Source organism: Zingiber officinale, chromosome 11A, assembly GCF_018446385.1.
Source record: "Zingiber officinale cultivar Zhangliang chromosome 11A, Zo_v1.1, whole genome shotgun sequence".
NCBI classification, from domain to species: Eukaryota; Viridiplantae; Streptophyta; class Magnoliopsida; order Zingiberales; family Zingiberaceae; genus Zingiber; species Zingiber officinale.
In genome coordinates this window covers 24,115,742-24,187,830 of record NC_056006.1, presented here as the reverse complement: position 1 = coordinate 24,187,830, position 72,089 = coordinate 24,115,742, and positions in this window count along the sequence as shown.

Sequence of the window (72,089 nt, the reverse complement as noted above, 5' to 3'; positions counted from 1 at the left end):
CTCCTCAGAAATTGATGCAGTAGGTTGATCTGAATGCAACTATAACTGTGTCGATGAATATGTTCTTGGCTTGAACTGTGCTTCTTGTTGTTGCAAATATTGTTGTGACTGCTCCCTAAAATACTGCTCAGGCTGATGTTGAAAATATGACTGGTAATGCTTGGACTACTCAGAATTCCCTTGTTAAGTATTCACATACCTGAATCATTCAATTAAATTATACATGTCCTGCGATGAGTCTGATAATACTGAGGATCAGGCTGCTGATACTGGGTTCTGGTTGGGAGTACACTGGCAAAGGAATGGACATCCTCGGTAATCGTCGGTCTAGTCCCATATTGCTGATAATTTGTAGCCATAATCTCGATAAGTTCTTTAGCTTGAGCAGATGTCTTGTTAACTAGAGCCCCTCCACTAGCTGCATCAACCATACTCCTGTCCATGGGAAGCAATCCCTCATAGAAGTATACAATCAGTAGTTGATCGCTAATCTGGTGCTGAGGGCAACTAGCAACAAGTCTTTTAAATCTATCCCAATAATCTTGAAACAGTTCTCCTGTGAATTGTTGGATTCTACAAATACTCCTCCGAATAACTGCAATCCTAGAAGCAGGAAAGAACTTTGCCAGAAATAATTTCTTCATCCCAATCCAGCTGGTAATAGAGTTGGGTGGGAGATAATACAACCAATCTTTTGCTGAATCTGCTACTGAAAATGGAAATGCTCTGAGTCTAACATCTTCTTCTGATATGTCAAGTGGGTTCCATGAAGAACAAACCATCTCCAAATCATGCAGATGTCTGTTGGGATCTTCACCAGAAAGTCCATGAAACTTCGGTAATAAATAAACAATTTTCCATAGCTCAAAGTCTGCATCTAAAACAGGATAATGAATGCAGAATGAATCAACTGACAAATCTGGTGCCAAAAACTCTCTGAGAGTCTTTTCAGTGTCGTTCTTCATTTTGCTTGACAAATCTGAGGTCTTGATCACACTGAAACTCTGGAACTACTGATGACACAAATAAAAGATATCCTGGTCTTACCTGAAACACTCATGCAAATATCATCAAAAGACACAGGAAAATATACAAAATAGCATGCATGCATACAAGAGATGATACAATTAAGCCCCTAACAATGTTTTTGAATTTTTTCAACCACAAAAAATAGAAACAAGAAAAGAGAGAAAATAGAGAAACAATCCTAAGATTACCAAACACCGCTACTCTTTCCCCGGCAACGGTGCCAATTTGACTTTTCGACCTAATTTTGTCGCGAATTGGGCATCAAATGATGAAGTACCAAACCCCTCCTACGCTAATGTAGCATAGGAATGACTTGGGTCGTCCGCCAACGAAAGCAACGATAGGATGATAAACTTAGGATCGTATGTTATTTCTATTTTTTGGGAGGTTTTTAATATGGAAATAAAGGTTTGGATTTTGATTATAAATCTAACAAATGAAGATAAAGCAAGTAGGAAATTTATCTAATGCTGGAATAAAATCTAACTAGATGTCAATAATTAATCCACAATGCATTGTCACTCTACACTATGGGTTAATTATCAACACGATTAATCTAGGGAATGAAATAGTGAAGCATCAAATGAAATCTAATCTAAATAATGAAAGACAATGCAAGTAAAGAAAACTATATCTATCCTAACTAACCATTGAAGATTTTCCTACATCGCATTGTCACACTACGATACAAGATTATCTATCAGTGGACATAACATGAAGTAAAGCATTAACGAAACTAAGAATGTAATGAAGCCTAAAGCATGTAATGAAAGCCTAAACTAATCTACCCTATTTGCATTAAATCAAAGCTAGAACTTAATGAAATTGAAAGTACAAGACAAAGCAAGAATTAACTGAACTAAAATGCATCCAAATAAACATAATTATTGGTTGAGGCATTTCATCGAACATGTTATATGCGTGTAACTAATTAAACATAATAAGTACAATTTAAACATGAAAGATAAAATTAGCTACAAGTATTCAACAATAGAACTTCAACACAAGCAAATTAACAAAATTAACTGAATTTAAGCTAAGAAAACTAAACCACAATCCATTCATCCACTTCAAATCTAACGACTACCCTCGTCGTCACACACGAGGACCCGGCTCCGGAACCCCCAAGAACCAGTGAACAGTAACGCTCTGCTGGACTTGCTGCTAGCTTCGACACCAATGAGGATGAATGGATCTTCCAACAGAGAATCCTCGGCTGGAAATGGCTGGAAACGGTGGAATACCTGCTGTGAACTGGAACGAACCGCCGCCTGCTGCTCCTTGCTCTGCCGCCTGAACCCCAAGCAGTGGAGCCGCCAGGAAGAAGCTGGACGGTGGAGATCACACCGGAGAACCCCTCCGGTGAGGTGAAGATGATCGGAGTCGCTGTCGAAAACCTGCTGCCCGCCGAGAAGACTGCCGCTGTCGCTCGCCGATTGAAATCTAAAAGAGGAATGGACTGTGTTGGCCGGCCGGAGGCAAGGGAAGAGAAGAGACGCCGCCGGCCGGAGAGAAGGAAGAAGAAAGGCGCCGGCGGTGTGGAAGCTCGTGTGCCCTAGCCCGCCGCAGAAGAAAGTCGGGATGAGAAGAGGGAATCGGGGCTTCCTACTGTGCCGTGTGAAAAGAAGAAGAGAATGGGTTCTTAACGGGTTCGGGTTTTGGGTTAAGGAGAGAAATCCGAATTCATTAATCAATAGGATTAAAAGTGGGCTTTTGGATTTTGGATATTGGGTTAAGAAGTTGATGTTTCGGGTTAATGGGATCCGGATCCATTAAGAGGATGAAATTGGGCTTTTGAAATTGGGCCTGAAGAGTGGACTTTTGGATTGGGTTTGAATTGGAGCTCCACTTCTTGGATAAACCCTTGGATACCTTAAGCTCTAGATCAACGGTCCAGATCGCTTAAAATCATGATGAAAGGCTGGATCACTTGATCTGACTGAAGGAGCAGGATTTCACTGGATCTTGAACAACGGTCCACATTAATTCAGCTTGATCTTCCTCATTTGATCTCCAAATCAAGCCAAATTTGATCCGGTTTGACCTTAATCCATGACTCTTTGAATTTCCTACAAAATCACATAAAAATATGAAATTAAATTCTATAAATTGCAAGAAATTTACAATTAAGTCCAAAATTAATTCTACTCACAAAATGTAGTATAAACATAAAATTAAGCATATGAGAAGGTAAAAATATTAAGTATAAGAGTCAAAATAATCACAAAAATACCCATTATCAGTCAGGTGGACCAAGGGGCAGGAAGACCTGGTGGGTCGAGAATTGGACGTGGGAAAGCCTGTGGTCCTTTGTTTGAGGGGGGAGGGGGGATTGTTGGGGTTGTAAAGTTACAAACATAGTCCCACATTGAAAACACATGGGAAAGATCATGAGTTTATAAATAGAAAGATATCTCCATTGGCATGAGGCCTTTTGGGTAAAGCCCAAGAGCAAAACCATGAGGGCTTAGGCCCAAAGTGGACAATATCATACCATTGTGGAGATATCTAAATTCTTTTCGATCCTCCTGGTTCCATCTAGTTGCTCACATATGAAAACATAACCTTTGGATGTCTCATGATATCTAATAAAGATACATTTCTTACCCCTGATATCTAATAAAGATACATTTCTTACCCCTAGGTTCTAGTTTTCTATACTTGTGAGAACTACTATGAATATAAGTACTATGAACATAAGTAGCTGAACCCCAAGGTCTCAGATTACTTAATCTGATTTTCTGCCTGCCCAACGTTCATATGGGATGGATGAAATTGACTTTAAAGATACTTTGTTAAGTATATAGGCCGCAACTAATAATACATCTCCCTAATAGGAGATCGACATATTACCCTGCGCCATCATAAACCTAACCATATCTAGAAGAGTTATATTTCTTCTTTCAACAATCCCATTTTACTATGGAGTTCCAGGGATTGTCAGCTGTCTAATAATCCCTCTATCATTACACATTGTCTTGAACATATTAGATAAATATTCTCCTCTACGGTCAGTGCGTAAAGTCTTAACTTTACATTCTATTTGATTCTTAACTTCGTTCACTTAACGAATGAAGCAATCTAATGCCTCATACTTATGAGAAATCAAATACACATGACCAAAATGAGAGAAATCATCAATAAATGTAATGAAATAGGAAGCTCCATATCTAGCCTTCACATTCATTGGACCACAAATATCTGAATGAATTAATTGCAATGATGATTTAGAGCTTATAGCCTTACCAAATGGTTTCCAAGTTACTTTTCTAGTAAGACAATACTCACATATAGATAAGTGAATCTTAGCTCGAGTGCCTAATAGACCCTCTCTAGCCAACCAATTCATACGTTCTTGTCCTATATGTCATAATCTAGCATGCCAAACCTCATTAGTTATATCTACATCACTAGTTAGAGGAATGTTTGAAAAGCAATTCTCAATAGTACAATTGATATCTAGTTCTACATCAAGAACCATAAAACTATTTGATAAAAAATCATATCTGATTGACACTGAGTCAATCTTAAGTTCAACACTCCGAGTATAAAAATTAATACAATACCCTAAATCAAGAAGACCTATAACGGAAACAAGATTCCGTCGAATTTCAGGAACATACAGGACATCATGTAGAAACAAAATACTACCACCATGAAGGTTGAGTTTGCAAGTGTCAACTCCTTTGACTTCAACTCTTGCATTGTTTCCTACATAGATCCATTTGTTGCTAGCTGGTACCCATCAGTACTCTACAAATGTAACCCACTCCCAAGCTACATGGTTGGTTGCTCTCGAATCTATAATCCACAAAGGATAAGAATCAGCTAACAACACTGAACTAGCAACAAAATGCTCAAGAAAAGAAGACACACTTGCATTGTTTCAATCTGGTCTTCTTTCCTTTCTTCTTGATTGTGTCTTATCCCACAGCAACAACTTCTTTCTTCTTTCCCTTTCCCTTCTTGAACCATTTCTTTTTCTTGGATCCAGATGATCCAACAGAACCAATAGCCACATAGGCTAGTCTTAAAATCCTTGTGGATTCAACTCTCTCCGCCTTCAATTCTACATAGCGTAAGATGTCAATAAAAGTTTTAATACTCTCACTATGAGTTAGGGTCTACTTCATGGTCTTCCAAGAATTTAGTAGGAAACGAATAATTGCTTGAACCTATTGTTTATCGATCAACTCATGACCAGCAATTTTAAGCTCCTGAATCATGTTTGACATCTCCCTAAGGTATTGAACCATTGAAAGATTCGGATGCTTAATGCAGCTGTCAAACTTAATCATTAGCTATCGAAGGTTGCTTAGACTTCCTCCACTGTATCTCTCCTTAAGGGATACCCGGACTGCATGAGCCGTAAGATATGACTCATATTAAAAAACTAGGTCATTCACCATTGAACTAATCAATATTCCCTTAGCAATGGAGTTCTTCTTCTTCCATGCCTTATAGGCTTCAAGATTTTGTCTGTTCTGTGTAGTGGGATCTACAAGTTCTTCCATAACCTGTTTTATAGCCTCAAGAACTTCTTTTTCCTCAAGAACATATTGTATCTTGAGTTGTCAGATTTTGTAGTTATCCCTATATAATTTCTCTCTATTATTGAGTTTAGCTATGATGTTCTTATTTGTCATGATCTAACATAAATAAACATATTATTTAGTATTCAATGCAATTTATATATATGCAATTTATGATTGACTCAATATTAATTTGAGTTGGTTTACAAAATCAAGTAATAACTACGTTTCCACTCATCATTTGTATGGTTCAATCAAATCAACATTAATCAATACTATTACATATATCCCAACAAATGAACTAATCATCGTTCTATCATGATTTCTTTAATTAAATGAATTAATGATTTAATAAAATGAACTAATCATTTTTCATGTATTATGTAGAGTAATCAACATATACATGAACATATCATTCATATAAATATGCTGCATATTGTTAACATATAACAAATGGACATGAACTAAATGAACTAATACTGTTCATACATAATGACAGTAACAATAACAGAACTCTTAGAAACTAGATAGGCTGACACCACTCTCACTAGGATAGACACTAGTGCAGTGGCCAACATAATCTCTTTCAACCTGGACTCATTTGAGGCAATCTTAGATAGATCAACTTCAAGATTTTCAATTTGATCTATCATCGAAACTTCTTCAGAATCCTCTTTAGATTCTTCAGGATCCTCCTCTGGATCTTTCTCAAATTCTTCAGGATTTTTCTCTAGGAACTCATGGTGAAGTAGCTTCACACACAACTATACATATAAGGTTCTCCCTTTGGAGAGCCTCCATATCTAGTGTGCTACCACCTTAGGATTTTCCGACAGTGAACGAATCAACGCCCACATCTTGTAATTATCCAGGATGGGAAACTTTTCTTATTCGAGTTTCCGGGACTGGTAATCATCCGTGCTATCTTTAAATTGAAATTAAATAAGTTAATACAAAACCAACTTAATTTAATTTATATAGGCATAAAACTAACATTATTAATCAAAAAAATAAATCTTCTTGATTTTTAGGAGTCTAAATTAACTGATCCATTTGATCAGTTGATTGGGAATCCAGATCCTGAGCTCTGTCTAATGTTCTCATTAGAACTAATCTAATTGGACTGGAATTTCTTACCTATGTTCTATTAATCTAAGCCCATTTAAGTTAATCTCAGACTTATTGATTAAATTCAAGTCAATTTCATCAAACCAATGTCTATTAGATTAAGTCTCACCTATTAGAACAAATCTAATTAGTTTAGTTAAATCAACTAATGGTTTAAACTAGATCGGGGTCTAATTGGTCCAAAAAATTAGTCTAGTTAAACTAACCTAGTCAGTCTGGTTCAGTGAACTAGATCCAATTTAAGTCCGACCAAAAAGTTTAAACTCATCCCAATTAAATCAATAATAAACTGATCTAGTTAAACCAACCAATGGTTTGAACTAGATCTTAGTATTATTGAATCAAACTGGTCTGGTTAAATCGACCAATGATTTGAATCAGATTGGGATATTTATGGACCAACCCAATCTAATATGGTCTATTTCCAATGAACTAGACCGATTTGGATTGGACTATTAAATAGTCATGCAAATTAAAATATAAGAATTATTAATTGAAAAATTAAAAATACAGTTTTAATTTTCAATCATTTTTTTTCAAAAAATAACTTTCTTTATCATGTTTTTTTTTCCTTGTATGACATAGCTTTCATGTTTTTTTTGAATTAATTTTTTTTTTTGATGGATGAACCTTAACTAATACTGTGTGGTCAATTTAATCGATTTTCTGATATTTAAATTGACTAAAATTTCAAAATGACTAACTTTAATCAATTACAAATATGTTTTAATCGATTACTCAGATCGATTAAAAATATATTTGAATCGATTACACTTGTGCTTAAATCAATTACACAGATTTACTATGCTTCATTAGTTTAATCGATTACACAGATTTTGAATTGATTAAGATCTGTTTAAATCGATTAGTTTAATCGACTGAATTTCTTCTCCTCTTCTTTGCCACGATCGCGACACTCTCTTCTTCTATCGCGACGAACGCAGTTACCACGACTGTCGATCATTGGCCTTCCAACGTGATCACCATCACTCTCCGGCCATGGAAGCCAATAGCCAACAACCTCTCGAGATTCGACAACTGCGGCAAATCGTGACCCAGTTGCGATCTTGTCTGGTGACGATGGCAGAGACATTTTTTCAACGAAGAGACAAGTTTCATGCAATTTTAGAATTAAGATACTGCTCTGATACCATTGTGGATAGTTTTAAATAGCATGAAAAATACAGAAATATGAAATCTATAAAAACTCACAATGATATCCCATAATAGATCTTGATCTTTGCTTTTCGTACAAAACGAAAAACTCACAGTAATGCTTGGAGAAGAAGATCGAAGAAGCCATCAATGAATAACTTATCGTCGGAAGAACGATCACGAACAAGTTGGAAAGCTCTTCATGGTTCACAAATCAAATCCCTCTTTCGAGATTGGACAAACCAATCTTGAATGTTCTTTATGCCTCTTACGATCTTGTGCATATTGACGAACTTTGCACAAATACCTTTCATATGAGACAAACCCCTTCTTTTTAACTTTGCACAAGACTCCCACACAGCAAACCCCCTCTTCCTTTCTCTCTTGTCCTCCTTTTCTTCTTTGACTTGGACGTATATATATTAGAGGAAGATGATTCTTCCACTACAAGAAAAAAGCTAATAGACAACGCTTTTAAAGCGTTGTCTTTGTGCCTGAAAAAGCATTGTTAAAGGCACTATTGTTAAAAGTCTGCTCAACGACAACGCTTTTAAAGCGTTGTCGTTTGTAGCAAAGACAACGCTTTTGCAACGCTTTAAAAGCGTTGTGTATTTTTTGCAAAAACATCATTATTGCAACGCTTTAAAAGCGTTTTCTTTTTTTTAAAAAAATATTAAAAAAAAATCTATTTACAAAATCATTTTTTTATATTTACAAAACTATTAATTTTCTTTTACCATGTCCAGATTCGAATTTGACATATAAAATAGCATTAATTAGCTCAGCTAATGATTTCAAACTCGTACCAAACAATAGAATTCAACTACAAAGTATTAGTATTTACAAGAGAATTCAACTATACACAGATTAAATATTTCTGTTTCAAAGTAGTTAGTGACATTCAAATTTAAAACAAAAAAAAACACAAAATAGCTAGCCGACCTCGAAGACAATGATCTGCATGTTTACTTCTACTAGATATATTGATCAAAATGGATTGACGGCTTGAGACTGGGACAAAACACCTACCACTGTGTGTCTGTCACAGAAAATAATACCATCAGTATTATGCAAAAAAAAAATTCGGTAGTAATAACTGAAAATAAAGGTCACAGTTCACACCATACAATAATTTTTAAGAGAAAAAGAATTAAGCATAAAATAACGGGGAATAGAGCAAACGAAAAATACATATGCTACTTTGTTTCCGCCATGGAAATATAGCAAAAAGAATAGCATAATTGGAGATGCAAGGGTAACCATTGTGAGACCTAAATACATAAGTAGAAATATAGTGAAAAAAGAACAGCATATATTTCATTTGAGTTCTTACACATGAACGAAAGTCAAAATCAGCATATGTTCTGATTTCTTTGGTTTGCAGAATTTGTAGCTTTATCAAACACAATTTGACTTGAAATTTTCCAGTAGCAAATGTAGTTTTCCGGTGTACTAAACTATACATATAAAATATGTCTTTGATTCCAGAGTGCAAAGAAAGTGTTAGAATCGATGTACTCGGCTAGAGAGGGGGGGTGTGAATAGCCGACCCAAATCGTTCGTTTCTTTCTACAAATCAAGGTTAGCGCAGCGGAAATAAACAATAGAAATGACAACGGAGAATAGCAAACCTCAAACTCGTCGATGTAACGAGGTTCGGAGATGAAACTCCTACTCCTCGGCGTGTCCGTAAGGTGGACGAAGCCTATCAATCCGTCGGTGGATGAGTCCCCGGAAAATCGACTAATAAGAACACTCCTTCTGGGTGGAGAAACCTCGCCACAGAAACTTCTTGCAATAGCAAGAAAGGTGTACAAAAATACAGCACAAAACAGAAGACAATATGAATGTACAAAACAAAGCTTGCCTATTGTTCTTGTCGACTGGAACCCGAAGCAGCAACTTCAGGAAACTCACAGCAGCAGCTGATCAGTCGAGGAAAGCTCACCCGAAGCTTCAAGAAGGAGCTCACACGAAGCTCAGTAAGCTAAGAGCTCAGCAAAGCTCGATCACAGTCAGGAGTAGGAAGAAGAAGGGCGGCACTGTAGAAGCCCTTGAACTCCTTTTATAACCTGCACTCAACCTGCACTGCACCTGCGAAGAACAGAAGATAGAAGACTAGCCGTTTTGAGCGAACGGCTAGTTCTGGACCGATCAGGCTTTAGCCTGATCGGTCCAGGGAACCTCTGATCGGTCCTGGGGACCGATCAGGCCCCAGTCAGATCGGTCCCCGGACCGATCCCACCTCTCTGTAAGAGAGGTGGCTGTGTCTCTGATCGATCGTGGAGACCGATCAGACTCCCTGCTGATCGGTCTCCAGACTGATCAGATGACTTACAGAACCCTTCTGTTTGTTATCTGATCGGTCATCAGACCGATCAGATACACAGGTGTATCGCTGGATCGGTCATCAGACCGATCCAGGTTTAGAGCTCCAGCCCTAAACCCTAAATGATCCTGAGAACGAGCTACCGAGCCCTCTCTTGACCTAGTCCGGAGAACGAGCTACCGAGCCCTCTCCGACTTCGTCCGGTCCAGAGAACGAGCTATCGAGCCCTCTCTCCATACTTGAACTTTTCCCGTGCCAAGCTCCCTGCTTGGACTTTTCACCAGATGTCTGGTCAACCTTGACCCATCTGGATTTCCCTTGCCTGGCTTCACTCACCAGGACTTCCAAACTGCCTAGCTTCACTCACCAGGACTTTCTCCAACTGCCTGGCTTCACTCACCAGGACTTTCACTTTCACCTAGCTTCACTCACTAGGATTTTCACCTGGCTTCACTCACCAGGATTTCCCGACTGCCTGGCTTCACTCACCAGGACTTTCCGAACTGCCTGGCTTCACTCACCAGGACTTTTCCTTTCACCTAGCTTCACTCACTAGGATTTTCACTCTGCCTAACATCCCAGTTAGGACTTCCCAGTCAAGTATCCGGTCAACCTTGACCTACTTGACTCACCCGTTAGGACTTCCCAGTCAAGTATCCGGTCAACCTTGACCTACTTGACTCTTCTTCATCCAACCTGATCAGACCCTGATCAGTATCTCTCCGCATGGACAACTGCACCTGCATTGTCCATGTCTACATGTCTTTCTGTATTGTCAAACATCGAAACCATGACCAAGGTTTACGCTTGGTCAACTAGGTCAACCTTGACCTACTGGAAATTGCACCAACAATCTCCCCCTTTTTGATGTTTGACAATACCTTTAAGTTAGGCTAATCCAATAGCCTCAACTTTCTTCATGCCACTAGGTAATGAAACATAAGTTACAACCTTACATTCTCCTTCTAAGAAGGCAACCTCCTTCTTAGATAATGAAGGCCTAACTTAAACCCTTCATTCTCCCCCTATTGGCACACATCAACAAACTTTCCCCCTGAAGAGTAAATTATCGTTGTTCACAACTTCACTCGTTGTGATCAACAAACTCTCCCACTAACTTCAATGTTCTTCCTTGAACATTCTCTAGACATTCTCCATTCTCCCCCTTTTTGACACACATCAAAAAGAGTGAATCAAGGTCAAGAGTTTCTTCCTAATGAAAGTCCCATACCTTTCATTGAAACTCTTAATTTCCCCCTTGATACTAAGGTCCAACAATTTAACTTAGTGATAATCCCATATCACTCAAGTCTTTAGGAGTAAAAACTCCCCCTAAAAGTCAACTCCCCTTGACTAATAGGTAAAATCCCCCCTAAAGGTCAACTCCCCCTTGACCATTGCACCAACAATGTCTTGGAGAGTTTCAAACCTTCAAAATACCAACTCCCGAGCTGAAATTTCAGACAACCAGTCGAATTTCAGCAATTTGGCACGCCCTGATCGGTCACCAGACCGATCAGGCTCCCTCTGGATCGGTCCAGCGACCGATCCACACAGACCTGGACCGATCAGGGAACCTCCTGATCGGTCCACAACCTCTGATTTCTGATTTCTGAATTTTTCTTCTCCCGAAATTCAGAAACCTCTAGAAAATCACAGAAAATTTCAAAAATTATAAAATTTTGAGGATACATTCCTCATAACATATACTATCATGGTAAAATAGTTTTCTATGAAAATAGCTTCCATTTTTCAATCTTGATACAAAGTTCACAAGTCTTTGAAATAGCTCAAAGTTAACTCATCTTTGTATCACTTTTCTCAATGATGAGAGCTATCACTAGAAAAGCTTCATCAAGGTTTTTCAAATCAATTTTAAAATGATTTTAAACCCTTTAATTTAGGATCATAATCTTAGGGCTAAATGTACATGACTTGTACAAAGGCTTTCCCTATGATCCCCAATTTCGAATTAGGCTCATCTAGGTACAAGAACTATGCACCTTGATCCTAACTCATGATCCTAATATCTCACACACATCTAAGGTGTATCAAACACATCCAAGTCAATTTTGATGTGAGATATGAGTTTAGGTCATCTTAGGCTAAGTTCTCATGCATTTTTCTAAATAACAATTTGATCTCCATATCAAATTGTGTTTTAGTCCTTAAATCAATTTCATTGATCATTAATGCACAAGATGATGACATGACATATAATTGTATCATAAATGAAAACATGTGCCAATGTCATGATGTCATGGCATAAAGTATGAAACTTAAATAAAGCATGACATTTAACTAACCTAAGCATTATCATGACATTTTAAATGATCATAAAATAAATATGATGTCATGACATGGCATATGGCAAACAATACATGGCAAATAATATATAAAGGTATAGAAAATACCTAATTCTAGTCTTAGTTGCCATTTTTGATAATTTTGATCATTTTGCCATAGGTTCTATATTCCTAAGTGTAATAGACCTAGCATCTTATACCAAAGATTTTTAGATCACTATGTGCCAATTAGATTGACTCTAGAAAACTCCTCAAATTTGATTGGCACATTCTAACCACCTTAGGGATAATTCTTAATTTCATTTTCAAGGCTTGATTATACCTTGTAAAATCCTAAAGTGCTACCTTTTGCCATGATTAGGTTAACTACCTATTCAAGTAAGGTTGGCACACCCTAACTAATCTAGCGTGATGAAATCACGCTCCTAGGAACCCAATACCTATTGGAGCTCATTGGGTTCACTAAGTATTCACTAGGGATGACTTCCCTAGCAACCCTTCTAATGACCCTCCTAGGCTTTGAAGCCTTGGTCATTTGGGAGAATACATATGATCTTGTATACATTCTGCCAACTTCGATCGCACCTCATCAATTTCTTCTTGAGAATACTCTGCTTCTGTAAACTGTGAACATTAATGAGAAAAAAAAATCAACATTGACTTTGTAAATTTTAAATAGTTTATTTCAATTTGTCTCATAAATCGCATCACATAGTAACCACATTGTTTGGCATCTTGTTGTCGAGGATCCTATGGTAATTAGAGACAAATTATTAATGATAAACATACACATTAAAATATATGTTATATAATTGAAAGGTGCTGATTTTTCTACTTTTTCATCAATGGAGACTCGCATGCAATTATTAGGAAATGGAACACCATGAAACATTTTATCAGATACACTGCCACAAACAATTGTACCATGTGCAACAATAAGTGCACTATCAGATGGTAAAACAATATTACTCCTAACGAAGATGGATAGAGCAGATAAGGGCCTACACTGTAAGTATCAATGCTCTTTGTTCTTTCAGAGTGCTATTCAAATGATACCACAATAAAATATGAATTTAAGGAAATTGCACAATGAAGCTCCCTTTGCTTTATGCTTAAAATGAACTGACAATGCAATTTCAATTGTCAATAAATAGAGATGTCATTGATGAGAGTTAGGTAGTGAATAAACCAATCTTTCAAGAAGCTTATGATCACTATATAAAGGTGTAAAAAACTGATTTCTAAACTCATGAAAACTGATAAATATGTTTTGAACACTCATGAGCTTATCTTTTTAGTGTTTATGAATAAAGTTCATGAATAGTTAATGAAAAAACTTCTTCACAACCTATTTATTGTCTTGTTAGCTCAGTTATGGAAGAAAATGTTTGGATGTGTGTGGACAGTTGAGGAATGAACTGTGATTGTCTTTGAACGCATGAAGCATCATTGGTAAACGTTGCATTCTTGGATGTGCGAGGGTGTGCACGTACCTCTATTTGTCCTTCCTAAAGATACTAATATTTGTTTTCTACCTACAGAACTGTTATCTGAAGACAAATTAGTTCACATCATTGGCAATCATAAACTAACAGTTACTTTTCTATTAATAGGTATCTTAATTTGGCTATGCATCTAAAGTTCCTTTAATGAATGAAACATCATACGAATGTATAAGACATGTATGCAACAATTAAATATATACAAATCTATGGGTTTAGCATGTTAATCTCCAACTTATAGGACCAAAAAGGGCCATATGAGAAGTTATTCCCAGTGATATTAACAATAACAATACAGAAGGAGAATAAATGGAGATGCAAGTTCAGTTTCAAATTGAAGGAAAGACTCAATCTATCACTGTGGCTACCAATAAAGATTTGAAAATGGAATTAGAAACTACATAGTAAATTCACCTACCTTAGAGATCTAGGAATGGATCCACCGATTGAAGTACAAACCGAAGTGATTGGCAACAACTGCAGATCCCAATCTTTATCGAGCATCGGATGCTTGGATAAGAACTTCATGTATGTTTCATATGTTGCAGACCATCCCATCAACCATAACCTCCCATGGTAGACTTCCAACAATGAACACAGTTTTCACCTCTTCTTGAGCTGTTATGGATCTTTTTGTCCAACTGTTTTCCTAATGGTTCTCAAGTAATGACTGCGCTCAAGTAATAAGTACTGCACAGGTGCTAGATGAGCCATTGATAATGATAACTTCAATTTTGTAGGTTTCATTCTATTACTAATTCTCTTGTTTGTAGTAAATAGAGATTTCTTTTCCTCTTGTTTTTTTTTTGTGTTTTTTGCTAGACTATTTCCTTTATTTCTTAGGTGCGTTATTTATGCTCCATTCCTGTTGCAATGTTTGAAATGATTTCATTTCCTTGTCAGAGCTGAAATGCAGCATTTAACTGTAGAGCTCTTAAGTAGTAACAAATTAGATGCCCAAATAAAAAGTTGTGGTAGATTCAATAACAAACATCTTAATTTTTGTATAAAAAAGAAAAGAAACCAAAATTAACCCTAAGCAAAATCAAACAATGTATAGTCTCTGAAATGTAGCCTAGAAATCAAACAATTCAAACATAACAAGGATAAAATTTCCTAAGAAAATTTCAGTGGGATTAGAAATCATGTTCTGGAGCTTCTTGTTACGAATGGTTGTCTATTGGAACTCTACAAGGCTGTACATGCCTACGGTTCAACTTGTTTTTCAGATTCAAGACCAGGAAACTGATCGATATCATAATCCACAATTGCCTGAAATGTACTGTTCAATCCGATAGCAAATTCATCCGACTGTGTTCCTCCACTTTTGAAATAATCAGCCATCTGCGAGATTATATAGTTTGTTAATGTGACATTATAAGCCAACAATAGCATACTACCATTTCTATAGTTGACCTACAGCTGAAATTTATATATCTTTGCAAGTCTAGATTATTTCGTTAATGTGACATTATAAGCTAATAATAGCATATTGCCATTTCTATAGTTGACCTACAGCTGAAATTTATATATCTTTGCAAGTCTAGATTATTTAACTATTCAACAAAGTTCTACTGGGCTCATGAACATTATATAAGAATGACCTACCACTCCAACCAAAATTATCATAAGCAATATTGAATTAACAAACAATGAATAGAGATCACCCAATTCTGCTCGGCCACCTCCTTTTCGATGCTCAACTGCTTGAAGCCACAATTTCCAAGCTCGGCCACCTCCTTTTTGATGCTCAAAAACTTTATTCCACGGAGCTCCGGTGGCAGAATCACCCAATTCTGCCGTTTGATGGTCTGGGCAAAGTCTCTAGCTACCTCACCAGTGCCTATACCGACTAGCATAGGGTTCCGTCCGCTCATCTTTCGGGTAAGGATCTCCCCTATTCTCCGGCAGTTTTCCTCGCTGCTGTCGGAGCAGAGCTGTGTTGCTACATCGAAGGGGAAAACGAGCCGCCAGGAGGTAAGCGTCACCTCGAATCCATCCCCCGAAGAGAAATTACATAGGAATAGCGACGGGCACCTGGAGGCACGGGGGAAGCGGAGGATGGGCGGCGGAGGGCAGAGGATAGCGAGCTTTATGTCCGTGCTGCAAAACTTGGCATCTCCAAACACCCAGCTCACCACGGGTTCATCCAAGATCGCGAGCACTAGATGCTGGAGCTCCACCTTCACACCAGAGAACGACGATGCACTCCCAGGTGCGGCAGCGCTCTGTTGCTGCTGACAAACAACACCACAGAAAAATAATCTCATACCCTAAAATCCCGCCAGCTGCGGAATCCCTATGGAAAAGAATTGGTCGGAGACTGAGCGCAGAAGAAGAGCCCGGAGGCGGGAGGGGAGGGAGGAGAGGGAGGGGAAGAGGTAGGTGCGGTGGGATCGATCTGTCGTGGTCGATCGCCTCAGTACGGGATCTGCTGCTTGAGAGGAGGAGTTGGATGGAGAAGGCCGGCGTGAGATTTAGACGAGAACTAGGGCGTGAGAGGAGGAGTTGGGAGAAGGGTTTGGGAGGGTGGGCGAGTGAAACTATGGTTTTCTGCTCCTTACTTGATCCAACGGTTTATATTAATCTAGATTTAGATGAGGATTTGACAATAGACAACGATTTTTACGAAGCGTTGTCTTTGACCCGTAAAAATCACTAATAGACAACGATTTTTAGAAAAGCGTTATCTATTAATAAGAAAATAATGAAATAGACAACGCTTTTCACTAAAAGCGTTGTTAAAAAAAATAGACACTGTTTTTTTATAAAAAGCATTGTCGTTTAAGTGTTGTAGAATATCAATTTTCTTGTAGTGTTCCTCTTTCTCTTTTAATGGAAGAATTGAATGGACTAGAAGATGAAAGGGAAATGATACCCTTTCATCTACTAACAATGATGGCTTAGCCGTGTCTGCCTGATCGTGAGTTCGTGGTAGCTAGCAACGTGCTCTAAATGATCCATCCTTTTCAAGCTCTCATCTCTTTTTCCTTTCCTTCTTTTTAACGGTGAACATTTTAACCAAAAAAAATTATTATCAACGTTTCTTTTATTCGTCTTCTCATGAGTAAATTGACCATAAATCTATAACAAAGAAAATGGGCAACAGGAAAGAAGGATGGATCGATAGGGCAATTGAGACTAAGCATTTATTTGTTTTATTAGAACTTTTTTTTAAAAAAAAATTCTTTATATTTTTATATAATAAAAGGTTATTAGTCAATATTTTTTTAATTAATGAATTAATATTTTTTTAAAAAACTAAAGTTACTTTATTCACGTATCTATAAACCCCTTCACTTTCTATTCCATGTTCCATTCTCTATTTTTTTTAAAAAAATTCAGATATTTAAATCTTGAATTCAATTAATTCTAGAGAGGCAACTTTTTAGATTTTTTATCCCACTAAAAAAACATCATACAGTAGACCGCAGTTAGAATTTAAACCGTGGATATTCGAGTGTCTACTCAATGTTTTTGGATTGACCAAACATATTGAGTTGGCTAAGTAAGTTGTGTGTGATGGGTCAAGTGAGTCAATTAGGTTGGCCGGGCTAGCTAGTATGATCAAATAGGTCAAGGCATGAGTGATGGGCAGACCGAGCAAACTCGGCAAATTGATAACCCCAAGTGAATTACGGCAAATTGATAACCCCAAGTGAATTAGATGGAACATGCAAACTGATCAAGTTAGTTAGACTAAACAAGATACTTGGGTCAGGAAAATTAATAGACTCACTAGATAGGATAAGCGGTGATTGTTTAGGTATTGTTTTCAAATGATATATATTTTTAATTTTTAGAAATATTTTTATAAATATAATTATTTTTTTTGACAAATAAGTAATCTTTTCTCAAAGAAAGGTAAACTCACAATTTGTTAACTTCCCTTTTATCCTAATACACTAATTAATATAGTCAATTTATCCAATAAAATTATAATATGATAAGAGTGTCATTTTTTATTTTTGTGTTAGTAACTGTGTTAATAGTCAAGAAAAAATAAAAAAAATATTGATGGCAATGGAAGGATTTATAATTTTTTGAGATATTTTAAAAAGAATAAATAGTTTAGAGGTAAATAAATTTTTATATATGAGTTTGTTAATGCAATTATACTCCGAGAGATCAGTATCGACTTGATTGTTTTGGCGTGATTTGTAAAAGGTTAAGTTATGCTTAGTTTATATTGCTATAACGTGTTTGTCAAGTGTGTAATGGTAAAATTTTGACAAATAACTAAGGTGTAGGTTCGAAAAGTCTAAGTAGAACAAGATATTGATCAAATACTTAATAATAATAATAATAATAATAATAATAATAATAATAATAATAATAATAATTAAAACAGTTTAATAAGTGTTGACAGAAGTTCAAATATTTTTAACAAATGCAAAAGCTCAACAAGTATTGGTAGAAGATAAAAAGGATTTAGTAGTGTTAAAATTATCTTCGCCAAAATATATATAATATTTTGATGGCCCAAGATCATCAAACGAGAAAAGGTGGAGGAAGACAATCAAAAATATATTGCCTCAAAATGAATATAATACAAGACAATCGATAACCTTATTAAGAAAAATACTTGAGGACTTGATCACTTGGGTTACTAAGGCTTAGAGTTCATCCCCTTAAATACAACTCAAAAGGACAATATAGACTTACTTCTTAATGAAGCAGTCAACCATTGAAAACATAAATCATGAAAAGACTAAAAATCCTTTAATCTCATTATAGTTTCAAGTAGGTAGTGTTTCCAACAAGATGTAGTTATAGTTCTAAGTCCATACTTATTCCAAGCAGCTCAAATTCTACGAAGTGCTTTGGTGAATATATTTGTAGTATTGTCATTGCTATGAATTTCCACTATATTAATAACGCCATCAAAAACTTTTTCTCTAATAAGTTATGCTCAAGTTCAATATGTTTAGTAAGATTATTTGCAAGCTTGATAACACTTTAATTTGGCTGTCTCCAAAAATTGCAATTGACTCATGTATAGGAACATAAAGATCTTCAACAAGTCTTTGTAGCCATTTATATTCTTGAGCAACAAGTGCAATAACTTTGTAATTTGTCTTAGTAGTTGATAATGACACAAAATTTTATTTCTTACTACACTAAGAGACACTTGTATCACCATATAGAAAGATATAATCTGATATATCTTCTATCTTCCAAATATGCATTGATACAGTACATAAAAGCGGGGCCCGATAAGGTCAGACAGTCAGAAGTCAAGAAGACGTGACAGTCAGAAGTCAAGGGGACGTAACAGTCAGAAGTTAAGAGAACGTGGTAGTCAAGGGCAATCAGAAGTCAAGGAGACATGATAGTCAAAAGTTAAGGGGACATGACAGTCAAGGGCAGTCAGAAGTCAAGAGAATGTGATAGCAGATAGGAGGGGAAAGAAGGAGTTCGGCTGCATGACGTCATTAGCCGCATAATTCCTAATTAGGTACCGACAGATCAAGGTCGTCCTAGATCTGAGACACAATATGTAGCCTGTAGTAATGCCTAACCTGCCCCGGCTGGTCGAGTTTCCTCAGCCCTGGTCGTATAGTCAGGCCTGGTACTTTCAGTGAGACAACTCTTGGTCGACCTTTTGGTGATCCAAGCATGACAGGTGGGACTCTTGCCATAGCTCATCTTCCTCATCTAGACTCAAGTTAGGTGTTACACCTGAACAGTCATCCCGAGCTGCCCATACCCAAACTCGGACAGGACAGAAAGCACTAGGCGACAACGATGTCAGGGAATCCTAATATTCTGTTAGGAATAACTATCATACGTCAGGAAATATTCCAATGGTCTGTTATCATCTGCAAATGAAGCCTTTTTTCAACCAATGAGAGGGCACCACGTGTCCGCCATCACCCGACAGGCTCTGACACCTGACATTCTCTGATATCGATTAGGCTCCAGGGGTACGCATTGCCATATAAAAAGGGAGGTCCTCTCCCTTAGCTAGGTATGTGCAGATTCGCATTCGTCTTTTATAGTTCTTTTTTCCTTCGTACACTATTCTTCTAGGGAAAAGTACCTGACTTGAGCATCGGAGGGCCTGCGCTGGGGACTTTTTCCTTGGTTTCTGGTCTCTAATGTTCTGTGTGCTTGTCTGAGTGTGCGCAAAGCCTAAGTACCACCGGTCTCATCACCATTGTCCTTGAGCTCTACGTGGGGATCCATCTTTCCAGTGCACATACGCCGAGTGTGTCCAAGTCGGTTATTCGTCAACACCGACGCCATCTCAGCCGACCTTCGTCTGACTCAGATTCCGGACGAGATCAATTTGGCGCCATCTGTGGGAACTTCCTTCACCTATTTTCGAACTGGTCCATCATTTGCTTTCAAGTCTTCAAGACCGTTTTCCTGTGCTATTTCTCTAGTAGCAGGAAGTATCAAAAGACAGACCACTGTCTCTTTGCTCTCAAGCAAGGGTCTGCAGAATTCTTGAGAAGCTATATCAAACGCTTCAACCAGGTAGCCCAGGACGTCCTGTTCGCTACCCCAGAGATATTGACGAGTGCCTTCACCCACGGTCTTGTGGAGGGGGAGTTCTTCCGGGCTCTCATCCAGGAGCTAGTAAAGAATTTTGATGAGATGCTGGGGAAGGAAACTAGCTATATCAATGTAGAAGAAGCCTAAGCGGCTCTGCGAAAAGTAGACAAGGCACCTTCTCCTTCCAACAAATCAGAGAAAAGGCCGACCCAACCTCCAATTCGACCCTTTCCCCTCTCCAAGGATGCCTGATCAGGATTTCTGCCTGGTCAAGATTCCAGGGTGGAGCTGTTGGTGCGGGAAGCATCCGATGATCGAACCCGAGTTTTGATAATGGCAAAGGATTTAAAATTAAGGTTATTTATTATCTAATATGGTTGAATGAGTTTGCAGAAAAAGTCTTAAGGTATCTTAGGCAAAAGTCCTAGCTACGATTAGGCAGGTGAAAAATCCTAGGGGGCGGTAACCCTAGGTCCTAGGGGGTGGTAATCCTAGGCGGAAAGTCTTAGTGGGTTTGAGCTTCGGAAAAAAAATCCTAGGGGCAGTAACCCTAGGTGGGAAGTCCTAGTGTCATGAACCAGGTGAAAGTCTGGGCGGGTCGTGGAGCGGACGCCCAGCAGAAAGATTTGAAGACTCGGGCGCTGAGCAAAAGTCCAGTCGGTCTGGAGGACCAAACTAGCAATAGGTATGCTCTCCTGAGTGGAGTAGGTGAGGGCGTGTTTCCCGCTAAGGGAACAGTAGGGTTTCCGGTCGAAAATCCGAAGTCAGAATCGGACAGTCCAGTGACTGTCAGACTTTTATATTCATATTATTATGTGCTAACTTTGTGTTGCAGGGTATGCTTGGTATTTTTGGGACTAACATATCTTGCAGGAACAAAGGAGTAAGCTTTGCCTCGGATGAACAGTTGAAGGCGCCTCGGGTGCAAGGTAAAAGGAGCGCGTGCAGCAAAGCTGGAGGCGCCCTCCAAAGGAGCTAGAGGCGCCTTGGACAACCTTGAAGGTGCCCTCCAGGAGATTGGAGGCGCCTTCAATTGGATAGGCGTAGACCACTTCGGCTCTCATCCACGCAGTGGATCCGGCGGTGATGGAGGTGCCCTCAACAACCTTTATAAGGTAGTCTCGACCAACAACTTGCATTATCACTTTCCAAGCAACCTTTGTTCAGTGCGCTACTAACGAGATGATCCGATTAAGCTACGACCAGCCACTGACAACTCGAAACTTCAGTTTTACAATTTCCAATTATCAGTATAAATTTCTAGTGCACTTAATTGCAATACTTAATTGTACTTTTTTCGAGCTTATAGTAATTGCCCAAAGTAAACACTCAACGAGTGTGAGCCTTGGAGTAGGAGTCGCCCAAGGCTCCGAACCAAGTAAAATTACTTGGGTCCGTCTGTGTTGTGTTATTTATTACTCCGCTGCTTTTACTTGTAAGTTTTTCAAATACAAAAAGTGAAAGCCACGAGTGCTATTCACCCCCTCTAGTGTGTCTCGATCCAACAATTGGTATCAGAGTGGGGTCGCTTCGATTTGGTACAACCACCAGTCAAGCATATTTTTTGTGGTGATTTTCAATTTTTCAGAGTTGATCAGAATCGATATTCTTGTCGCCTTCCAATCCAGTTTTTCGTAATTGAATTTTTCTCAAAATTGGTGCAACACCACTCGAGATCGTGTATTAGCTTTTCTTTTAATCCGCACTACTAATCCAGGATCTAGTCCTGGGACAAGTTTTTTTTTTTCCTTGTGCAAGTTTCTATGGCTCTTCAAGAAGGCAACAATATAGCTTGACCTTCGCTCTTCACCGGCGAAGACTTCGGCTATTGGAAGGGCTGAATGAAATCGTACCTTTAAACACACTTTGAAGTATGGATGATCATCAAAATCGGTCTTGAACTTCCAACTGACGGTGCCGACAAACTGATATCATACGAGAACTGGGATGCAACTCTGATAAAGAAAGTAGAAGCCAACACCAAAGCAACTTGCACCCTCCAATGTGGACTGACAAAAGAGGAGTTGAACCGCGTTGGCCCATTCTCAAGCGCCAAAGAATTATGGGAGAAGCTAATTGAATTACATGAAGGAACATCCGACACCAAGGTAAGTAAGAGGGATCTCATTCTTAACAAATTATATAATATAAAATTGCAGGAAGGTGAAATGGCGAGCCAGTTGCATGCACGCATTCAAGACCTCCTCAACGGTCTCCACGCAATCGGACAAAAGGTGGAAAATAGAGACATAATTAGGTATTCACTTAATACTTTTCCGAGGACTACTTTGTGGACATCCATGGTAGATACTTACAAGGTATTCAAGGATCTCTCTTCAATTAAACTAGATGAGTTGTTTGCTGAATTTGACTTACATGAACAAGTTAATGCTCGATCGACCGAGAAGGGTATAACTTTGATTGCAGGTATAAGCAGAGCGCGTGAACCAAAAGCAAGATGTAGATCCGAACCGGAGTCAGAAGAAGAACCGGATTCAGAAGATGACGATGACGAGCTCACGACCGAACTCGTCAACTTGGTAAGAAAACTCTACAAAAAGAAGAAGGGCTTTAACAAGAAAGACATCAAGAAGGTGATCCAGTCCAAGCAGGCCCAACCAAGCTCAAAGATGAAATTCAAAGTGACCTGCTATGGCTGCAACCAAAAGGGACATATCAAAGCAAACTGTCCGAATCAAAAGGATGCAAAGAAGCAAAGAAAGAAGAAAGCTCTGAAGACGACCTGGGATGAGTCTTCTTTAAAAGAATCCGATGATGAAGAGCTCGAACAGAGAGTTTCCTTGCAATGACGGCCCGGGACCAAGTCAATGAATCCGGAAGCGAGGACAAATCGGAAGCTGAGTCTGAGAGAAGCCACGGATCCGTATCCGTTTCTGAAGGGCCGAACCCCGCTGTAAGTATTTATCGGTTGTATAACTTAATTAATTATCTTATGTATAAATTAGCTAAGTCTAACGTTCGGATCAAATCACTTCTAAAGGAGGTAACAACCCTTAAAGAAGTGACCAACTCCGAATCCTTAACTGACTCGATTCAGACTGGAACCTCAACTCAAGTTCAAAAGCTTGAGAAAGAGAATTCCAGCCAGAAAACTCAAGTCAAAGATTTGAAGGTTTTGTTGGAATGGTTTACACTGGGTTCCAAGAATCTTGACTTGATTCTTAGAAAATAGAAGGTCGTATACAATTGATCTGGACTAGGATTTAAAACAAAAAGAAAATACCGTTTATATCTGCCACTTGTTAACATACTAAATAGAAAGGTAGTCCAAGCATGAGTACCTAAGTTCAACTTGGTCAATCAAGTTGGACTTGGTCAATATTGGGTCCCCAAGGATCAAGTCCATCACCTTGATAGACCATATCGAGGCTATGATCTTGGGGGAGCTAATAGAAAAACTATCCTTATAAATAATTAGAATTGGTTGATGATTGTTTTTTTTTCTTCTTTATAATATACATGCTTAGATTAGGATAGATTAAGGGCCTAGGTATAATTTACACTTGATTAGTTAAACCTAGGGGTTTCAAAAGGAAAATTAAATATATAATTTCTTTGAAAGACTCTGTCTAGAAATGGTGGATGATCCCATACCTAAGAAGGCCTAGTGCCTCGCCACAGCCTAGGAGCCAATCTTTGAAATGTGTATTTAATTGACTAATTGAAAAACTTAAGTCTAACTCAAATGTAAATAAATCCTTAGATATAATCTAAATTAAAGATAACCATCTCACAAAAATACATAAGATTCCCTGATTGATAACTTAGAATCAGGTGAGATGGTTCTAGGATGAACTTAGTCGAATTCAATACAATTTAAATTTTAATTCAATTTAATCAACTTAATTAAACCTAATAAATTTAACTCAATTAAAACAGACTAACTTAATCATATTTAAAATTAAACATAGCTTAATAACTTAATTAAAGTTATTCTTAATTAATTTAACTTACTCAAATTAACTAAATTAAATTAAGCAATTTAACTTAATTAATCAACTTATTTAAACCTAATGAATTTAATTAACTTAACTGCTTAATCAAATTAACTAACTTAACCTAATTAATTAACTTAATCAAATTAACTAATTAATTAACTTAATCAAATTAACTATTTAATTAACTTATCTATTGAATTAACTGAATTAAATCAAGTTAATTGATTCAACTATTTAATTAACTTAATCAAATTAACAAACTTAAACTAATCGAATTTAATAAAAAATAATTGACTAATTAATTAACTGAACTAAATTTATCTAATAGATTAAACTTAACTTAATTCAACAAGTTAATTAAAATTTTCTAATAAATTAAACTTAACTTAATGAACTTCATCTAATAAAATTAACAAACTTACCATAATTAATTAACTCTAATCTTAATTTATCTAGCTGAGGGAGAGGCGGTGTTCGAGTTCACGCTTCTTGAGATGTTCGGGGTTCCTCTTGATCCATCACATCCCTCGACGTCAGCCCAGCCTTCCACTTCCATATCTATCGAGGATAGACTCGCTCGTCTCGAGCGGTCTTCCACACAGACGCGACAGCTCGTCTCGGATGGTTTTCGTACACTACGGGCTAAGATGACCTCCGGATTCACTACTCTCCGAGAGGAGATTCTTCTAGCACTGCATGCACCCGAGCGACCTCCATCACCTCCTCCAGCTGACAATCCTCCTAGTTGATCATATTTCGGGCATGCATTGTATCTATTGGACTTACTCTTACTCCCTATGTCGATGACTCTTTTGGTTTGTTTGGTTTCACGCTTAGTAAAATAGTTTTATTGCGTTTCTTGGTTTAAAATCCTAGGAAAAATACTTTTTCAAAAATTCCAATTTTTGTTAGTCTTCAAAAATTTTGGACTTAGCCTAGGAACTTACCCCCTAGAAATCATGTACCCCTAGTTTCAGCCAGAGCATCTCACAAGCACACTAGGTCTACCTTGCTTGTGTTTGAAAACACTTAGAATGGTGTGAGATACATAGGGTACTGCTTGGACTTAAGAATGCTTATGTTTGTGCATCGACATAAGTTTGGGCTATAAATACCTGATTTACATTAATCAAGTTAAGTTATCATGTCTTAGTCAAATCTAACTAGATCACCGACTTAGCTTGAGTAACACCAAGTGGAAGCTGTTGCCCTCTAGGTAAACAGCTAGTAGCTAATGGTTAGACATTTGGCTAAGGATACTAAATATTTAATTTAATTTTATTTTAATTACTCATGCTTGGACTTTAGGACCTTGAAAAGAAAACTAAGTTTTTTTTCTTATTGGTTCTAAGTGAAAGTGACCTTAGCTAAAGTTATACAAATTAATACTATTTAAGCTAAACATTTTTTTTTTCAAATTTAACTTTTTGTCTTATTGGTTCTAAGTGAAATTTTGTTTTAAAAGTGTTATCGAATATTTTTTTCCATGTCAAAGAAAAACTTTCAAGTTACTTTTCATGTCAAAACTTTACAAGTCAAAGAAAAAACTTTCCCTTAGCTAAATTTCTTTTCAAATTGTTTTGAGCAAATTTTTAAAGAACATTTTTGTTGTACTTTGCAAAAAAAAAAAAAGTTTAAGTAAACTTTTCAATCTCCTATTTAAGCTAAGTTTTTAGCTAAAAGTTTTTTTTTAATCTTTCTAAGACTAAGTTTTTTCTTATCATTTATCTTACTGAAAAGCTAAATTTTAAAAGCTAAAATATTTCTAAAAAATATGTCATTAGCAATGTTCTTTTAAAGCTAAATTCTTAACTAAGGCCTATGATTAACTTCTCCACTTCTCTGCTCTTATTTGCTTTCTTTTTAATGTTTCTTTTGATATATGGTAAAGGGGGAGATTATAAGAAAATTCAAATCTAAAAAAAAATTCAAATATGAAAATCCAAGTATACGACAATTTAAGAAAATTTAGGGGGAGCATTGTACATAAATTTATTTATGCTTATACTATTATTTTATTAAGGGGGAGCATTGACCATAAATTTATTTATGCTTATATTGTTGTTTTCAGCTACACTTGCACTGTTCTTGAAAATTTTTTATAGCATTATTTTTACTTAACTTTGAATTTTTGTTGCCATAATAAAAAAGGGGGAGATTGTTGGCGCAGGAAGCATCTGACGATCGAACTCGAGTTTTGATAATGGGAAAGGATTCAAAGTTAAGGTTATTTGTTATCTAATGTGGTTGAATGAGTTTGCAAGAAAAGTCCTAAGGTATCCTAGGCAAAAGTTCTACCTATAGTTAGGCATGTGGAAAATCCTAGGGGGCGGTAACCCTAAGTCATAGGGGGTGGTAAACCTAGGTGAAAAGTCTTAGCGGGTTAGAGCTTCAGGCAAAAATCTTAGGGGGCGGTAACCCTAGGTGGAAAGTCCTGGTGTAGTGAACCAGGTGAAAGTCTGGGCGGGTCATAGAGTGGACATCCAGCAAAAAGACCTGAAGACTCGGGCGCTGAGCAAAAGTCCAATCGGTTTGGAGGACCAGATTGGCAACAGGTATACTCTTCTGAGTGGAGTAGGTGAGGACGTGTTCCCCGGTGAGGGAACAGTAAGCGTCGGTTTGACCTAGGGTTTTCGGTCGAAAATCCGAAGTCAGAATCGGATAGTCCGGTGGCTGTCAGACTTTTATATTCATATTATTATGTGCTAACTTTGTATTGCAGGGTATGCTTGGTATTTTTGGGACTAACATATCTTGCAGGGACAAAGGAGTAAGCTTTGCCTCGGATGAATAGTACCCGAGGCGCCCTCCATGGAGCTTGGAGGCGCCTCAGGTGCAAGGCAAAAGGAGCGCGCGCAGCAGAGCTGGAGGCGCGCTCCAAAGGAGCTGGAGGCGCGTTGGACAACCTTGAAGGCACCCTCCAGGAGGTTGGAGGCACCTTCAATTTGATAGGCGTAGACCACTTCGGCTCTCATCTACGCAGCGGATCCAGCAGTGATGGAGGCACCCTCAACAACCTTTATAAGGCAGTCTCGACCAGCAGCTTGCATTATCACTTTCCAAGCAGCCTTTCTTCAGTGTGCTGCTAACGAGATGATCCGGTTAAACTACGACCAGGCACCGACAACTGAAACTTGAGTTTTATAATTTCCAATTGTCGGTATAAATTTCTAGTGCACTTAATTGCAATAGTTAATTGTACTTTTTCCGAGCTTATAGTGATTGCCCAAAGTAAACGCTCAACGAACGTGGTCCTTGGAGTAGGAGTCGCCCAAGACTTCGAACCAAGTAAAAATACTTGGGTCCGTCTGTGTTGTGTTATTTATTACTTCGCTGTGTTTACTTGTAAGTTTTTTGAATACGAAAAGTGAAAGTCACGAGCGCTATTCACCTCCCTCTAGCGCATCTCGATCCAACAGACACAACAGGTAGAAGCTGTCCAAGCCTCCCAGATCCGGTCAGTGGGGGCCCCGTTATTGCACCTACCATATGTCTCACACCCATTCCACTGGAGAATGCATCCAGTTCGCCCGAGATTCTTAGAAGGATGCTAAACTAGGCCTACCCCCACCTAAGATTGTGCCCCAGCTTCAGAAGCTGCTAGCCAACTCGCCTGCTGCCGCAGGGCAATCAGGTAAACCCTCGCCCGATAATGCAGGTCAGGGAACCCAGCAGCTAGGTCAGGGCAAGGAGCCGATAGAATCCCCTAACGAGGAGAACAGGGGAAATATTACCATCCGGGAGATCGACATGATCTCCGGAGGGCCCACGAATGGAGATTTCGCAAGGGCTCAGAAATCTCATGAACGTCGCTTGGAGATACATACGGTAGGATGTAGTCGAGAACAAGCTGCAGGGCCCATAATTAGCTTCAGGCCACAAGTGTTAGAGTGTATACTAAAAGCCTAGCTTTTGGTATAAACATTTATCTAGAAATAAGAATCATATTGGTCAAATGACTACATTTATGATAAATGTAGTTGTTCAATTAATTTATATTGTAGATAACATGGTGTGTGATGTCACACACAGAGGATCATGTTATCAGTACCTTATAAATTATAAACAGTAGCTCACGACCATAATGGAAAGGAACAAACTATTGGAAGGTTGTAGTGTAATTAGGTATTAGTTTATCTTAACTATATAATTACACTAGTACACTTAGAGTGTATTGAGTAGGACCATTAGAGGTCATTTCTTTTATACTGACTTTATAAAGAAACAAAGACCTCAGTTATTATGGAAGTGTGTGCTCTTAATCCTAATATAATAACAAGCACATATATTTGATATTTATTTCTTTAATTTATCAATGGGTGAGATTTAGTTCGATGAATCAATAAGCCCGATAAGTTGGGAAATGATATCACTTATAGTGTGTATTGTTGATTATAGAAGTAAACTGTGTCCTAGTGATCTAGGTTGAGAATGTCCTCAAGAGGAGCTCATAAGGATTGTCATGTTAAACCCTGCAGGTGGACTTAGTCCGATATGACGATGAAGTTGAGTGGTACTACTTTTGGAGCTAGATATTAATTAAGTGAGTTGTCAGTAACTTACTTAATTAGTGGACATTTGTTATCTTAAACACAGGGAGACTAACACACTCATAATAAGAAGGAGCCCAAAATGTAATTTGGGATTGGTGCGGTAGTTCAATAATAGTTCTTTAGTGGAATGAATTATTATTGATGAAATTAAGTTGTGTGTTCGGGGCAAACACGGGATACTTATTTTCATCGGGAGACCAAAACCAATTCCTCCTCTCGGTCCCTATCGTAGCCTCTAGTATATAGAGATTTATACCCACCGCATACCCACCTTCTTACCCATCCAATGGGGCCGGCCAAGCTAGCTTGGAATCCAAGCTAGGGCCGGCCAAGACCAAGTGGATGAGCCATGTAGGTGGCCGGCCAAAGCATGGGTCCCAAGCTTAGGTGGCCGGCCACTAGAATATTAAAAAGGATTTTTATTAAAATTATTTCTTATGTGGATATCATGATTTTAAAAGAGAGTTTAAAAATTAAAAATTTCCTTTTATAGCTTTCTACAAAAGATTAAGAGAAGAGATTAATCTCTTTCCTTATTTGTAGTTTAAAAGAATGGTTTTAATTTTTGGTAAAAACTTTTTTTATTTGTAAATCATCTACATGTTTAAAAGAAGGTTTAAAATTTGAAATCTTTCCTTATTTGTTGATTAAAGGAGGATTTTAAATTTTAAGAAAAACTTTCCTTTTTAACCATGTTCATGATTTAAAAGAAAGTTTAAAAATTAAATATTCTCTTTTATAAGTTTCTACAAGAGATTAAGAAAAGATTTGATATCTTTCCTTATTTGTAGATTAAAAGAGATTTTAATTTTTAGAGATAACTTTCTTTTTATCCACATGTTTAAAAGAAAGATTTTAATTTATAAAATTTCCTTTTTATTAACCAATCATGAAGGGATTAAATTATTGGAGAAATTTTTATAAATTTCTGGAAACAAATTAGGAAGTTTTAATTCTTGTTTTAATTAAAACTTTCCTTGATTTGGGGCTTGAGGTGGCCGACCATTGTATTTGAAAAAGAAAATTATTTTTAATAAAATAATTTTTCCTTTTCAATGGAAAAAGAATTAAGGAAATTTTTATTAAATTTTCCTTATTTGCCAAGACCAAGGATTATAAAAGAGGGGATAGAGAAGACTTTATGGTTAATGATCTCTATTCTTTTCCTTCCTCTCCTCTTTGGTTTTGGTGGCCGGCCCTATTACTCTTCTCTCCTCTTGTTGGCTGAAACTTATCTCTTGGTGGAGCTTTTGTTTGTGGTCGGATCAAGGAAGGAGAAGAAGGAGAGAAAGCAAGCCTCGTTTCTAGTATCCCTTGGAGCATGGTGGTGGTGGCCGAACCTCTTCATCCTAGAAGAAGTTTTGATGGCCGAAACTTGCAAGGAAGAAGAAGGTGCTTGGTGGTTCTCATCTCGAAAGATCGTTGCCCACACAATGTCCGAGGTTAGAAGAGGAATACGGTAGAAGATCAAGAGGTCTTTCTAAAAGGTATAACTAGTAATTTTTGTTTCCGCATCATACTAGTTATTTTTGGAAATAATACTAAATACAAGAGGCATACGATTCTAGAGTTTCGAATTTGTTTTCGATATAGTGTTCTTTTGTTTCTCTTTCCCTTGTGATTTGATTGTTCTTTTCGGTTAACCTAAAGTTATTTTAGGAAATTAAATATTATCTTTCCATAAAAGGTTTTGTCTAGTCGGTGGTGGTTGCTCCCATATCCAAGAAGGTCGTGTGCCTCGCCACGTCAGTACTGGGAACCAATTATGGAAATTAATATTTAATGGAATTAATAACTTAAGGTGATTTGGGTCGAACGTGTTAAGTTCCGCAGGAGACCCAAGTCAAAACCTAAAAGAACGAATAGATTAAGTTTTGGATCAAACGTGTTAAGTTCCGCACGCGATCCAAAATTTAATTTAAAAGAACACATGATAGCTAGGAAAAGGTTCAGACCTTTGTACAAAATTTTTGTACAGTGGAACCTCTAGGTTTTCCGAGTAGCAACCAACAACAAGACCTTGAGGGATTGGAGCTCCCTCATGATGATGCCCTCACAATTAAGGCTATCATTGTCAACAGTCGCGTGGCCAGAGTTTTCATGGACACTAGAAGCTCTGTCAATGTGTTGTTCAAAAATGCTTTCGAAGGCATGCAGATCGACACTAGTGAGCTCCAACTCGTGGCTACTTCCCTATACAGGTTCACTGGTAACGAGGTGTGACTAATTGGTCAAATTAAGCTAGCTATATCTTTGGGTAGTGAATCATTGGTGAGGATCCAGAGTAGTACTTTCATCATAGTGGACTCTCTATCCTCCTACAACATTATCCCGGGAAGACTCGCACTGTACGAGTTTCGAGCTATCGTCTCCACCTTCCATTAAAAGATGAAATTTCTTGTGGCCGACCAGGTCTGGAAAGTCAAGGGTGAGCAACTGGTCTTTCACAGGTGTTACATTGACATGGTGAAAGTGGAGGCTCGCAAAGCTCAGAGAACCCAGGCTGGAAGAATCCATGTTATCCAAGAGGAGTGAGGTCCAACTCTATCCAGAGCGTTCGGAGAGCATCACCCACATATCAGGCAATCTGCCAATCGAGATCAAGATAGTAGTGGTCAAATGCCTGACACACAATAGGGACATCTTCGCCTGGTTTCCTAAGGAGCTACCGGGTGTCAAGCCTGAGGTAGTTGAGCACAAGCTACACCTCCTGCCTAATTCTCGGATGGTCAAGTAGAAGAAGTGGAACTTCTCAGCTGAACAAAATAAGATCATCCGAGATGAAGTTGATTAGCTCTTGAAGTAGGACATGTTAGAGAGGTACAATTTCCACCCTAGCTCTCTAACGTGGTCATGGTGTCTAAACCTAACAATAAGTGAAGGGTTTGTATAGACTTCCGAGACCTCAACCGAGCTAACCCTAAGGATTGCTACCTGCTACCGAGGATTGACTAGATGGTCAACTCAACCTCAAGCTGCGAGAGGATCTGCATGCTTGACTCTTATTAAGGATACCACCAGATCCCTCTCGCCTAGGAAGATCAGGAGAAAGTTAGTTTCTGTTAGTTAGAACCCTAGAGCCAATCATTTGATGATTGTATTATGAACTTATTGTATCATATTCTTACATAAATAAAGGCATTTGGTTTTTGGTTATTATGCTTACTTGTATTAGTGTCAAATAAACTAAGTATAATAACGTCCTTGAGTAGAAGGTTCTTACCTATGTCAATCGATTGGTTGAATCGATAGTGAGATGATATAGGGAACACTACTCTTAATTATTCCTAGTCGAGTATTAACATTCAGGGACAATGTTAATGCAATAAGACTAGCATGTAGGTCAACTCGATGACTTGATCTCACAAGTCATGGATATAGAGATATCAAGTTGACACATGGGTATGCATTGGAGAATGTATACTGAATGACCCGCCATGAGAAAGTATCATGGATCGTTATATGAGTGTCATATACTTTCTCATGTGGCTATTAGTATGACTACTAGTCCTTAGACCTGAAGTCACCATGGATCCCTACATAAGGAGTTATGTACTTTGGTTTCGTCAAACGTCACCCGTAACTGGGTGGACTATAAAGGCGATTACTAGGTATGTAACAAATTATGCAGAGGGATGTGAGTGATGTAGATGAGATCTATCCCTCCTATATGACGGGAGTGACATCGATATTCTTGATAGAGTGAGACCACTTAGTGCATGACCATGCCCAAATGAGTCAATATGAGATATTGAGCTCATTTGATTTAGTGAGTCTACTTGGAGTTCAAGATTTAGATTGGTCAGAGGATGATATGGTCTATGCCTCACATTGATCAATCTAGATGTCTAGGATAGAAGGACACTTGTCATATATTGTGAGGAGTCACAATTAGTAGTCACAAGATGATGTTGGATCTCAACATTCTTGTAACTTGGGTAGTAGTGATGTGTTGCTAGATACCGCTCATTATTTATGCTCCTAAATGGGTTTAGGGGCATTGCCAACATTACAAGAACCTATAGGGTCACACACTAAGGACAATTAGATGGAGATTAGGTTCATATGATGAACCAAGAGGATTAGATTCATTTGATGAATCAAATTGGATTAAGAGTAATCCTAATTGGGCTAATTGAGTTGGACTCAAGTTGATTTATGTGTTCAATGAGTCCAATTTAGATTATGACTCATTGAATCAATTTAATTAAATGAATTAGATTCATTATATTAAATTAGCTTGAATTAAATGGTTGGTTTAGATCAACCATGAGAGAAATTAAGTCAAGTTTGACTTGACTTGAGAGGAAGAGGAAAAGTCAAGTTTGACTTGACTTTATGCCACATCATAAGTGAGTTGGCAAGATGTGGACCAATGATGATGCTCCACATCATCATGGTTACTTAAGTGAGATGCCACCTCATGGAGGTTACAATTTTTCACTTTAATGGCCTCCACATTAATTGTGATTAATGTGAAGGGGGTTACACATCTTATGATGGCCGGCCACTTTTGTGTGTGGATGAAAATTCATTTTTTATTCAAGTGTCATTCACTTCATCTTCTTCCTCTTGCTCTCATTCGCTTCTCCCTCTCCTCCTTCTTGGCCGAACCACCTAGGTGCTAGCACACCTATTGTTTGGTCTTCTCCACCTAATTAGTTCGTGTGGATACGCATAGAGAGTTGTCTACTTTGACAACTTGAGATCCGACATCTCTTTGGACGAGCGGGATACGAAAAGGGCACGCATCGAAGGTATAAGCTCTTCTTCTTTGTAGATCTAGAGTAGATCTAGGTTTTGTTTATAAACTTCGCACGGATCCGGTGGCATGGGAGATTCGGGGTTTTCGCGACATGAAAAAATGATTTTCGCGGCCCGAAAAACCCAACAGTGGTATCAGAGCCACGTGCGAAGACTTGTACGAGTTTAATTTGATTTTTTATGAAAAATATAGCATCTGTGATTTTCTGTAAATTTAAATATTTTATGGTTTTTATGAATAATTTTCTCGTAGAAGCGAAGCACAATTGTTTATACACTTGTAGGCTTCGACTACCGAGAAGTTTTTTCCGAAACAGCAAGGTTTCGCCCCAAAACTTTTTGGGACAGCGGACTAAGGTGCTGTAGGATCGCTTAGGGACACTCGCGATGGTTAGATCGCGGGTAGGGGGCGCTGCACCTGGCCCCGCAAGGGGATCCGTTCAGCGATTGCGCCCGAAAACCGCTAAACGGGACCGCCGGGAATTTTTACTCGTAAAAATTATAAAAATTGGTATTAAAATTGCAGAAAATTATAGAAAATACATAATTTAGAATTATGTATAATTTGTGATAGTCATGGCCCAAAAGACCCAATCTGATTGGATTTGTGTTGTAATTCATATTACAGCCTGCGCGCCGTCATTTGTGTTGTGAGTGTTGTACATTTAATTCGCGACCTGCGCATCGTGCCTTTCTCTATTATATATTCTTGTTATAAATTAGTTTAGACTCGAATGTAACTTGAGTTTCAAAATTGTAATGTACAAAATTGGAGCCGTGGAAGGTCCACTCGAGACGGAGTTACGAGGAGGGCGCGAGCAACACAAGGTGGTCAAAGGGAGGAGCTTGAGAAGCTGTTGACCCTAGGTTGACCATCCGATCTTCTCATTGGCTTGAGAAGATCGTAGTAGGGCCATGACTAATCACAAATTAATTTAATTAATTGCTTATGTGTATGTGATGCATGATTAGTAATTAATTAGTGCCTAACGATTAGATTAGATCTAAATTGTGTACATGATGCACCCTTTCTAGTAGATTAGATCTATCACGTATTTGATACACATCGACGATTAGATTAGATCTAAATCACATCAACTCTAATGCCTACCGTGCCGTGATACCTATCACTACCTCGATCACATGTGTTGTTGAATCTGCCAAAGCAGAGCAACACATATTATCTTGGTAGGGTACGGAGGGACAATCTTGGTCCCGCTTATCAACGCATGGGCGAATACAAACTCAATTAGATTGAGTATTCCTAGTTAACTCGGTTGGATCAAGTACAACTATAGCATTCTTCCAATGGTTGGAAAGATAGGACATAAATCACATTTATATTAATTCTTGGGCGTATTAGCCAAAGCTAACTCAAGTTTTAATATAACTGCGGATAATGATCCTATAAACAAGAGTTGCATAGAGATGTAATTGGTAAATCGTTACCTACCGATCATACTAAATCTTGGGCGTATTAGCCAAAGCTAACTCAAGGGTTAGTATGATGTAGATCTTGTCCCATATGAAGTATAGAATTCAGTGGGAGCATCATTTAGTTAAAAGCCTAATTAAATGATTTAAAAGAATATGATATTTATTTTCTGCATTTTTCTGTTGTAGATAACCATGACATCGAATACGAACACCTTCTCTCTGCGCTTTGTCCTTGAGAAGGACAAGATCAATGGAGCAAATTTCCTGGACTGGTACAGGAACTTGAGAATAGTTCTCACCCAGGAACGTAAACTGTACGTTCTGGAGCAGCCCATTCCGGAGGCTCCTCCTGCCAATGCCCCGCGAGCTGACAAAGATGCTTATAAGAAGCATCAAGATGACGCATTAGATGTGTCCTGTCTAATGCTCGCGACCATGAACTCTGAGCTTCAGAAGCAACACGAGTTAATGGGCGCTTACGATATGGTTGAACATCTTCGTCAATTGTATCAAGGACAAGCGAGGCATGAGAGATTTGAGATCTCAAGGTCACTGTTTCAGTGCAAGATGTCAGATGAGGCTCCCGTAGGCCCATATGTACTCAAAATGATTGGGTACATAGAAAACCTACAGAGGTTGAGATTCCCGCTTAGCCAAGAGCTGGCCATTGACCTGATATTGCAATCCTTGTCGGATAGCTATAGTCAGTTTGTTCTAAACTACAATATGAACGAAATTGACAAACCACTGCCCGAGCTGCTTAGCATGTTAAGAACTACTGAGCTGAACCTTAAGAAGGCTAAGCTCCACTCTGTTCTGATGGTTCAGAAACACAAGGGCAAGGGCAAGCCCAAAGGAAAGGGAAAGTCCCAAGCCAAGGGCAAAGGCAAGGCACTAAAGCCTAAAGGAGGGGTCGCCAAGGATGCTACCTGCTTCCACTGCGGTCAGACCGGGCACTGGAAGAGGAACTGCAAGGTGTACCTAGAAGATCTTAAGAAGAAGCGAAGTGAGACTTCCACTTCAGGTATATATGTTATAGAAGTCAATCTATCTATTTCTTCATCGTGGGTATTAGATACCGGATGTGCATCTCACATTTGTACTAATGTGCAGGCGCTGAGAAATAGCAGGGCATTGACGAAGGGCAAGGTGGACCTACGCGTAGGCAATGGAGCACGGGTTGCTGCTGTTGCTGTAGGGACTTATTTTATATCTCTGCCCTCTGGGCTTGTATTAGAGTTGGATGATTGTTGTTATGTGCCTACATTAACTAAGAACATAATTTCATTTTCTTGTTTGGATAAGAAAGGTTTCTCTTTTATAATTAAGGACAAATATTGTTCTGTTTATTTAAAAGATATGTTCTATTGTAGTGCACCTCTGATGAACGGACTCTACATTCTAGACCTTGAAAGCCCTATCTATAACATAAATACTAAGAGGTTCAAGTCAAATGACCTGAACCAAACCTATCTCTGGCACTGTCGCTTAGGTCATATAAATGACAAGCGCTTATCCCAGCTCCATAAGGATGGTTTGCTGGACTCATTTGATTTTGAATCTTATGAGACGTAAGAGTCATGCCTGCTAGGCAAGATGACCAAGACTTCCTTTAGTGGGCATAGCGAAAGAGCGACTGATTTGTTAGGACTCATACATAGTGATGTATGTGGCTCTTTCAATGTCGCTGCCAGAGGCGGTTATAGGTACTTCATCACATTTGCTGATGACTTCAGTAGATATGATTATGTGTATTTGATGACACATAAGTCAGAATCCTTTGAAAAGTTCAAAGAATTCAAAAATGAAGTACAGAACCAGCTTGGCAAGAATATTAAGATACTTCGATCAGATCGAGGTGGAGAATACCTTAGCCATGAGTTTCGTGACTATCTAGCTGAGTGTGGGATTCTATCCCAACTCACTCCTCCTGGAACACCACAGTGGAATGGTGTATCCAAAAGGAGAAATCATACCCTATTAGATATGGTACGATCTATGATGAGTCACATAGATCTTCCGACATTCCTTTGGGGCTATGCTCTAGACACGGCAGCTTTTATACTCAACCGAGTTCCATCCAAGGCCGTGATAAAGACACCATATAGGATATGGACTGGGAGAGATGCCCAGGTGTCTTTCATGATGAGGCTTACGTTCGACATCAAGTCTCAGACAAGTTAGGACCCAAATCCGACAAGTGCTACTTTATTGGATATCCCAAGGAAACTAAGGGATATTACTTCTACATTCCCAGTTAGCACAAGGTAGTTGTGGCAAAAACTGGGGTCTTTCTAGAAAGGGACTTTGTTTCTAGAAAGACTAGTGGGAGCACGTTCGATCTTGAATAAGTTCAGGATGCGAACAATAGCACTGAAGCCTCGATGGAAGTTGAACTGGAACCACAAAGTGTTGTGGATGATGTTGTTCCACAAAGAGTTGAGGAACAACAACCAGTTCAGGTAGACATACCTCTTCGCAGGTCTGATAGGGTACGTCGTCAGCCTGAGAGATACTCATTTCTCTTGTCTGACCATGATGACGTTGTGCTCATAGATGATGAGCCTACCACCTATCAGGAAGCTGTGATGAGACCAGATTCTGAGAAATGGCTAGAGGTCATGAGATCCGAGATGGAATCCATGTACACCAACCAAGTATAGACTTTGGTTGATCCACCTGAAGGGGTAAAACCAATTGGGTGTAAGTGGGTCTTTAAGAGAAATACTGACATGGATGGACTTATCTATAAGGGTCGCTTGGTAGCTAAAGGTTTCAAGCAGATTCATGGTATTGACTATGATGAAACCTTTTCTCCAGTAGCGATGTTTAAGTCCATTCGGATCATGCTTGCCATTGCAGCATACCATGACTATGAGATATGGAAGATGGATGTCAAAACCGCGTTTCTGAATGGAAACCTGCTCGAGGATGTGTACATGACACAACCTGAGGCTTTTGTAGATCCACAACATACTAGCAGAGTATGCAAGCTATATAGGTCCATTTATGGACTAAAGCAAGCTTCTCGGAGCTGGAATCTTCGATTCGATGATGCAATCAAACAGTTTGGTTTCATCAAGAACGAAGATGAGCCTTGTGTCTACAAGAAGGTTGTAGGGGATATAATTGTCTTCCTCATATTGTATGTGGATGACATACTACTCATTGGGAAGGACAACCCTTTGCTTCAGTCTGTCAAGACCTAGCTAGGGAGTTGCTTCTCAATGAATGACTTAGGTGAGACATCCCACATTCTAGGGATACAGATCTATAGAGATAGATCTAAGAGATTGCTTGGCCTAAGTCAGAGTACATACATTGACAAGGTACTCCTTCGGTTTGCCATGCAGAACTCCAAGAAGGGATTTCTACTGATGTCACATGGCGTGAGTCTTTCGAAGACTCAAGGTCCCTCTTCTAGAGAGGAGAGAGACCGCATGGATCAGATCCCTTATGCCTCAGCCATAGGATCTATCATGTACGCCATGCTATGCACTCGTCCTGATGTCTCGTATGCTTTGAGCATGACGAGCAGATACCAGTCAGATCCAGGTGAAAGTCACTGGATAGCGGTCAAGAATATTCTTAAGTACTTAAGAAGGACTAAAGAATATTTCTTTATATATGGAGACAATGATGAGCTAGCTGTAAAGGGTTACAATGATGATAGCTTCCAGACCGACTAGGATGATTATCGATCGCAGTTAGGGTTCGTGTTTTGCTTTAATGGTGGTGCTGTGAGCTGGAAGAGTTCGAAGCAGGACACAGTCGCTGATTCTACGACAGAGGCCGAGTACATTGCTGCATCAGAGGCAACAAAGGAGGCAGTTTGGATCCGCAAGTTCATCATTGAACTTGGGGTGGTTCCTAGCATCGCTGACCCCATTGAGCTCTATTGTGACAACAATGGAGCTATAGCACAGGCGAAGGAACCTCGCTCACACCAGCGGACCAAACACATACTACGGCGCTTCCATCTCATTCGAGAGATTATCGAGAGAAAAGATGTGAAGATTTGCAGAGTACCCACAGAGGCTAACATCGCAGATGCCTTGACCAAGGCTTTGGCACAGAGAAAGCATGATGGTCACACTAGGTCATTGGGGCTTAGAGCCTACATTGATTGACACTAGTGCTAGTGGGAGATTGTTAGTTAGAGCCCTAGAGCCAATCATTTGATGATTGTATTATGGACTTATTGTATCATATTCTTATATAAATAAAGACATTTGGTTTTTGGTTATTATGCTTACTTGTGTTAGTGCCAAATAAACTAAGTATAATAACGTCCTTGAGTAGAAGGTTCTTACCTATGTCAATCGTTTGGTTGAATCGATAGTGAGATGATATAGGGAACACTACTCTTAATCATTCCTAGTCGAGTATTAACATTCAAGGACAATGTTAATGCAATAAGACTAGCATGTAGGTCAACTCGATGACTTGATCTCACAAGTCATGGATATAGAGATATCAAGTTGACACATGGGTATGCATTGGAGAATGTATACTGAATGACCCGCCATGAGAAAGTATCATGGATCGTTATATGAGTGTCATATACTTTCTCATGTGGCTATTAGTATGACTACTAGTCCTTAGACCTGAAGTCACCATGGATCCCTACATAAGGAGTTATGTACTTTGGTTTTGTCAAACGTCACCCGTAACTGGGTGGACTATAAAGGAGATTACTAGGTATGTAACGAATTATGCAGAGGGATGTGAGTGATGTAGATGGGATCTATCCCTTCTATATGACGGGAGTGACATCGATATTCTTGATAGAGTGAGATCACGAAGTGCATGGCCATGCCCAAATGAGTCAATATGAGATATTGAGCTCATTTGATTTAGTGAGTCTACTTGGAGTTCAAGATTTAGATTGGTCAGAGGATGATATGGTCTATGCCTCACATTGATCAATCTAGATGTCTAGGATAGAAGGACACTTGTCATATATTGTGAGGAGTCACAATTAGTAGTCACAAGGTGATGTTGGATCTCAACATTCTTGTAACTTGGGTAGTAATGATGTGTTGCTAGATACCGCTCATTATTTATGCTCCTAAATGGGTTTAGGGGCATTGCCAACGTTACAAGAACCTATAGGGTCACACACTAAGGACAATTAGATGGAGATTAGATTCATATGATGAACCAAGAGGATTAGATTCATTTGATAAATCAAATTGGATTAAGAGTAATCCTATTTGGGCTAATTGAGTTGGACTCAAGTTGATTCATGTGTTCAATGAGTCTAATTTAGATTATGACTCATTGAATCAATTTAATTAAATGAATTAGATTCATTATATTAAATTGGCTTGAATTAAATGGTTGGTTTAGATCAACCATGAGAGAGATTAAGTCAAGTTTGACTTGAGTTGAGAGGAAGAGGAAAAGTCAAGTTTAACTTGACTTTATGCCACATCATAAGTGAGTTGGCAAGATGTGGACCAATGATGATGCTCCACATCATCATGTTTACTTAAGTGAGATGCCACCTCATGGAGGGTACAATTCTTCACTTTAATGGCCTCCACATTAATTGTGATTAATGTGAAGGGGGGTTACACATCTTATGATGGACGACCACTTTTGTGTGTGGATGAAAATTCATTTTTTATTCAAGTGTCATTCACTTCATCTTCTTCCTCTCGCTCTCATTCTCTTCTCCCTCTCCTCCTTCTTGGCCGAACCACCTAGGTGCTAGCACACCTATTGTTTGATCTTCTCCACCTAATTAGTTCGTGTGGATACGCATAGAGAGTTGTCTACTTTGACAACTTGAGATCCGACATCTCTTTGGACGAGCGGGATACGAAAAGGGCACGCATCAAAGGTATAAGCTCTTCTTCTTTGTAAATCTAGAGTAGATCTAGGTTTTGTTTATAAACTTCGCATGGATCCGGTGACTTGGGAGATTCGAGGTTTCCGCGATGCCGACAGTACTTTCTGTTATACAGTTATGTTGTTTTATCTACGCAATGTAGGAGCTATTTATTATCGGATGATGGACAAGATCTTTCGAGAGCAGATAGGGAGAAATGTGGAAGTTTATATAGACGATATCCTCATCAAGTCTACTTTAGCATCAAACCTTATCGCCGATGTGGAGGAAACCTATGGCATGTTGTGGTAATATGGATTAAAGTTAAATCCACTGAAGTGCTTGTTCGGAGCCCAAGGGGGAAAATTCTTGGGGTACCTCGTTACTGAGCGGGGAATTGAAGCTAACCTGGAGAAGGTTCAAGTCCTCCGAGACATGCATGCGCCCAGGAATATGAAAGAAGTACAGAAGCTGGTGGGTAGGATTACAGCGCTCTCTCGATTCATATCCCGATCTATAGACCGGGTGCTCCCTTTTTTCAAGGTACTTAGAAGGGATGCTAAGTTCTAGTGGGATGAAGAGTGTAGCAAAGCTTTTGAGGAACTGAAGCAACACCTGGAGACCTTGCCTTCAATATTTAAGCCTGTTGCTGGAGAGCCGCTCTGGGTATATCTGTCAGCTACCTTTGAGGTCGTGGAGGCAGTGTTGGTAAAATAGTAGGATGATGTACAACTACCATTGTACTTCTTCATCCACCTATTGAAAGGGGCCGAGTCTCGATACACGACCCTAGAAAAGTTGGTTTATAGATTGGTTCTCATGGCTCACTGATTAAGACTGTACTTCTTAGCACACCCAATTACTATCCTGACTAATAACACCATGGGAAAGACCCTTACCAACATGGAGATAACTGGTCACCTCATCAAATGGGAAACCGAGTTAGGAGAATATGATATACAATATCCCGAACAACCATCAAAGCGCAAGCCCTAGCCGACTTCCTAACAGAAATCCATCAAGGTGATCCTGAGGAAACATGGAAAATATATGTTGATAGGTCGTCCACTCATCAAGGAAGTGGAGTAGGGATACTCTGTAATACCCCAATTTTGAGATTATGATTAAGTATGACTTAAAATGTAAGATGGTACTATCCATATCACCAATGTGCACCTTCATTTTCGGAAGCCCAAACTTAAGAACTCCAAAGTTAAGCACCCTTGGCTTGGAAAAATTTGAGGATGGGCGACCTCTTGGGAACTTTTCCAGGGTACGTGCGAGTGAGGACAAAGCACGCTGAAAGGACCTACGGTGGTTTATGGAGCTAGTCGTCAACCCGATGGACAATTCTGGTGGCGTTCTCGGTTCGGTCTGGGTGGGGTAGGGCCGAGGCGTTACATACTCCTTATATTCCCTCAAGAAGATATCATACAACTATCTATCTGGCTAAACTTCAGAGCTACCAACAATGAATTAGAGTATAAGACACTCTTGGCAGGATTACAGGTAGCTCAGCATGCAAGGGAAACCCAGGTAATCATTTATTCAGATTCTCAGCTGGTGGCTCAACAAGTGGATGATAACTTTGAAGTCAATAATGAGAAGCTACAGTTATATAGAGAAACATATGAGAAAATGAAGGAGGGTTTTAAGGAAGTTATCAGTGACCAAGAATTTGGAGGAACCAATTGACTGGAGAGCACCAATGATCATTTATCTTCAACAAGAAGCCTTACCTGCTGAAGAGGCCAGATCAATTAGGAAGAGAGCTCATGCTTATGCATTGATCGGGGGATCAATTATACAAGTGGGCATTCTCTCGGCCACTGCTCAAATGCCTAGGTTCAGACGAAGCGGAGTATGCCCTGTAATAAGTTCACCAGGGATGTTGCGGCAGCTATGTTGGAGGAAGGATGCTAGCCCGGGAAGTACTCATGGCTAGGTATTTTTGGCATACTTTGCAAAGAGATGCTCAACGGTTGGTGGACACTTGCATCTCTTGCCAAAAGCATCAAAACCTAACCCATCAGGCGACCGAGATTTTGAAAACCTCAATAGTCTCCTATCCCTTTGACCAATGGGGTATGGACATCGTGAGACCTTTCCCCATGGCTCCTGGACAGAGTCACTTCTTATTCGTGGCGGTGGATTACTTCTCTAAGTGGGTAGAGGCAGAAGCTCTGGCCAGGATAACGGAAGGGGCTGTCATCCAGTTCCTGTGGAAGAACATCTTATGCCAATTTGGAATCCCTCACAAGTTAGTCTTGGACAATAGTCGATTGTTCTAGGGGTGCAGGATCCAAGAATGGTGTCGAGGGGTTGGCATCACCCAGACCTTCACTTCCGTGGCGTATCTATAGAGCAATGGACAGACCGAAGTCACTAATAGAGAGATAGTGGGCGGGCTGAGGGTCAAGTTGGACCATGTGGGCGGTGATTGGGTGGAAGAGCTTCCCAGCATCCTGTGGCCATACCTAATGACTCCTCGGGAAAGTACAAGGGTCACTCCCTTTCATCTCATCTATCATAATGAGGCAGTCATGCCAGTCGAGGTAGGGGTTCCATCCATCTGGCGTTTACTGTATGACCATGAGATGTTAGTTAGAGCCCTAGAGCCAATCATTTGATGATTGTATGGACTCATGTATATCATATTCTTTTATATTAATAAAGGCATTTGTTTGGTTATTATACTTATTTATATTAGTGCCAAATAGACTAAGTATAATAGCGTCCTTGAGTAGAAGGTTCATACCTATATCAATCGATTAGTTGAATCGATAGTGAGATGATATAGGGAACACTACTCTAAATCATTCCTAGTCGAGTATTAGCATTCAGGGACAATGTTAATACAATAAGACTAGCATGTAGGTCAGCTCGATGACTTGATCTCACAAGTCATGGATATAGAGATATCAAGCTGACACATGGGTATGCATTAGAGAATGTATACTGAATGACCCGCCATGAGAAAGTATCATGGATCGTTATATGAGTGTCATATACTTTCTCATGTGGCTATTAGTATGACTATTAGTCCTTAGACCTGAAGTCACCATGGATCCCTACATAAGGAGTTATGTGCTTTGGTTTCGTCAAACGTCACCCGTAACTGGGTGGACTATAAAGGCGATTACTGGGTATATAACGAATTATGTAGAGGGATGTGAGTGATGTAGATGGGATCTATCCCTCCCATATGACGGGAGCGACATCGGTATTCTTGATAGAGTGAGACCACTAAGTGCATGGTCATGCCCAAATGAGTCAACATTAGATGTTGAGCTCATTTGATCGAGTGAGTCTACTTGGAGTTCAAGATTTAGATTGATTAGAGGATGACACGGTCTATGCCTCATATTGATCAATCTAGATGTCTAGGATAGAAGGACACTTGTCATTATTTTGTGAGGAGTCACAATTGGTAGTCACAAGGTGATGTCGGATCTCGACATTCTTATAACTTGGGTAGTAATGATGTGTTGCTAGATACCGCTCATTACTTATGCTCCTAAATGGGTTTAGGGCATTGCCAACGTTACAAGAACCTATAGGGTCACACACTTAGGACAAATAGATGGAGATTAGGTTCATATGATGGACCAAGAGGATTAGATTTATTTGATAAATCAAATTGGATTAAGAGTAATCCTAATTGGGCTAACTTGAGTTCGACTCAAGTTGATTCATGTATTTAATGAGTCTAATTTAGATTATGACTTATTAAATCAATTTAATTTAATGAATTAGATTCATTATATTAAATTGGCTTAAATCAAATGGTTGGATTAGATCAACCATGGTAGAGATTGAGTCAAGTTTGACTTGACTAGAGAAGGAAGACCAAAGGTCAATTTTGACTTGACCTTTTGCCACCTCATTGGTGAGTTGGCATTAGGTGGACCAATAATGATGTTCCACATCATCATGGGTGCCACCTCATGGAAGTTACAAAGCCACTCTCTTAATGGTTTCATATTAATTGCAATTAATGCAATTAATTTTGTGAGTTTTTGAGAAGTGGCCGGCCACTTTGTTTCTTGGTGTGAATTCATTTTCATTCAAGGGTGGTGACTCTTCCTCCTTCTTCCTCTCAAGCTCTCCCTCTCCCTCTCCTCCTTGCTTGGCCGAATCTCACCAAGGTGCTAGCACACCTTTGTGTGAGGTTTTCTCCACCTACGTGTCCGTGTGGATACTTCTAGAGGACCGGCGCTTGACGGTCTAGAGATCCTTGGCCGAGCGGGATAAGCGAAGGGCTTCGTCAAGGTATAACTTTCATCTAGTGTAGATCTAAAGTTTTACAAACTCGAACAAGAAAAGTTTTTCGAAAAGTTTTTGTTTACGAATCTTGCACGGATCTACGGCTTTGGTGACTCGGGGTTTCGACGCAAAGCGGTTTTCATGACGAACCCAACAAAGGGTATCGAGCCACGCAAAGACTTGTACAAGTTCGTTTGTATTTTTATGAAAAATATACCTTCTGTAATTTTCTGTAAAAATTGAGTTTTTAGAGTTTTTATGAGTAATTTTTCCGTAGAAGCGAAGCACAAGTGTCTCGGCACTTGTAGGCTTCGGCTACCGGAAAGTTTTCTTGTAAACGGCTTCGTTTTGCCCCAAATTCGTTTGGGACAGCGGGGTCGGGTGCCATTAGATCGCAAAGGAGCAACTCACGATGGTTAGATCGTGGGTAGGGGTACTGCCCCTAACCCCGCAAGGGGATTTGCTCCGCGATTGCACCCGAAATCGCTAAAAACGAACCCGCCGGGAAGATTTTTCCGAAACGGCAATGTCTCGGCCCAAATCATTTTGGGACAGCGGGTTTAGGCGCTGTTGGATCGTAAAAGAATCCTCGCGATGGTTAGATCGCGGGTAGGGGCGCTGCCCCTGGGCCCCGCAAGGCGATCCGTTCCGCGATTGCGCCCGAAACCGCTAAACGGGACCGCCGGGAGATTTTACTCGTAAAAATTTTAAAAAATAATTTTAAAAATTATAGAAAATTATGAAAATATATAATTTTGGATTATATATTAAATTTGTGATAGTCATGGCCCAAAGACCCAATTTGATTGGACAATGTGTTGTAATTCATAATACGGCTTGCGTGCCGTTATGTGATGTGCGTGCTTGTAATTTTATTTTATTTTCGCGACCTGCGAGTCGTGCCTCTCTCTTATATTCTGGTTGTAAATTAGATTTAGACTCGAATGTAACTCGAGTTTCAAATTGTAATGTACAAATTGGAGCGGTGGAGGGTCCACACGAGACGGAGTTCCGAGGCGGGCACGAGCAACACAAGGTGGTCAAAGGGAGGAGCTTGGAGAAGCTGTTGACCCTAGGTTGACCATTCGATCTTCTCATTGGCTTGAGAAGATCGTAGTAGGGCCATGACTAAATCACAAATAGATTAATTAATTAATTGTTATGTATTTGATGCATGTTTAATAATTAATTAATTAATTAGTGCCTTAACGATTAGATTAGATCTAAGTCGTGCACATGATGCACCCTTGCGATTAGATTAGATCTAAGTCGTGCACAAGATGCATCCTTCTCGATTAGATTAGATCTAGATCGAACCAACTCTAAAATGCCTAACCGTGCCGTGATACCTATCACTACCTCGATCACATGTATTGTTGAATCTGCCAAAGCAGAGCAATACATATTATCTTGGTAGGGTACGGAGGGACAATCTTGGTCCCGCCTATCAACGCATGGGTGAATACAAACTCAATTAGATTGAGTATTCATAGTTACTCGGTTGGATCGAGTCAACTATAGGCATTCTTCCAATAGTTGGAAAGATAGGTCAAAATCACATCTATATTAACTCTCGGGCGTATTAGCCAAAGCTAACTCGAGTTTTAATATAAATGAGGATTTTATTCTATAAACAAGAGTTGCATAGAGATGTAATTGGTAATCGTTACCTACCGATCATACTAAGCCTTGGGCGTATTAGCCAAAGCTAACTCAAGGGTTAGTATGATGTGGATCTTGTCCCACAAGAATTATAGTATTCAGTGGGAGCATCATTTAATTAAAGGCCTAATTAAATGTTTTAAAGAATATGATATTTATTTCTGCAAATTTTCTGTTGTAGATAACCATGACGTCGAACACGAATTCCTTCTCACTGCGATCTGTCCTTGAGAAGGACAAGCTCAACGGAGCGAATTTCCTGGACTGGTACAGGAACTTGAGAATAGTTCTCACCCAGGAGCGTAAGCTGTACATTCTGGAGCAGCCCATTTCGGAGGCTCCTCCTGCCAATGCCCCGCGAGCCGACAAAGATGCTTACAAGAAGCATCAAGACGACGCATTAGATGTGTCCTGTCTAATGCTCGCGACCATGAACTCAGAGCTTTAGAAGCAACATGAGTTGATGGGCGCTTTCGATATGGTTGAGCATCTTCGCCAACTATATCAGGGACAAGCGAGGCATGAGAGATTTGAGATCTCTAAGGCACTGTTTCAGTGCAAGATGTTAGACGGGGCTCCTGTAGGTCCTTATGTACTCAAGATGATTGGGTACATAGAGAACCTACAAAGACTGGGGTTCCCACTTGGCCAAGAGCTGGCCACTGACTTGATCTTACAGTCCTTGCCAGATAGCTATAGTCAATTCGTTCTCAACTATAACATGAACGAGATTGACAAGCCACTGCCCGAGCTACTTAGTATGTTACGAATTGCTGAGATTAACCTTAAGAAGGTTAAGCCCATTCTGATGGTCCAGAAGCACAAGGGCAAGGGCAAGCCCAAAGGTAAGGGAAAGTCCCAAACCAAGGGCAAAGGCAAGGCACTGAAGCCTAAAGGAGGGGTCGCCAAGGATGCTACCTGCTTCCACTGCGGTCAGACCGGGCACTGGAAGAGGAACTGCAAGGTATACTTGGAGGATCTTAAGAAGAAGCGAAGTGAGACTTCCACTTCAGGTATATATGTTATAGAAGTCAATCTATCTATTTCTACATCATGGGTATTAGATCTTGGATGTGCTTCTCACATTTGTACTGATGCGCTGAGAAATAGCGAGCATTGGCAAAGGGCGAGGTGGACCTACGAGTAGGCAATGGAGCACGGGTTGCTGCTGTTGAACTTATCACTATCTCGCCCTCTGGGCTTGTACTAGATTTAGATGATTGTTGTTATGTGCCTGCTCTTACTAAGAACATAGTTTCAGTTTCTTGTTTAGACAAGAAAGGATACTCTTTTATAATAAAAGACAAATGTTGTTCTGTTTATTTAAAAGATATGTTCTATTGTAGTGCACCACTAATAAACGGACTCTATATTCTAGACCTTGAGAGCCCTATCTATAACATTAGTACCAAGAGGTTCAAGTCAAATGACATGAACCAAACCTACCTCTGGCACTGTCGCTTAGGTAATATAAATGACAAGCGCTTATCCCAGCTCCATAAGGATGGTTTGCTGGACTCATTTAATTTTGAATCATATGAGATATGCGAGTCATGCCTACGAGGCAAGATGACCAAGACGCCCTTTAGTGGGCATAGCGAGAGAGCAACTGATTTGTTAGGACTCATACATAGTGATGTATGTGGCCCTTTCAATGTTGCTGCTAGAGGCGGTTATAGGTACTTCATCACATTTACTAATGATTTCAGTAGATACGGTTATGTGTACTTGATGACATATAAGTCTGAATTCTTTGAAAAGTTCAAAGAATTCAAGAATGAAGTACAGAACCAGCTTGGCAAGAGTATTAAGGTACTTCGATCAGATCGAGGTGGTGAATACTTAAGCCATGAGTTTCGTGACTACTTAGCTGAGTGTGAGATTTTATTTCAACTCACTCCTCCTGGAACACCACAGTGGAATGGTGTATCCGAAAGGAGGAATCGTACCTTATTAGATATGGTACGATCTATGATGAGTCACACAGATCTTCCGACATATCTATGGGGATATGCTCTAGACACGGCAGCTTTCATACTCAACCGAGTTCCATCAAAGGCCGTGATAAAGACACCATATAGGATATGGACTGGGAGAGATGCCCAGGTGTCTTTCATGAGGATTTGGGGTTGTGAGGCTTACGTACGACGTCAAGTCTCAGACAAATTAGGACCCAAATCCGACAAGTGCTATTTCATCGGATATCCCAAGGAAACTAAGGGATATTACTTCTACATTCCCAGTCAGCACAAGGTAGTTGTGGCAAAGACTGGGGTCTTTCTAGAAAGGGACTTTGTTTCTAGAAAGACTAGTGGGAGCGCGTTCGATCTTGAAGAAGTTCAAGATGCGAACAATAGCACTAATGCCTCGATGGAAATTGAACTGGAACCACAAAGTGTTGTGGATGATGTTGTTCCACAAGGAGTTGAGGAACAACAACCGGTTCAAGTAGACATACCTCTTCGCAGGTCTGATAGGGTACGTCGTCAGCCTGAGAGATACTCATTTCTCTTGTCTGACCATGACAACATTGTGCTCATAGAGGATGAGCCTACCACCTATCAGGAGCTGTGATGAGACCAGATTCCGAGAAATGGCTTGAAGCCATGAGATCCGAAATGGAATCCATGTACACCAACCAAGTATGGACTTTGGTTGATCCACCTGAAGGGGTAAAACCCATTGGGTGTAAGTGAGTCTTTAAGAGAAAGACTGACATGGATGGACCTATCTATAAGCGTCGCTTGGTAGCTAAAGGTTTCAAGCAGATTCATGGTATTGACTATGATGAAACCTTTTCTCCAGTAGCGATGTTTAAGTCCATTCGGATCATGCTTGCTATTGCAGCCTACCATGACTATGAGATATGGCAGATGGATGTCAAAACCGCGTTTCTGAATGGAAACCTACTCGAGGATGTGTACATGACACAACCTGAGGGTTTTGTAGATCCCCAGCATACTAGCAGAGTATGCAAGCTGCATAGGTCCATTTATGGACTAAAGCAAGCTTCTCGGAGCTGGAATCTTCGATTCAATGATGCGATCAAACAGTTTGGTTTCATCAAGAACGAAGATGAGCCTTGTGTCTACAAGAAGGTTGTAGGGGACATAGTTGTCTTCCTCATATTGTATGTGGATGACATACTACTCATTGGGAAGGACATCCCTATGCTTCATCTGTCAAGACTGGCTAGGAGTTGCTTCTCAATGAAGGACTTAGGTGAGACATCCGCATTCTAGGGATACAGATCTATAGAGATAGATCTAAGAGATTGCTTGGCCTAAGTCGAGTACATACATTGACAAGGTACTCCTTGGGTTTGCCATGCAACTCCAAGAAGGGATTTCGCCGATGTCACATTGCGTGAGTCTTCAAGACTCAAAGTCCTCTTCTAGAGAGGAGAGACCGCATGGATCAGATCCCTTATGCCTCAGCCATAGGATCGATCATACGCCATGCTATGTACTCGACCGATGTCTCGTATGCTTTGAGCATGACGAGCAGATACCAGTGTGAAAGTCACTGGAGAGCGGTCAAGAATATTCTTAAGTACTTACGAAGGACTAAAGAATATTTCTTGATATATGGAGGCAATGATGAGCTAACCGTAAAGGGTTACGTGATGCCACTTTCAGACCGATCGGGATGATTACCGATCGCAGTGGGTTCGTATTTTACATTAATGGTGGTGGCCACCGTGAAGAGTTCGAGGTGATACAGATGATTCTACAACGAGTATATTCTCGCATCGAGGCAAAGGAGGCGTTGGATCCGCAAGTTCATCATCGAACTTGGGGTGGTTCCTAGCATCGCACCAGTTGAGCTCTATTGTGACAACAATGGAGCTATAGCAAGCGAAGGAACCTCGCTCACACCAATGGACCAAGCATATACTACGCTTCCATCTCATTCGAGAGATTATCGATAGAGGAGATGTGAAGATTTGCAGAGTACCTACAGAGGCTAACATTGCAGATCCCTTAACCAAGGCTTTGGCACAGAGGAAGCATGATGGTCACACTAGGTCTTTAGGCCTTAGAGCCTATACTGATTGGCATTAGTGCTAGTGGGAGATTGTTAGTTAGAGCCCTAGAGCCAATCATTTGATGATTGTATGGACTCATGTATATCATATTCTTTTATATTAATAAAGGCATTTGTTTGGTTATTATACTTATTTATATTAGTGCCAAATAGACTAAGTATAATAGCGTCCTTGAGTAGAAGGTTCATACCTATATCAATCGATTAGTTGAATCGATAGTGAGATGATTTAGGGAATACTACTCTAAATCATTCCTAGTCGAGTATTAGCATTCAGGGACAATGTTAATACAATAAGACTAGCATGTAGGTCAGCTCGATGACTTGATCTCACAAGTCATGGATATAGAGATATCAAGCTGACACATGGGTATGCATTAGAGAATGTATACTGAATGACCCGCCATGAGAAAGTATCATGGATCGTTATATGAGTGTCATATACTTTCTCATGTGGCTATTAGTATGACTATTAGTCCTTAGACCTGAAGTCACCATGGATCCCTACATAAGGAGTTATGTGCTTTGGTTTTGTCAAACGTCACCCTTAACTGGGTGGACTATAAAGGCGATTACTGGGTATATAACGAATTATGTAGAGGGATGTGAGTGATGTAGATGGGATCTATCCCTCCTATATGACGGGAGCGACATCGGTATTCTTGATAGAGTGAGACCACTAAGTGCATGGCCATGCCCAAATGAGTCAACATTAGATGTTGAGCTCATTTGATCGAGTGAGTCTACTTGGAGTTCAAGATTTAGATTGATTAGAGGATGACACGGTCTATGCCTCATATTGATCAATCTAGATGTCTAGGATAGAAGGACACTTGTCATTATTTTGTGAGGAGTCACAATTGGTAGTCACAAGGTGATGTCGGATCTCGACATTCTTGTAACTTGGGTAGTAATGATGTGTTGCTAGATACCGCTCATTACTTATGCTCCTAAATGGGTTTAGGGCATTGCCAACGTTACAAGAACCTATAGGGTCACACACTTAGGACAAATAGATGGAGATTAGGTTCATATGATGAACCAAGAGGATTAGATTTATTTGATAAATCAAATTGGATTAAGAGTAATCCTAATTGGGCTAACATGAGTTCGACTCAAGTTGATTCATGTATTTAATGAGTCTAATTTAGATTATGACTTATTAAATCAATTTAATTTAATGAATTAGATTCATTATATTAAATTGGCTTGAATCAAATGGTTGGATTAGATCAACCATGGTAGAGATTGAGTCAAGTTTGACTTGACTAGAGAAGGAAGACCAAAGGCCAATTTTGACTTGACCTTTTGCCACCTCATTGGTGAGTTGGCATTAGGTGGACCAATAATGATGTTCCACATCATCATGGGTGCCACCTCATGGAAGTTACAAAGCCACTCTCTTAATGGTTTCATATTAATTGCAATTAATGCAATTAATTTTGTGAGTTTTTGAGAAGTGGCCGGCCATTTTGTTTCTTGGTGTGAATTCATTTTCATTCAAGGGCGGTGACTCTTCCTCCTTCTTCCTCTCAAGCTCTCCCTCTCCCTCTCCTCCTTGCTTGGCCGAATCTCACCAAGGTGCTAGCACACCTTTGTGTGAGGTTTTCTCCACCTACGTGTCCGTGTGGATACTTCTAGAGGACCGGCGCTTGACGGTCTAGAGATCCGACAACCCCTTGGACGAGCGGGATAAGCGAAGGGCTTCGCTTCGAAGGTATAACTTTCATCTAGTGTAGATCTAAAGTTTTACAAACTCGTACAAGAAAAAGTTTTTCGAAAAAGTTTTTGTTTACGAATCTTTGCACGGATCTACGGCTTTGGGTGACTCAGGGTTTCCGCGACGCGAAAAAGCGGTTTTCGCGGCCCGACGAACCCAACATGAGAATGCTGAGCGACGGCTTCTAAAGCTAGATCTTATTAGTGAAACTTGTGAAAGGATGGCCGCCCGGTTGACCATCTACCGACAAAGGATGCGACAAAATTATGATAAGAGGGTGATTCCTCGCTTCTTTAGAGAAGGGGACCTAGTATGGAAAAGGATCAGATCTATAGGCGAGGAAACTAAGTTAGCACCTCAATGGGATGACCCCTATAAGGTCATCAAAAAACTAGCATTGGGTGCCTACTACCTACAGGACTCCCAGGGTAGAAAATTAGATCGTCCCTAGAGTGCTAATTACCTCCAGCCTTATCAGATATAAGGGTGTTATCATTTGTAACAGTAGTGGTAGGATGTATACTAAAAGTCTAGCTTTTTGTATAAACATTTATTTTGAAATGAGAATCATATTGGTCAAATATCTGCATTTAGTTAAATACAGTTGTCCATTTAATTTATATTGTAGATAACATGATGTGTGGTGTCACACAGAAAATCATGTTATCAGTTCCTTATAAATTATAAATAGAAGCTCACAACCAAGATGGATTGGGATAAACCATTGGAATGGTTGTAGTGTAATTTGGTATTAATTTATCTTGACTATAAAATTACACTAGTACACGATGTGTGTATAGAGCAGGACCATTTGAGGTTGTTCCTTTTATACTGACTACATAAAAGAACAGAACCTCTGTTATTATGGATGTGCATACTCTTAATCCTGATATAATAACAAACACATGTACTTAGTATTTATTTCTTTAATTTATCAAAGGGTGAGATTTATTCGTTAAATCAATAGGCCCGATAAGTTGAGAAATAATATTATTTATATAGTGTGTTGTTGATTATAGAAGGAAACTGTGTCCTATTTATTAGGATGATGATGCCCCCTTGAGGAGCTCATAAGGATTGTCATGTAAACCCTGCAGGTGGACTTAGTTCCGACATGACAATGAAGTTGAGTGGTACTACTCTTGGAGCTAGATGTTAATTAAGTGAGTTGTCAGTAACTCATTTAATTAATGGACATTCGATATCTTAAACACAGGGAGATTAACGCACTCATGATAACAAGAAGCCCATAATGTAATATGGGATTGGTGCGGTAGTTCAATAATAACTCTTTAGTGGTATGAGTTATTATTGATGAACTTGAGTTGGGTGTTCGGGTCGAACACAGGAAGCTCAAGCTCATCAGGAGGTAAAAACCAATTCCTCCTCTAGGTCCCTGTTGTAGCCTCTATGTATAAAGCCTCGCATCCACCCAAGTCATCCTTATGGCCGACCACATCCTTGCTTGGTGCCCAAGCAAGGGACCGACCACCCCTTGCTTGATGCCCAAACAAGGGGCTGACCAAGATGGGTTTAAAAGTGAGTTTTTAATTTTTTAAATCTTTCTTTTTTTAGCCATCTACAATGTTTTAAAAGAGAGATTTTAAATTTTAAAAACTTTCCTTTTTTGAAGCCATCTATATGGTTTTAAAAAAGAGTTTTAAATTTAAAAAATCTTTCCTTTTGTAGCCATCTACAATGTGTTGGATCGAGACGCGCTAGAGGGGGGGGGGTGAATAGCGCTCGCAGCTATTTCGTACTTATTGGAATCAAAAACAGCGTTAGAGTAATTAAAGCAGCGGAAAAAATAAGCAAGCACACAAGAACACAGGTCGATTTTACTTCGTTCGGAGCCTAAGGCGACTCCTACTCGAAGGCCCGCGATCCTTGATCGCTTCCGGTGGGCAACAACTATAAGCTCGATTATTACAAACTAAGTATTACAAGAGATGCGATAAAAGAAATCTATACCGACGATGAAAACGAGAAATCTCGAAGCTCTGGGTCGTCGGAGACTTGTAGCAGCACTTCCGGGAGTCTTTCGGAGTAGCACGTTGAGTAAAGAAGACTTGGATCACGTTGGATTGAGCTGCTGGTCGAACCCCCTTTATAAATAGTGCTCAAGGCGCCTTAAACAAGCTCCAAGGCGCCTTAAACCTGAATTTTATCCCGATCTGCTCGCTGGGATAATCTTTTGACTGCTGCGACTTGAAGGCGCCTTAAGTCCATTCAAGGCGCCTCCAAGCTGTCTAAGGCGCCTTAAGCCTGCTCTTCGCGCCAGCTCAGGATTTTGAACCCGAGGCGCCTCCAAGCCCTATGGAGGCGCCTCGAACATTGTTCATCCGAGGAAAATCATCGTTATTTTGTACCTGCAAGATATGTTAGTCCCAAACAACATCCTGCAACACAAAGTTAGCACAAAACAACATCATGGATAATAAAGAATATTTAAGACAGTCTCCAGACTGTCCGGGTCTGACTTCGGATTTTCAACCGGAAATCCTAGGTCGACCCGACGCCTACTGTTCCCTCTACGAGGAATGCGTCCTCACCTACTCCACTCAGGAGATTTACCTGTTGCTAGTACGATCCTCCAGATCGACTGGACTTTTGCTCAGCACTCGATACTTCCGGACTTTCTGTTGGACATCCGCTTCCCGGCTAGTCCAGTCTTTCACCTGGCTCGCGACACCAGGACTTTCCACCTAGGGTTACCACCCCCTAGGACTTTTTGCCTGAAGTTATCGACCTGCCAAGACTTTCCGCATAGGGTTACCACCCCCTATGACCTAGGGTTACCACCCCCTAGGGTTTTATTCCTTTGCCTAACCGCAGTTAGGACTTTCCTGAAATCCTCAAGTAGACTTGTTAGAATACAAACCATCTTAACTTTGAATTCTTTGCCATTATCAAAACACGAGTTCGATCGTCGGATGCTTCCCGCACCAACAATCTCCCCCTTTTTGATTATGGAAACTCAAATTCAAAGTTAAGTAATCCAAAAAATAAATCACCATTTAATACAGGCAAATTTGCTAATTACAAATTTTGCTAAAACTCTATGCTCCCCCTTAACTGTTGCTCCCCCTTAACTATTGCTCCCTCTTAACTGTTGAATTTTACTACTCTCCCCCTTTTCCATATATCAAAAAATAGACTAGATATTTATTAGTTAAGTACAAAGATAGATTTTACAGTTAGCTAGGCTCAGTAAGGATGTGAATATTAAGATTGTAATGATGCATAGATGGAAGTATTGATAGTAAACTTAAGTTTGGATAATATTTTAAATTTTGTTTAGGTTCAAATTCAGTTGGTCCTTAAGTCCAAGCATGAGTTATAATCAGTTGGTTCAAATTCAGTTGGTCCTTAGTCAAATTCAGTTGGTTCTTAACTTACTAGGTATCAGAGCCCTGAGGTTCAAAACATTCTTAACTAAAAAATTGAGTATCCTTTATCAACTGTCTAACCTTTAGTTACTTGCTGATTGTCTACAGGACAGTAGCTTTCACTTGGTTAGTCAAGTTAAGTTACTTTGGTCCAGATAGACTTGACTAGAGCTGGAGGACTTAACTTGATTAATGTATATTACGTATTTAACGTCCAGCCTCATATTGATGCACAGATATAAGCATTCTTGAGTCCAGGCTTTACCCTATGCATCTCACGCCGTTCTATGTTTTTCAATCACAATCAAGGTATACATAGGTGTTTGTGAGATGCTCTGGCTGAATTCTAGGGGAACATGATTTCTAGGAGGAAAGCCTAGGCTATTTCAATTTTTTGAACAATCTAGGAAATTGGGAATTTTGAAAATTATTTTTCCTAAAAAAAATGATAAGTAAATCCAGAATTTTGAAAAAATCTAGGAAGTTGGAAATTTTGAAAATTTTTCCTAGAAATTTAAAAAACAAGACAGCAAAATGAGACCCCTACTCTACCCAACACATTCCTATTTGCCTTCTAAGTGCACTGAACTCAAGTTCAGGTAAGGGTTTTGTAAAGATGTCAGCTAGGTTTGATTTGGACTCAACGTGGTTGAGTGCAATTTCACCTTTAGCTACATGGTCCCTTACAAAGTGGTGTTTTACCTCTATGTGTTTGGTCCTGGAGTGGTGAATCAGATTCTTCGTGAGATTAATTGAGCTGATATTATCAATAAAGATTTGTGTCTTTTTATACTCTAGTTGATAGTCTTTTAACGTATGCATCATCCACAGCAGTTGAGATGCACATTCTCCTAGAGCTATGTATTCAGCTTCTGTGGTGGATAGAGCAACACAATGTTGCTTTCTGCTTGACCAACTTACTAGGCACTGACCTAGAATCTGACAGCTACCACTTGTACTTTTTCTATCTAACTTGCATCCGGCATAGTCTGAATCAGAGTAGCCGTAAAGGTTAAAGGTGCAAGTTCTTGGATACCAAAGTCCTACATTTAGAGTTCCTTTAATATACCTAAGTATTCTTTTAACGTATGATAGGTGTGACTCTTTTGCACAGGATTGGTATCTTGCGCACATACCTACTGCAAACAATATATCGGGTCGACTTGCAGTTAGGTAGAGTAAGCTACCTATGACACTCCTATAGTATTTTGGATCAACTGGTTTTCCTTCAGGGTCAGAGTCAATGTTTATGTTGGTTTCCATTGGAGTATTTATAATTTTTGAATTTTTCATACAGAATTTTTTAATTAACTCTTTAGCATATTTAGTTTGATAAATGTAGATTCCATCTTTAGTTTGTTTAATTTGTAAGCCTAAGAAGAAATTAAGTTCTCCAACCATACTCATTTCAAATTCACTTTCCATTAATTTGACAAATTCTTTTAAGAATATTGAATTAGTTGAGCCAAAGATTATGTCGTCAACATAGATTTGGGCTATAAAGATGTCTTTACCTATAGTTTTCACTAACAAAGTCGGATCGATTTGACCTTGGTTAAATTCTTTGGATATTAGGTAATTAGATAATCTTTCATACCATGCTCTAGGGGCTTGTTTTAGGCCATATAGTGCCTTTTTTAATTTAAATACGTTATTAGGGTAGTCTATGTCTTCAAACCTTGGAGGTTGGCTTACGTAGACCTCTTCCTTGATAAAACCATTTAAAAAGGCTGACTTAACGTCCATTTGGTACAATTTGAATCCTTTATTTGCTGCATAGGCTAATAACATCCTAATGGACTCGAGTCTAGCTACTGGAGCATAGGTTTCATCATAGTCTAAGCCTTCGACTTGACTAAACCCTTTGGCTACTAATCTTTCTTTGTTTCTTATTATATCACCGTGATCATCCAACTTGTTCCTAAAAACCCATTTGGTGTCTATTATTGATTTATCTATGGGTTTAGGTACAAGGTCCCAGACTTGGTTTCTCTTAAATTGGGCTAATTCTTCCTACATTGCAATGATCCAGTCTGGATCAGGCAGGGCTTCTTCTATAGTTTTAGGTTCAATTTTAGAGATTAGGGCAATCTGACTAAGGTTTCCATAGGATGATCTAGTTCTGACCCCTAGGTTTGGGTCACCCAAAATTTGGTCAGGTGGGTGAGAGGTACTTACTCTAGTTGGTCTTATCTGTGAGTCCAAAACTGGTTCTTCTGACTCATTAAGATTAGGTTGGATTTCATCATTGTCTATAGCTCTTGGATTAATGTCAACATTTTCATTTATATAAGGTAAGCTGTTTTCTTCATCAAATATTACATTAGTTGTTTCTTCAACTTTCGAGGTATTTTGATTATATACTCTAAAGGCCCTACTGGTAGAGGAGTATCCTAAAAATATTCCTTGGTTAGATTTGGGTGTAAATTTTCCTAAGTAATCTTTAGTATTTAAAATGTGAACTTTACACCCAAATACTTTTAGATAGTTTAGATTGGGAATTTTATTATAGTAGAGTTCATATGGTGTTTTATTGTGAAATTTATTAATTAAAATTCTGTTTTGAATGTAATTTGCAGTATTTATCGCTTCAGCCCAAAATTGATGATTTAAGTGATATTCGTTTAACATTGTCCTAGCTGCTTCTTGTAATGTTCTATTTTATGTTCTACTAGTCCATTTTGTTGGGGGGGTTCTAGGACATGAAAATTCATGTTGGTATCCATTTATTTTTCAAAATTGGGTAAACCTATGATTTTCAAATTCCCCTCTGTGATCACTTCTTATTCTTTTAATTTTAGTATCTTTTTCATTTTCTGTTAAGTTGCAAAAATTACTAAATATTTCATAGGCTTCATCTTTTGTTTTTAGAAATTTTACCCAAGTATACCTAGAGTAGTCATCAATTATTACTAAGCAATATTGGTCCTTGCTTAGTGATTTGGCTCCATGTGAATCAAATAGATCAAGGTGAAGGAGCTCAAGTATGGTCTTGGATCTTTCTAGGTTAGTTGACTTGTGGGTTGATTTGGTTTGTTTTCCTTTTTGACATGCATCATAGATTGAATTTTCAATAAATTTTAATTTGGGCAAACCTTTAACTAGACTATTTTGACTCATTTTTGAAATGAGTCTAGTGTGAGTGTGACCCAACCTTCTGTGCCACAATTGGGTTTCCTCTTGTTGTGTCAGGAGACACTTTATTGAGGATATTGATAAATCAATTGTGTAGATGTTATTTTTCCTAAGTCCTTTAAGTTTAATTTCTGGATTTTCAATATTTTTAACTAGACATCCAGATTTATCAAAATTAACTAGGTATCCGCTGTCACACAATTGACTTATACTTAGTAAATTAAAGTTAAAATTTTCAACCAATAAAACATTTCGAATAATGAAATCGGAACTAAGTTTAATATTACCTTTTCCGATTACTTTAAGTTTACCGTTGTTGCCGAATGCAACTGATCCTAGACTCTTGTATTTGAGTTTGGTAAACTTCAACTTATCTCCAGTCATATGTCTGGAGCATCCACTATCCAACATCCATTGATCCAATTCCTACACATGAAGTAGTTGAATTAGTTTCTTTTTAATGGATTTAAAGATAGCGTGATTGAAGCAGACTCCTCAGGGTAATTTAGCAAACATTTATGTTTATGAAATTTTAAGTTTTTAAAACAATTTTGAAATTTAAGTTTTTTAAAATAATTTTGAAATTTCAATTTTTTAAAATAATTTTGAAATTTAAGTTTTTAAAATAATTTTGAAATTTAAGTTTTTTTTAAAATAATTTTGAAATTTAAGTTTTTAAAGTTAATTTTGAAATTTAAGTTTTTAAAATAATTTTGAAATTTAAGTTTTTTAAAATAATTTTGAAATTTAAGTTTTTAAAGTTAATTTTGAAATTTAAGTTTTTTAAAATAATTTTGAAATTTAAGTTTAGTTTTTTAAAATAATTTTGAAATTTAAGTTTTTTTAAAATAATTTTGAAATTTAAGTTTTTAAAAATAATTTTGAAATTTAAGTTTTAAAATAATTTTGAAATTTAAGTTTTTAAAGTTAATTTTGAAATTTAAGTTTTTAAAATAATTTTGAAATTTAAGTTTTTTAAAATAATTTTGAAATTTAAGTTTTTAAAGTTAATTTTGAAATTTAAGTTTTTAAAATAATTTTGAAATTTAAAGTTTTTTAAAATAATTTTGAAATTTAAGTTTTTTAAAATAATTTTGAAGTTTTTAAAATAATTTTGAAATTTAAGTTTTTTTAAAATAATTTTGAAATTTAAGTTTTTTACAATAATTTTAAAATAATTAATTTTAATTTCTTAGTTATCTCACCTGATCTAGGTTGTCAATTAGGGAATCCTATAATTGTTGTGAGATGAATTATTGTTGAATTTAAGAGTCTGGTTTAACTTTGTGTTAAATTCAGGTTTAGCTTTGGGTTCAACAAGTAAGCATTCTTTGGATAAACTTCTGGGCTATGGTGAGTCACTCGGAGCTCATTAAAGTAACCATGCCTTCGAGGTTTTCCAAATAGTCCTACCCATTGAACTTAATACTAATCCTTGGTCTAACTTGTTAGGATCCATTTAAGGGTAGCTTCGGTCAGTTCCACTTGGCCAAATGCACCAGGTCGAAGCCATATCTTCCTAGACATGCGATGCCCAAGTTTCCCTAACGTACTATCATCCAAAAACTTCGCCGGTACTGTGGTTCAAGTTAAACTCAGCTCTTTATAAACTAGCCTTAATTACCCTGCCGGGTAATCTACTCTTGTTTTACCCATTTCGGGTAAATTAGGTTCAGTTACCCTGTAGGGTAGTTCAGTTGGAGGTGCTAACTAGTTTGGATCCACCATCTAATTTTAAATTTTTAATTTCAATTTTGAATTTTGAATTTAGAATTTAATTTCAAATTTAATTTCGAATCTTTGAATTTTGAATTTAGAATTTAATTTCAAATTTTTGAATTTTGAATTTCAAATTTTAGAATTTAGAATTTAATTTTGAATTTTTGAATTTTGAATTTTGAATTTAATTTCAAATTTTTGAATTTTGAATTTAAAATTTTTAAATTTAGAATTTAGAATTTAATTTCAAATTTTTGAATTTCGAATTTCGAATTTTTGAATTTAGAATTTAGAATTTAAATTCAAATTTTTGAATTTTGAATTTCAAATTTTTGAATTTAGAATTTAGAATTTAATTTCGAATTTTTGAATTTTGAATTTAGAACTTCAAGATAGTTTTTCTTTTAGCTTTCCCTGGATCATATCCTCGGTATGATTTATCGAGGTAGTATATTTGATCCTTCGGAACCCAGTATTGGCTAAGTCCAACTTGATTGATCAACTTGGACTTGGGGACCCATGCTTGGACTGATTTACTATTTTGTTTGTTTATTAAGGATAGATAAGATCTGTATTTCTTTTTATTTTTATATCCCAGCCCAGTTTTGTTGTAAATGGCTCTTTGTGTCCCAAGAATTAGATCCAAATTCTTGGAGCCCAGAGAAAACTTTTCTAAAGTAATTTTTAAATCTTTTACCTGATTTTTCAAACTAGAGTTTTCTTCCTCAAGTTTTTGAACTTGAGTAGAGTTTCCAGTTTGAACTTGATTAGGTAAAGAATTAGTTTTTGTCACTTCTTTAAGGACGACTACTTCCTTTAGAAGTGATTTAATCCTAAGGTTTGATTTAGCTAGTTTGTGAAGTAAGTAATTAAATAAATTGTTAAGCCTTGGAATACTTACATTGGATTCTGGCCCTTCTGAAACGGATGCGGATCCGTGGCTTTGCTCGGACTCGGCTTCTGACTCGCTCTCGATGATCTGGTCCCGGGCCATCAGTGCGAGTAGACTTGTTTGATCAAGTTCATCGTTGTCGTCCTCTGAAGAAGATTCATCCCAGGTTGCTTTCAGGGCCTTCTTTCTTCTTTGCTTTTTGGCCTCCTTTTGGTTGGGACAGTTGGCTTTGATATGCCCCTTCTGGTTGCACCCGTAACAAGTGACTTCGAATTTTACCTTTGAGTTCGGTTGGGCCTCCCTGCACTGAACTGCCTTCTTCAGATCTTTCTTGTTGAAGCCCTTCTTCTTCTTGTAGAGCTTCTTCACAAGGTTCACAAGTTCGCTGGTCAGTTCATCCTCTGAATCTTCTGAGTCGGATTCATCTTCTGATTCCGATTCAATTTTTCGCCGTACTCTTGATTCCCGTGTTCGACTCGTACCTGCAACCAAAGCAATACCCTTCTCGGATGGCTATGCATTAGTTTGTTCATGAAGTTCAAATTCAGAAAATAACTCGTCTAACTTTAAAGAAGATAAGTCTTTGGAGACCTTGTAGGCATCTACCATTGATGCCCACAATGTACTCCTTGGAAACGAATTTAATGCGTACCTTATGACGTCCCGGTTTTCAACTTTCTGTCCTATTGCATGAAGAGAGTTAAGAATGTCCTGGATGCGTGCGTGCAGCTGGCTCGCCGTCTCACCTTCCTGCATTTTTAAATTATATAATTTATTAAATAATAAATCACGCTTACTTACCTTGGTTTCCGAGGTGCCCTCGTGAAGTTCGATCAGTTTCTCCCAGAGTTCCTTTGCGGTTGAAAAGGGACCGACTCTGTTGAGTTCCTCCTTGGTAAGACCGCACTGGATGGTGCAGGTAGCTTTGGCGTCGGCTTCCACCTTTTTGATGAAGGCTGGTTCCCAGTTCTCACAGGATGTAGGCTTACCGTCCGTATCAGTTGGTAGTTGCAGTCCTGTCTTGACGATCATCCAGGTGTCGAATTGGATCTTCAGATATATCTCTATTCACCCCTTCCAATATCCGAAGTCTTCTCCGGAAAATAGTGGGGGACGAACAGTGCTATATCCTTCTTGTTGAATCATTTTAGACCTGGATAAGCAAAAACAGAAAGATCTATTCCAAGACTGTGTCTTGGATTAGTAGTGCGGGAGGAAAAAAAAATAACGAGCTCAAATGGTATTGACCAACTTTGAGCAACACTGATTAAAAAATTAGAACTTTAGCTAATTAGCTAATTTCTAATTGACTCCGAAACAAAATACCACGAAAAAAACGTTTTGAATAGTGGTTGCACCAGTTCAAAACAACCCCGCTCTGATACCAATTGTTAGATCGAGACGCGCTAGAGGGGGGGGGTGAATAGCGCTCGCGGCTATTTCGTACTTATCGGAATCAAAAATAGCGTTAGAGTAATTAAAGCAGCGGAAAAAGTAAGCAAGCACACAAGAACACAGGTCGATTTTACTTCGTTCGGAGCCTAAGGCGACTCCTACTCGAAGGCCCGTGATCCTTGATCGCTTCCGGTGGGCAACAACTATAAGCTCGATTATTACAAACTAAGTATTACAAGAGATGCGATAAAAGAAATCTATACCGACGACGAAAACGAGAAATCTCGAAGCTCTGGGTCGTCGGAGACTTGTAGCAGCACTTCCGGGAGTCTTTTGGAGTAGCACGTTGAGTAAAGAAGACTTGGATCACGTTGGATTGAGCTGCTGGTCGAACCCCCTTTATAAACAGTGTTCAAGGCGCCTTAAACAAGCTCCAAGGCGCCTTAAACCTAAATTTTATCCCGATTTGCTCGCTGGGATAATCTTTTGACTGCCGCGACTTGAAGGCGCCTTAAGTCCATTCAAGGCGCCTCCAAGCTGTCTAAGGCGCCTTAAACCCCTCCGAGGCGCCTTAAGCCTGCTCTTCGCGCCAGCTCAGGATTTTGAACCCGAGGCGCCTCCAAGCCCCATGGAGGCGCCTCGGACACTGTTCATCTGAGGAAAATCATCGTTATTTTGTACCTGCAAGATATGTTAGTCCCAAACAACATCCTGGAACACAAAGTTAGCACAAAACAACATCATGGATAATAAAGAATATTTAAGACAGTCTCCGGATTGTCCGGGTCTGACTTCGGATTTCCAACCGGAAACCCTAGGTCGACCCGACGCCTACTGTTCCATCTACGAGGAGCGCGTCCTCACCTACTCCACTCAGAAGATTTACCTGTTGCCAGTACGATCCTCCAGATCGACTGGACTTTTGCTCAGCACTCGATACTTCCGGACTTTCTGCTGAACATCCGCTTCCCGGCTAGTCCAGTCTTTCACCTGGCTCGCGACACCAGGACTTTCCACCTAGGGTTACCACACGAGTTCGATCGTCGGATGCTTCCCGCACCAACACAATGGTTTAAAAGAGAGATTTTATTTTTGTTAAAACTTTCCTTTTTTGTAACCATGATTTAAAAGAGAGGTTTTAATTTTAAAAATCTTTCCTTTTTGTAGCCATCTACAATGTTTAAAAGAGGGATTTTTAATTTTAAAACTTTTCTTTTGTAGCCATCCACAATATGAAATTTAAAAGAGAGATTTTAATTGTTGTTAAAATATTTTCTTTTTAGCCATTACCAAGGATTATAAAAGAGGATAGATGGTGCCTTAATAATCATCTGCACAATTTCTATTCCTCTTCTATTCTCCTTATGGCCGACCCCCTCATATTCTTATTCTCCCCTTACTTTCTCACCTAAGGCCGGTGACATCAAGAGGCTTCAACCATCTTGTGGACGACAGGTTGCAAGGAAGAAAGAAGAACAAGAGGTGGTGTTCCTAGCTTTGATCCCTTTGTGGCCGAAAGTCTTAGACGAAAGAAGGACTTGGGTGGTTTTTGCGTCTTGGTAGATCGTCGCCCACATGACGTCCAAGAGGAGGAGAGGAATATAGTAGAAGATCAAAAGGTCTTTAATCTACAAAGAAAGGTATAACTAGTTAATTGTTTCCGTTGTGTACTAGTTTATTTTTCCTTTGTATGGATCCTGAAATACCAACACAAGAGACTAGCGATCTTATGCTTTGATTGAGGTCTCTATAGTTTAACCTAGGGTTTACTGTAAGGAGTTTAAATATTCAATTTCTTTGAAAGGCTTTGACTAGGAAGTGGTGAATGATCCCATACCCAAGAAGGCCGAGTGCCTCGCCAACGACCTGGAAGCCAATCCTTGAAATAGATATTTAATCAACTTCTATAATATGGTTTAACTTCTGATGAACACATGGGTTGAATTTGGATTAATAATGTTAAGTTTCATTTGCAATCCAAGTTTAACTTCTGAAAAGCACATGGGTTGCTAGGAAAAGTTCTATTCTTGTACAAATTTTTGTACAAGGGAAACATAACGGAATTCCGAGTAGCGCCAACAATTAGTATCAGAGCTAGTTTTATGCCTCTGTGCGTTTGGTTTTCAGTCAAATTATGCACTTTTCATACATAAATAATAGTAGGATGTGCAAATAGATTAACTCTGTGGTTGCAGGCATCCTAGTTCCAACTATTATGGCCCTATTGTGTTTGTGTGTAATTTAGACCCTCGGGCATGTTGAGGGCATTTTATGTGTATGCATGATTGTAATTATTAAATATAGTATGAGCTATATTAGTTTTAAGATTTTACATTCTGTTCGATCTAGATTACATGTACATTCCCTTGTGGAATATAGAATCGATAAATGTAAAATTTTATTTTTATCGTGGATCGTATCCTTGCAAGGTATGGTGCTATTTGAGGACCAGAGGCATAGCGGAAAAGGAAGCAAGATATACGCGACGACATGACCTGTTGGCGGTGGCTAGGGTTGGCGGTACTCGGAGGACAGCTATGGATAAGGCCATAATAGTTGGAAAATTATTTTTTATATTTATTGCCTTTTATGCTATTTATATGTGCTGTGTATGTATGAATGTTAAAATTCCTCGTTTTAAATAACTAAGTGGGAGAGGAATTATTTAAATTCCACGGTCTCCATTACTGGTTTGTAAGTGATGCATTCAAACTTGCGCGTTGGCTTTGAGTGCCTTCTCCACATCGTATGAGTTTGTTTGCGGATCACTAGATCAAACTCCCTTTATGGATGATTATAAGAAATTATTTAGGTTTGTGTGATCTTCTCCATCTGAAGGGATACAACCCTATTTAATGGACTAAGTATCAAGTAATGGTATACACTTAGGCATATTTAATAGTATCCTCCCCATCAGAGTCACTGCTATTATTTGTGTGACCGAAGAAAAACTAACTATTAATTTTATTTGTCATAAAGTTAGGTTGATAAGATAATAAAATTAATGGGTAAAGCCCCCTCTTACAAATGTTTGAATTTGTATATGTCCACACTATCGTGGCATACAAAATTCATGGTATTTTGAGGTGTTGGTGAATTTAAATGATATTATTTAAGGAATCAATATTATTTTAAATTCAAAAGTTTTGACCAAATATTTTGTGATTCTTAGGATTTCAAAAGACTTTCAATCCTCTTTCTATTATATTGAAAGAAAACAAACTTACTGATCCTAATTACATTGAATGGAAATGAAACTTAGACATTGTCTTAACTGCTGAAGGTTACAAGTTTGTACTTTTTGAGATCTGTCCAAGCCTGCCTAATGCGATTCTAGTGAAGAGGAGATTGAGTATCATAAGAAATGGGGCAGGACAGATGAGATGGTGCGGTGTTACATTTTGGCTTGTATGTCAAATATGCTGCAACATCAACATCAGGCCATGCCTACTGCTTATGACATGATGTGCAATCTCAAGGAACTCTTCAAACACCAGAATCGGGCTGCTAGGCAGGAGGCTATGAGAAACTTGATGACGCCCACCATGACTGAGGGGACACCCGTAAGGGATCATATCCTCAAAATGATGGCTCTTTTGAATGAGATGGAAGTCCTTGGAGTAGAAATCGATGGGGAAACCTAGGTCGATATCATTCTCCAAACGCTGCTTAAAAGTTTTGAACAGTTCCACCTGAACTACAACATGAACAAAAGGGTTTATTCGTTAGCGGAACTTCTGACAGAACTTCAAGCAGCAGAAGGACTATTTCATCAAAGTTCTCAAATTCATATTGCTGAAAATATTTCTGCTTTTAAGCCGAAAGGCAGAAAGAAGAAAAAGAAACAAGTTGATTCAACAAAGAAAGTGAATCGATCTCTAGGGACTGGGCCACATGCAGGTGTGAAGAAGCCGAAGGGCAAGTGCTTCACATGCAAGCAGTCTGGACATTGGAAAGTGGGCTGTCATCGCAGAAAGGAGAATAATAAAGGTATATCTTATTCTCTAGTGGTTGAAACATATTTAGTGGTGTTATCTACAGGTACCTGATGTGTGGATACGGGAGCCACTGATCATGTCTGCAATTCATTACAGGGGTTCCAGGAAACTTGATGACTACATGAAGGGGAGATTACCGTCTACATGAGCAATGCTACAAAAGTGGCGGTTGTTGTAGTGGGAGATATTTATTTATCTTTTGATAGGAATAAAACATTGATTTTGAGAAATTGTCTTTACGTACCATGTTTTAGAAAGAACTTGATTTCAGTTTCTAAACTTTATAGATGGATATTCTGTTTCTTTTGATGACAAAGTAGTTGTCAAGAAAAATCGGGTAGTTATCTGTTCTGGTATCTTGGCTGACAATTTGTATACTCTAAATCCAATAACTCCCATGATACAACAAATGGAAATTAATAACACATCTTCTAATTCTAATAAGAGAAAGCAACCTTCGGAAATAAACCAAATATATCTTTGGCATCTAAGGCTTGGTCACATTAATTTGAGTAGGATTCAAAGGCTAATAGCCGATGGACTTTTGGGTTCATTAGTGGTGGAAAATTTTTCAACCTGCGAATCTTACTTGGAAGGAAATATGACCAAGAAACTTTTTAAGGCCAAGGGGTATAGAGCCAAAAATGTGTTGGAATTGGTTCATTCTGATTTGTTTGGAGCTATGACTATCCAGGCAAGAGATGGTTTCAAATATTGTAACACCCACCTTCTACAGTACTACTACTCTCTAAAGGTGGACGCTACTTAACTACTAACTCTACTTAACCGGTGTGATTAAAAAAAACCACATGGAAACCCTACCGAAAAATTTCGGCAGAATCTCCCCTGTACCGGTGACCTTAAACTGATATACAAACACTGTATACATCAGCCACAGGCGGCTGGAACATATATCAGACAACCATGCAGTTTATATATATGAAAAAGAATCAAAATACTGAAAGAAATAACTCTATCAATGCATGATAAAAACACTCCAATGAAAATAGCATATACAAATTCTAAATTCTTTTAACAATTCGACGGAAGCAATCTTAATAAAATTTTCTAAGCTAAGTCCCAAGATCTCTCCATAGTCCTGGCATCACACACCGTCACAGCATCTCGTTGTCGCCTTCCTTCTTATCCTTTTCCTTTATCTTTTATCTGCAGTAGGAGGAAGTGCAGTCTATAAGCATAAAGCTTAGTGAGCGCTATCTAACTCACAAAAACTCGATATGCATGAATATAAATAAAAACATGCTAAAACTGAATACTAACATATAAGCTACCCATGCTCATAAATAGCAAAGGAATCATACTAACTGAAAAGCTAACATATAAAGCTAAACATGCTCATCAACTAGCAAATAAATAACATGTAAGAAACTTAACATGTAAAAGCTGCTAGCATAAAAGAAAGCTAAACTTGCTGATCTTTAAAACAAAGTAAAACTTACTTCATTTACTCTAAACTTATTCTTTTATTTCACTTGTTTAAAATTTATACTTTAATACTTGAAAATAATAATCAACTTCTCTTGGGCCCAGGCATAGTACCATCTTATGCGCGCTCCCTAATAGGTTGGGGTAGCGAGCCGCCAATCCTAAAAGAGCAGACCTTGGTCTACCAGGGCCAAGACCTTGGAATTGGACATCTGGATTTGTTTAACGACAACCTTGGAAGTCGAGTACTAGACTCTTCTTAAAAGTAAAATACTTATTATCTTAATTACTTCTTCTTTAAATGCCTTGGCATTTTAATAGCATCTTGTGTGCCAAAATCCCTAAAGTCTTGACTTTGGGATTTACTTAAGGCCCTGACCTTTTCTTTCTTTTCTTTTTACTTGTTAATGCTTCTAAAAGAATTTGATAGAGCTCTTATTTTCCAACTAGAATACATGGTTGTTCATGCTTATTAAAATAGCAAATAAAAACTAAAGAAACTGCTCATGTGTATCTAGTAATAAAGAAAACTGATCATGCTCAACTCATAGCAATTAAAAACTACACATGTTCAATAATAGCAAACGAAAACTAGAAAATCTGCATATAAGACTAATACAAATCAGCGCTGTGAATGTTACAAAATTCTACACTACAATGCTTAACAAGATTCTGTTCTACAATGCTTAATTATTCTTTTCATTCTGTAAACATTCCTACCTCGAGAGGGAACTATTGAGGCATATATGCACCTAAGAAAACTAGGCTGAATTCTATACCAAAATCATGCCTAATGAGCTAGAGAAAAATGGATATTGCTTCTACTTAAAACTCAATGTTCACTAACTACTCAGCTATATCCCTAGCAACCATTCTGCACAATAAATTGCAACATAAAGGAATCAAGCTTGCTGAATTCTTGCAATAGAACACTTGGAACAGGATACTTGAATCAAGCTTGCTGAATTCTTCCACTAAACCTGTTGGAAACTTGGAACCTATATAAAGCTTGTTTCGTTCCAAAATCAAAACCCATATCTAGCAACAGGATACTAATTCTAGCTGCCACAGAATTTAAAAGAAAGGAAACCAAGAATGCATGCTACTAAACTTCAATTAAACAGAACCCTAATAAAAAAGGGAACAACATGGCAGCAAACTTCAGTACAAAGCAGAACAATCTATATAGAAACAAATTCGAATTCCATCTACAAAGCCTGAAGAAACCAATAAGAGTCAAAACACTTCACTTACTTAATCCATAATTTAGCATGCTTAATATGTATGCTACAGAAGGTAAGGAATGAAAGGGAAAACCCTAGCTTATAATTCTGTTCAACAACAACCCAAGCTTACTCTAAAGGGAAACCCTAGCATAGAAAACCGAAACCTATTGCCCTAACATGGTAAATTCGGCCCAGCACCCTTAGGACAGCTAATTAGCACAGCAAAAACCGAAAACAAGGAACGAAAATCTCGAAGCTATCCTACTACAGGTGAGTAGCAACTCACCTCGCTGCTCTTGGATTTACAACCGGAGAAGAGAACTCTAAAGCTTCTAGGTTTCGGGTGAAGATGAAGATCTCGGTGATTCCTTCCTTTCCGCGTGTTCCCCTTGACGAGGAGAGCTCGGTTCCGCAAGAGCTCGTGGAAATTCCCTTCGGCCGACCGTCGGAGAAACCTTCGCTTGCTGCTGCGTTTTCGTCCAAGACGAGAAGGCGAAATCGCCGTCGGGAGAGGAAAGGGGAAAGGAAATTAGGGTTGGGGAAAACACTTAACCCTTTATAACCTAGGTTTTATTTCTGCCCTTTACTATAACTTAAATACATCTCGCTACATACTTGGTTAACAAATCACGCGCAGCCCAGTTGGTCAGCCGACTTTTAATCGAAGCCACAGATCACAGCTTCGATCCCTTAGCCGCGCCCTTTATTTTTCAATTTCTTTTAAATATTCCAACTATAGCTTAAATATCTATCTCTACTTATTTGGTTAACAAGACCCGCGTAGCTCTGCTGGTTGTCTGCGTCCGGTTAGGTCGGGTTTGACCTGAGGTCATGGGTTCGAGCCTCACCTTCAACGGTTTTTGTCAAAATTTCTTTCTTTTTGTAAACATACTAAACGACCTCCAAAAATTACATAAAAATACTCTAAAAATTTATAAAAGTCTCTAGAATATTTTAAAAGCATTTCCAAATATTTTTATGGACATTTGGAACTCGAAATAGGGAAAATTGGGTCGTTACAATCTCCCATACCTTATAAAAAGTTCGTCCTCGAACTTAGAATAGCTCTGGATATTTCTCTCTCATATTGTCCTCCCGCTCCCATGTGACTTCCTCGTGCCTCTGGTTCTGCTAGATAACCTTTACTAGTGGCACTTCTTTATTTCTTAATCTCTTGACTGCTCTGTCCACTATCTGTGTAGGTTTACTCTCGTAGCTAAGATCCTCTTGAATCTGCACTGTCTGAGGTTGAATCACTTGGCTGGGGTCGTGAAGACACTTCTTTAGCATGGAGACATGAAATACATTATGTATTGCTGACATGTCTTGTGGTAAGTCCAGCCTGTAAGCTATTTTCCCAATCCTTTCTGTGATCAGATAAAGTCCTACATAACGAGGACTTAATTTGCCCTTCTTGCCAAATCTCATCACTCCCTTCATAGGAGCGACCTTGAGGAAAACTGAATCCCCTACTTGGAATTCAAGTGGCCTACGACGTGTGTCAGCATAACTCTTCTGTCTACTTTGGGCAGTCTCAATCCTCTGTCTGATCTTCTGAATAGTCTGAGTAGTCTCATCTATCAGTTCTGTCTGAATGCCCAGTTCTACTTCCATTTCTTTTCTCTCTCCTGCTTCTTGCCAGCATATGGGTGATCTGCACTTCCTGCCATACAATGCCTCATATGGCGCCATCTTGATAGTGGCTTGATAGCTATTATTGTAGGCAAATTCAGCTAAGCACAGGTACTTGCACCAACTTCCCTTGAAATCTAGTGCACAAGCTCTGAGCATATCTTCTAGAATCTGATTTACTCGCTCTGTCTGTCCATCAGTCTGAGGATAGAAGGCCGTGCTGAACTTGAGTTTGGTGCCTAGTGCCGTCTGAACACACTCCCAAAAGTGAGAGGTGAAACACCCATCTCTATCAGAAACAATAGATTTAGGAACTCCGTGAAGTCTGATCACCTCTTTAACATACAGCTGTGCCAACTGCTCTATAGAGAGAGACACCTTGATGGCTAGAAAATGAGCAGACTTGGTCAATCTGTCCACTATCACCCATATCGCATCATATCCATTTGTGGTTCTTGGGAGACCTGTTATGAAGTCCATGGATATGTCTTCCCACTTCCACTCTGGTATAGGAAGAGGCTGTAGAACTCC